This window comes from Terrapene carolina, unplaced genomic scaffold, assembly GCF_002925995.2.
Source record: "Terrapene carolina triunguis isolate 2854851 unplaced genomic scaffold, T_m_triunguis-2.0 Scaffold771, whole genome shotgun sequence".
Taxonomy (NCBI): domain Eukaryota; kingdom Metazoa; phylum Chordata; order Testudines; family Emydidae; genus Terrapene; species Terrapene triunguis.
The window spans coordinates 273,613-345,701 of NW_020665122.1; positions in this window are offsets into that span (position 1 = coordinate 273,613).

Sequence of the window (72,089 nt, forward strand, 5' to 3'; positions counted from 1 at the left end):
CGTGCAGATCATAGTCACCGGTTCCCCGGCCAGCAACGTCCCTGGCAGCCCCCGCGCTGGCCAGATCTGGATCTCTGGCTCCTCCGTCAACTCTGAGACATGGGGAGGGGGGAGAGAATCACTCGGGGACATGGGGCATTTGCCCTTTAGGGGCACCGGGTCAGATCCGGCCCCAGGACGGGGACTGGCTGGCTCAGGGGGGCTGATGAGCGGTGTCATAAATATAGAGGGAAGAGTAACAACTTTCTGCATGTAGTAGCAGAAAATCTCTCTTTGGCAGATGTACTAAATCGCCTTCCCTGTAAAGGATTAATCCGCTCAAATAACCTAGTTGGCACCTTACCAGAAGGACCAATGAGGAAAGAAGATACTTTCAAATCTGTGGGGGTGGGGGGAGGATTTGTTTGTTGCTGTCTCTTTGTTGTTCCCTCTCTGGACGGGGGGAGAGACCAAGCAGGTACAATATCTCCTGCAAATATACCTGGAAGAATATATCTAAAACCATAGAAATTGTAAGTAGGCAAGGAAAGGCGTGAGGTTATCTTTTGTTTTAGCTTGTGAATTTTCCTATGCTACAGATGTAGTTTGATTCCTGTTTTTGTAACTGTGAAGCTGAGCTGGAGGGGAAACCTCTGTGTTTTAAAAAGAGTCTGGTCTGTGCTCACATTGCTAAACAATTGGTTAGTATATTATTCTTAAGCCTCCCCAGGAAAGGGGGTGAAGGGACTTGGGGGGATATTTTGGGAGGATAGGGATTCCAAGTTACCCTGCCTGAATTTTTCTATAAATCACTTGCTGGTGACAGCAATACCGTCCAAGGACAAGGGAAGGAATTTGTGCCTTGGGGAAGTTTTTAAACTAAGCTGGTAGAGTATAAGCTTAAGGGGTCTTTCCTGCGGGTCCCCACATCTGTACCCCAGAGTTCAGAATGGGGGGGACCCTCACAAGCAGTGACTGCGGCTGCTCTTACCTGGCACGGAGATCGTGAGCGCAGGGGCAGTGCCATCGGAATTGGAGCGGTAAGTGTGTTCAAACATGCCTTTCTCGATGTTAAGGAAATATCTCCCCGCATCCGTCCGTCGGGCATCACTGATTTGCAGGGAGCAGTCGCCATGCGCTGGATCCCTTGTCAGCCGGAACCGACCCTGGGTCTCCTGCGACACTTTCACAAAGGGGACATTGGTGGCCACAGGATAAACCTGGCCCACAGTAGCAGGCTCCTTGTACCATTGTACGTATAGCTGGGCTGAGGGATTGTCAGTGTCATACGAGGCTGGGTACGTGAAGTTGCAGGGGATGAAAACACAGAGACCCTCCTGCACAGACACCGACTGCGGCACCGCCAGGGTAAATCCAGGTGGCTGGGACAGGGACCCTGCAGGGGACGGGGAGGGATGGAAGTAGGACCCATAGAGAACAGAGACCAACCCTGAGCTGCACCCCCCAGCACTGCAGGTTCCCCTCACTCCCGACCTGCAGCCCCCTACGAGCCCAGCCCTGAGATCAACACCCCCTCAAGGTCTATCAGTGCCCCTCACTCCCGACTGACAGCCCCATGTGATCCCAGCCCTGGGTCCTTGACCAATTCTCACTCCATTTAGTTTTCATTTCTCCCTACATGGAGCCTCCTGTCTGCTCCCTGTCGCTCAGTGCCCCCCTAGCACCACACTGGGGCACTGGGCTCCCCTCCCCCTCTGGCCAGTCTCCCTTCCAAGTTCTGGTACAGACCTGGCACTGCTTAAGGCAGTTTCCGCCCTTCCCCCTGCACTGGGGCTCCAGCAGCTGCTTACTTACCCCTCCAGAGCAGGGCGAGGATCAGGACCCTCAGTGTGGCAGGACTCCCTGCTCTCCAGAGGGGGCCCTGAGGCAGGAGCTCCCTTTCCCCGACGTCATGCTGTGGCAGCAGGGCTCTGCCCATGGCTGGGGCGTCTGGCTGGGACAGACCTAGAGACAGATGGAGGGTGAGAAGTGTGAGAGTAGAGGCTGTTTGGGGACGCAGATCTGCCTGGGGGACCGTCAGTACTGCTGGGCTCTGAAGGGGGCTGATCTGGGGCTGCTGGCAGTGCAGTGACCTCCCCCCACACACAGAAAACCCCAAATCACCAGACTTTCCTGAGAGATCGTGGGCTAAAAAAGTCCTTAAATTGGTGAAAAAAAATGAGATTTTCTCTAAGAATCATGAGAGCGGCCACAAAATCTTGATCTGGTGACAGAAGATGGTGGGAAGGCAGCGCTGCTCCGCGCCTGCTTTGCTTCAGTCTTCCCACAAAAAAACAACATGTGAGCAAGCGACCAGTGAAGTTACCATGGACAACAAAGGGGAAAGGCTGCAAATTGGAATAAGTAAAGAACACGTCAGAGATGTTCCGACCAATTTGAATGAATTCAGATCAGTGGGGCGGGAAGCTGTTCAACCCAGGGTGCTGAAGGAATTAGAAGAAGAAATCTTGGAGCCATTGGCAATAATATTTGCAAACTGATGGATGCCAGGAGAGGTCTCAGAAGACGAGAGAAGGGCTAACAGAGTGGCCATCTTTAAAAGGGGAAAAAGTAGGAGCCGGAGAACTATAGACCAGTCATCATGACCTCGACAGATGGAAAGCTACTAGAGCAATGTATAAAACCTCCTATTTTGTAAAGGGAAATCATGGCTCGCCAAACTACTAGAATTTTTTGAGGGAGTCAACAGCATGTGAACAAGGGTGATCTAGTCCATTTACTTAGATTTTCAGAAAGCCTTTGACAAGTTTCCTCCCAAAAGGCTTTTAAGCAAGGTAAGGTGTCATGGGATAAGTAGGCAGGTCCTCTCCTGGATCAGTAATTGGTTAAAAGGGTAGGAATAAATGGCTAATTTTCACAGTGGAGAGAGGTAAATAGTGGTGTCCACCAGCGTTCTGTATGTGGACCAGTGCTGTTCAACATGTTCATAAATGATCTAGAAAAAGCGGTAAACAATGAGGTGGAAAAATTTGCAGATGATACAAAACTACTCAAGAGAGTTAAGTTCAAAGCTGACTGCAATGAGCTACAAAGGGATCTCACAAAACTGGGTGACTGGATAACAAAATGGCAGATGAAATTCATTGTTAATAAATGCAAAGTTATTCACGCTGGGAAACATAATCCCAACAATACATATAAAGTGATGGGTTATAAATTAGCTGATACTGCTCAAGGAAGAGATCTGAGAGTCACTATGGTCTCTGACCCTGCGGCCCGGGTTCGAGAATCGGAGCCTGGGGAAGCGGCATGCACGGGAATGTGAAAGTAGAAGTGGGTGCACACAGGAGGGGGTCGGGGGGAGATGCTCTCTCAGGAACCCCAGCACCAGCATCCTGCCGACTTCCCCGCCTTCTGGCTGGGGCTGCCCGCGGCTTCCCTGCAACAGGGGCAGGCTGCATATTGCTTATGGGGCTGGAAATAGATCCCAGCAGTCCTGGCTCTGAGCCCCTCTACACCTCACTCTGCTCTCAGAGCTGAGATAGAGCCCAGAAGTCCTGACTCCCTGCCTCCAACCCCCACTCTAACCCACTAGACCCTGCTCCCCTCCCAGAGCCAAGGACAGAACCCAGGAGTCCTGGCTTCGAGACCCTCTATATCTCACTCTCCTCCCAGAGCCATGGATGGAACCCAGGAGTCCTGGTTCCCAGCCGCCTGTCCCAGCTCTATCACTTCATTTCTTCTTTTAATATTTGAACACCAGCAGCTCACACCTCTTATCCTATTGTACATGCTGCAGATGCTAATCACTCACCCCGAGCTGAGATGCAGCCACCTCAAGGCAGGACAGCTGGGGAACAGCCACAAAAGCTACACTGTCCAGAGGTTGCTCACCCGAAGCTGAGATGCGTCCGCCTCTGGGGTGGGGTGTCTGGGAACAGTGCACTGGAAGAGCAGGTGCCTGGTTAGAACAGCTAGCGAACCCTGACTCCAATTTGAAGAGCCGGGTGCGTGTGAAGATCTGCCTGGGACGGAGCGGGCGCGAGTGTCAGGGTGTGGGCTGTGGCGAGATGTGAGATTTCATGACAGGAAGGGGAAGTCAGCATGTGAATCTGGCCCTAGAATGTGTTGCAGAAGCCGGTTTCAGTGGCTGGAGGTCTCGGTGCCATCGACGCAAGTGGGAGACTATCACAGACAGAGGCCTGCTCCCAGGGACATCCGGCTTCCGGCCCCACCGCAGGGGGACTGGCTGGGGGTGGAGGGAATGGGACATGGGGCCTTTCTCCTGTAGGGGGCCGTGGCTCCAATCTGCTCCAGTGTGCGACACTGGTTGGCTCTGGGGAGTGGGAGTGGGATGAGGGGTCCTTCCCCTCTAGAGTCTCTTTTATTCTCTGTCTCTCAGTTCCTCAAACGTCTCCCAGGTCCCGGGTCACTGAGTCTGGGGAATCCCTTTTCATGGGACCCGGGTCATCGGCTGGCTGAGGAGAAGCAGCTGGATTCCACAGCCCCCCATAGACACCGTCCTTCGATTTAAGAGCTGAGACGCAGCTGAATCTGTCCTGGTTCATGGGGGCTGTTTACACAGGGACCTCTCCCCAGCGCTGAGATGTGGCTGCCTCTGGGGTGAGGCGCCGGGACTGTTTATACAAGGACTTCTTGACCGGTGTTGAGATACACAAGGGTTTGGGAGAAACCTAGAACTAAAAGTAACACAGCGCCCCCTAGGGGCATCGGCACCAGCCCCGATGGCCGGACCCTCCCGAGTCTCCCACTCCAGCCAGACCCTGGCCCGCTCTGCCCCAGGGCAGTGGCACGTCAGCTCTGCCCCCTGTGTGTGGGCACCGGCGACTGTGCTGGGAGGCTGGTTGCTGAGCGGATCTTCCACAACAGGAAGTTTCCAGTTGGTGAGTTTGCTCCACCTCCGGCTGGTCGGCCCCTGTTCAGGGCTGGGCGAGAGCTGCGGAGAGCAGGGGAGAGGGTCCCATTGAACACTGGGGCATGGCCGCTTGGACATAGGTCCCCAGCCAATGGCGGAAGGGGCGAGCCCGGGGCAGATTCCTGCTGGGACTGTGGCTGCCGGGTCTAGTGCATTAGAACTCCCTGCGCTGGATCCATGCGGATCAGGGCAGACTCCTGGACATTGGGGTGAGAGCCGGGGCAGGAACCCCAGTGTCCGGGCCGACCCCAGCTTGCTGTGGTACATTCTGCCTCTGGTTAATCCCCATTTGGTTTCAAACTCTTTTAAATTAGCTGCCCGGGTGGTTTCCCTGGGCTGCTGTTAAACAGATGCCCCATCTGGAGGTGGCTGCATGTTAGCACCAGCCGGGAACAGATCCTTATATAAACAGCCCCCGCACCCCACCCCAGAGGTCACTGCATCTCAGTGCTGAGCAAGGGATATTTGTGCATTGTATGGAGCTCAGTATATGACTTGTGTGTATTTCTTCGGTCTTGTGAATTACCAGGTTGAGATGTAGGAAAAAACATGATTCACTGGGAAACCTTGGAACCGCCTGGTCAAGATCGAAAACTTACATTTCTGGAGATCATGGTGACTGGGGTCTGTCTCTTACAGATATGGTAGGGGAAGGGTTAATTACCAGTCATTTTCTATCTATCTGTCTTAATAATTCAAATGTCTGTTTTCTTCTGTGTCCTGAAATTATTTTAAAACATGGGGAGGAATTGAAAAATGTGGGATGTTTTTTGTGATCATTAGTTTTAAATGGCCAATTCTCTGTGAAATCTTTCTAAAATCCAAAAAAATACTGTGATTAGTTTTTATGAAACTTTTATTTTAAAAACAGCCTGTGACGAAGTGGGGGATTTTGTTAGTGATTTGCATGAATACTGTCTGTGCCTCAGTTTCCCTGTGTGCTGCATGTGTAACGAGGTGGTGGGATAGGGGGGTTGTGGTTGCAGAGGGCCAGGTGTGACCTCGTCTAACCGCCCAGACCATGGACATCGGCCTGGACACTGTAGAACTTAGCAACCGGTGAGTCGGAGGCCCAGCCCATCTTGGGAGCCAGCTGGTTCTGGCCCGTGGGAGAACAAAGGCCAGAGGAGAGATGGCCCAGGAAGGCAGTCGGTTCTGGCCAGTCGGGGAACAAAGGACGGAAGAGAGGGGACTCAGGTGACCTGTTTGCCCAGGAACAAAGACAAAGGGTGGAGGCGGGGCGGGTGGGGGAGCTCGGCTGGAAGGAGGTCGCTTCTGGACTGGGGACAAAGAGGGGCCTGAACTACCTGGTCGAGGTCAGACCCAGCTGGACGGTGGTGAGACTGATCACAATTGCTCTTCCTAATTTGAAAAACATATGGAAATAAAAAGTAAGTTTTATTCCTATTGGCAAGTTTACAGTTTCTATGATTCTCAGACACGTCTAGAAACCAAGGATTCTGCTGCGTTGGGACGAATCCAAGTACATAGTAGGTGCTACTGTAACACAAAGACAAACACAATCGATTCAGCATTTCTCAAAGACCGAACACTTGCTTTCCCGCTAAGATCTGGCTTTGTGGTTACTGCATTGTCTTGCAGGGATCAGTAACTAGCATCACCTGGTCTGCTCTGTTCTTGCACCATAACCCACTTCTGACAACAAAAATTACTACACAACCCCAGGAGGGGGGATCAAAGTCTGAGCCCACTGGAGCCCCGGGCAGTGAGGCTTGGGGTTGGTCCCGGGCTACAGCAAGTCTAAGCCTGCCTTGGTGACCCCATTAAATGGGGTTGTGACCCACTTTGAGGTCCTGATCCACAATTTGAGAACCCCTGCTCTAGAGGGTATCGTACTGCGCTCATCACCGGGGTATCTGGACGCCTTGCGGTCATCACAGAAAAAACAATGTCATCCAGGACCAGCCTTAGCCACGGGCGACCGGGGCTGTGATGGGTTCGGTCACAGAGACCCCCTTGGGACTGTCACCTGATGTGCTGACAGTACCTCAGAGCCCATTTTCCCTGCCAGCTTGGGACTGCAGAAATCTGTCTTGATGAGCCAGACATGCTAGCCTGCTGTAACACAGACCCAGGGTCTCAGCCACTCCCCAAAGCTGCAGACTTAAATGAAAATGGCTTAGCACGTGCTCCTATCTGCAGCACCCAGAAACCCAGTTCCCAATGGGATCCAAACCCCAAATAAATCCATTTTACTCTGTGTAAAGCTTATAAAGGGTAAACTCATAAATTGTCTACTCTCTGTAAAACCGATAGAGAGATATGCACAGCTGTTTGCTCTGCAGGTACAAATCACTAACTCTGGGTTAATTAATAAACAAAAGTGATTTTATTAAGTATAAAAAATAGAATTTAAGTGGTTTCAAGTAATAACAGACAGAACAAAGTAAGTTACCAAGCAAAATAAAACAAAACACTCAAGTCTAAGCCTAATACATCAAGAAACTGAATACAGGTAAATTTCAACCTCAGCTATGTTCCAATAAGCTTCTTTCACAGACTAGACTCCTTCCTAGTCTGGGCCGAATCCTTTCCCCTGGTTCAATTCTTGTTAGCTCCAGCCCCTTTGTTCTGTTCCACCCCCTTTTATATCTTCGGCACAAAGTGGGAATCTTTTGTCTCTCAGTGTTCCCACCCCTCCTTCTAACTGGAAAAGCACCAGGTTAAAGATGGATTCCAGTTCAGGTGACATGATCACATGTCCTGTGAGCCCCCCTCCATTCCTCAAGGACTGGCCCGCACGTATGCAATAGAGACTTGCAGGTAAACAGAGCCATCTAGAGTCAATTATCCTAGTCAATGGGAGCCATTAAGATTCCAAACCACCATTAATGTCCCACTATTTCCATAATTACAATAGGACTTTAGAGTTATGCTGCATATTCCTAGATTCAGGTACAAGAATGATGCATTTGTAAAATAGGAGGAACACACTAAGTAGATTATAAGCTTTGTAATGATACCTTACAAGGGACCTTTTGCATAAAGCATATTCCAGTTACATTATATTCACAATTATACACATATTTTTATAAAGCAGGATGGAGTGTAACATCACAGGGGGGCCTCCGGAGCAGGGGTGCCCCTCCCCCTGCTGGCCTCTGCAGCCCTGTGGCTCCTGCCCCCTGCCTTGGAGCCGCCCCGGGCAGCTGCTCCTGGGAGCTTCCTGTCTGCTGTAAGGAGCAGGGGGGAGGGGCTCTGATATCAGGCTGTCCCCTGTCCCCCCATGTACCCATCTCCGCAGAGCAGGTGGGGTGGGGGCACAGGGCTCACGGAGAGAGAGGGACGGTGCTGGTGGCGGCTGCTGCTATGTCTGAAGGAGCTTTCCTCAGACTGCTAAGAGCTGCTCTATTAAAGGGGCAGCATGTGGTCTCGCACCCACTCCCCAACTCACACACACCCGCAGCTCACACACACTGTCTCTTTCACACTCACCCCACCCAACATATACTTATATTGCTGTTGTTTCTTGTTGTTACTTCCTGCAATGCACATATATGCTCTGTAATTTTATTCTTTCAAAGTGCCGTTATTTGAGTTTTTTGACTGGTCTCTGCATTTCATAAATTTATTTCTCTCTTGTGCTCACATTGAATTCTCTGAGTAGTGAGTTCTAAACTGCCTAACCTGTACTGGCTGGAGTAATTAGCATTACTGTTATTATCATATTGTGCTTTATCATTCATTATGTAAAGTGGTACAATCAAATAATAGTATTCTCCTAGAATGGAACTGTAGCTTGTACTCACTTTAGTAATTCCAGTTTCAAAAACATTAGCTAAGCACAGAACTTTAGAAAGTGGGCAGATAAAAGTTGCTTATTTTCAAATTGTATTTTTAGATATTTCTGTAAATTAATTAATAACTGCTGTTCCAACTATGATACCAATAGCAATGATGGAGTCAAATGTTAATGAGTCACATACATGATTGAGATCGGTAAACATAAATGCCAAAATAATTAGAAAAATCATTCCCTTTCTTAATAAAAAAGAAAAAAACCTTAATCACATATGTTAAAATTACATTTTTAGTGAAAAACAATTGACTAAAATAGAGGAGATAATGGCAGTAACACAGTGTGTCTGTGTGAGGAGATTTTATTTATTTCTATTTATCTCTCCTAAAGATAATGTGCAAAGTATCAAACGTGTTTCTGATGTGGGAGAAAAACGAGTCCTCACTCTGAGGTTGGTTGCAACATGCCAGAGGCAGTTTATTCTCAAGCAATATAGCGAGGGGGAGAATGCACAACGGCAGGTCTCTCAAAAGATAAACAATGAGGGCAAGCATTGATACCTTTTGTGACATACAGTAATGATCAACAACTGCATTTTGTTTATACATTTTCCTTCCTGATACCTTACTTTCCTCAGCAATTTCTGCTACAGTCTGTGTTCCGTTCTTATCTAACACAAGGTCGAAAACCAGCATCTCTTACAGTTCTTTTCCACTCGCCCCGGCCCTGCTTGGAAGTCTCGCGTTATTAGCTGTCAGAGTTAGCCTGACTCTTGCTCTTCCCGGAAGACTAAGATGTCTGCTCTTTTTCCAACTTCCACACCGATATCTGTGTTAAAGCTCCAGAACTGATACCTCAAGGCTTGGGATTGGGAATATCTTGCTGTATTATCTCCTGATTGTTCTAAATTTACATATAAGCTTTAAATGTCGCTTTAATTGGTGTTTGTATATATATTTTTTCTTTCTTTATATATGTAAGCAGAGTCAGGATAAGCTCTTCCCTGACATCTGGTGGTGAATTATGGTGAGGGTTGAAAAGAACTTCAGGGGCTGATCTTGTTTGCATAGGCACACCCACCCGCCTAGCCTGGGACAACAACAACTGAAAGTGGTTACTTTGGCTGGTGTGGGATCCCCAGTTTCTCTGTTATTGGGGCAGGAAGAATAAAGTGTTGTTACCCTGATTCTGTGAATCAAGGCCAGTGGAACTGTTGTATGACAGAGGGACTCACCAGTAACTATGCAGCACTTGCTAGACAAGGGTCATGGGTTACAAAACCCAGTGAATTGAGAGAGGTTGGGGACAGGTATGTGTACCTGATGGGATGGGCCCCTTTTGGGGGCCTGGAACACCAATTGCATTACCCCCCTCTCTCCACTGTTGAATGGCAGAGCTAAGTTTGCTTCTATTAGGGGTCTAGCTAGAAGTTGCTGAACTGAATTCACTTTGGGCCAATGGTATGCCAGCACTGGGGTTCCCCTACTACAAGCTGAAATCATTAAAAGAGCTAAAATTGCTGAGCTGAGATCACTGAGTGCTGTGTTAACCAGTGGGGGAGCCTGAAGCTATATTGCTAAGCAGCTGGCAGAGCCGAGCAGTTTGTGGGACGGTTGGAGCAGCCTATGGATCAGCGAGCGGAGTGGCACAGAGCAGAGCTGAGCCATTTGCAGGGGCAGCTTGAGCAGTTCATGGGATGGCTGGTGGAGTGGAGCAGCTGGCAGAGCTGAGCAGTTTGTGGGATGGTTGGAGCGGCCCACGGAACGGGGAGCAGAGTGGAGCAGTTTGTGGGGACGGCTGGAGGAGTGGAGTGGAGCGGCGTGGCACGGCTGGTAGAGCGGAGCCATTCGTGGTAAAGGCTGCCGCAGAACTCCACGGAGAGGTGGGGCAGTCGGCCTCGGACCACATAAGGTGCCCCTTAACATCCTGTGTGCCCCCCCCCCATTTCCGCCCAGGCTGGGGGGGGTAAAACTCTGCAGATAAACTTTTGAACTCTGGGGAGGCAATGATCAGGGACAGAGACTTTGGGGTTGTTGGACTTTGGGGTGATTGGACTTAAGACCCTGAGGGGAAAAGGACACTGCCAAACTTACTTGGAGGTTGGTCTTTTGCTCATGGTTTGTGTTATGAATCCTGTTTGTAGTGTTTCCCGAACATAATGCTGCATTGTTTCCCTCCTTTATTAAAAGGCTTTTGCTACACTCAGACTCCGTGCTTGCGAGAGGGGAAGTATTGCCTCCTAGAGGTGCCCGGGGGGGTGGTATGTAATTGTCCCAGGTCACTGGGTGGGGGCTCGAGCCGGTTTTGCATTGCGTTATTGAAATGGAACCCCTAGGTACTGCACCTGGCCCTTGTTGCTGCCAACTCAGAGGGGCAGAAGGGTTACGTACAACAATTAGATACAGAGCTCCTGTCAACTAATCCCTAAGGCCTGGTCTACACTACGAGTTTAGGTCGACTTTAGCCACGTTAAATCGACTTAAGCCTGGACACGTTTACACTACGAAGCCCTTTCTGTTGACTTAAAGGGCCCTTTAAACCGGTTTCCTAACACCACCTCGACAAGGGGATTAGCGATAAAATCGACCTTAGGGGGTCGGAATTGGGTTAGTGTGGACGGAATTCGACATTACTGGCCTCCGGGAGCTATCCCACAGTGCTTCATTGTGACCGCTCTGGACAGCACTCTCATCTCAGATGCACTGGCCAGGTAGACAGGAAAAGCCCCGCGAACGTTTGAATTTCATTTCCTGTTTGCTCAGCGTGGAGAGCACAGGTGACCATGCAGAGCTCATCAGCACAGGTAACCATGATGGAGTCCCAGTCCCAGTCCCAGGATCGCAGAAGAGCTCCAGCCTGGACCGAACGGGAGGTACAGGATCTGATCGCCATCTGGGGAGATGAAGCAGTGCTAGCCGAACTCCGAAACAGTAAAAGAAACGGCAAAACATTAGAAAAGATCTCCAAGGCCATGAAGGACAGAGGCCATAACAGGGACGCGCGGCAGTGCCGCGTGAAAATTAAGGAGCTAAGGCAAGCCTACCACAAAGTCAGAGACGCAAACGGAAGGTCCGGGGCAGAGCCGCAAACATGCCGCTACTACGCGGAGCTGCATGCCATTCTAGGGGGTGCAGCCACCACTAGCCCAAGCGTGTTCTATGAGTCCCTCTCTGCAAACGGGGAAGCGGGTTCAGCGGACGAGGAAGATGAGGATGGAGAGAACATAGATAGCTCACAGCAGCAAGGAAGCGGAGAAACCAGTTACCCCAACAGCCAGGATATGTTTGTCACCCTGGACCTGGAAACAGTAACCCCCGAACTCACCCAAGACCCTGAGGGCACACAGGGGACCTCTGGTGAGTGTACCTTTGCAAAAATTACACATAGTTTAAAAACAAGCGTGTTTAATGATTAATGATTAATTTGCCCTGGCAATCGCGGCCAGTACAGCTACTGGAAAAGTCTGTTAACGTGTATGGGGATGGAGCGGAAATCCTCCAGGGACATCTCCAGAAAGCTCTCCTTCATGTAATCCCAAAGCCTTTGCAAAAGGTTTCTGGGGAGGGCTGCCTTATCCCGTCCGCCATGGTAGGACACTTTACCACGCCAGGCCAGTAGCACGTAGTCTGGAATCATTGCATAACAAAGCATGGCAGCGTATGGTCCCGGTGTTTGCTGGCATGCAGACAACATCCATTCCTTATCGCTCTTTGTTATCCTCAGGAGAGTGATATCATTCACGGTCACCTGGTTAAAATGGGGCAATTTTATTAAGGGGACATTCAGAGGTGCCCCTTCCTGGTCTGCTGAACAGAAATATTCCCCGCTGTTAACCACGCGGTGGGGGGGAGGGGTGAAGTGACCATCCCAGAGAATTGGGTGTGTGGGGGAGGGGAGTTAGTTGGGTTTGTGCTGCATGTTAAACCTGAAATCGCATCCCCTCCTTTTACATTGCAAACCCATTTTAAATGGCACGGGTGCTTGGTATGGGAAATGAGGGCAGAACTGTTTGAAACCATCCCCACATGTTAAGAAGGTTAAAAAAGCCCAAAGACTATATGTCTTACCATGGCTGCCTGCAAGCTGAAATCTGTGTCCTGGCACTGCGTGAGTGATCTCTCACACCAAACCAGGAGACTCTCAATATAAGAGGAAAAATGCGACCTTGTAACGAAAGCACATGTGCTGTGTGATGTTGTGAACAGCAAAATCTAACGTGAAAGAGTCTACCCATTGTTCTCTAAAATGTATCTTTTTTAACAACCTCTCCCTTCTCCACCAGCTGCAAATCTTACTCCTTCGCAGAGGCTAGTGAATATTCGAAGAAGGAAGCGAAGGACGCGTGACGAAATGTTTACTGAACTTCAGACTGCCTCCCACGCTGACAGAGCACAGCTGAATGCGTGGAGGCAGTCAATGACTGATTTTAAAAAAGCCCAATATGAGCGAGAGGAGAGGTGGCGTGCTGAAGATGAGAAGTTGCGTGCTGAAACGCGGGCTGAAGAGGAGAGGTGGCGTCAACTTGTAATCAGAAAGCAAGAGTCGATGCTCCGGCTGCTGGAGCATCAAAGTGATATGCTCCTGCGTATGGTTGAGCTGCAGGAAAGGCAGCAGGAGCAGAGACCGCCGCTACAGCCCCTCTGTAACCAGCAGCCATCCTCCCCAAGTCCCATTGCCTCCTCACCCAGACGCCCAAGAACACGGTGGGGGGGGCCTTCGGCCACCCACTCACTCCACCCTAGATGATTTCCATAGCAATAAGTTTTAAAGTTTTAAATTGGAGTGTGTCCTTTTCCTTCCCTCCTCCCCCACCCATCCCGGGCTACCTTTCCAATTATCCCCCTAGTTGTGTGCTGAATTAATAAAGAATGCCTGAATGTGAAGTATCAATGACTTTATTGCCTCTGCAAGTGGTGCTCGAAGGGGGGAGGGTAGTAGGGGAGGGTGGGGTGGTTGGTTTGCAGGGAAGTAGAGTTAACCGGGTGGTGGGGGAGGGGCAGAGGGTTCATCAAGGAGCAACAAACAGAAGTTTCACTCCGTAGCCTGGCCAGTCACAAAACTGGTTTTCAACGCTTCTCTGATGCGCACCGCGCCCTGCTGTGCTCCTCTAACCGCCCTGGTGTCTGGCTGCGCGTAATCAGCGGCCAGGCGATTTGCCTCAACCTCCCACCCCGCCATAAATGTCTCCCCCTTACTTTCACATATATTGTGGAGCGCACAGCAAGTAGCAATAACAATGGGGAGATTCTTTTCGTTAAGGTCTGAGCGAGTCAGTAAGCTGCGCCAGCGCGCTTTTAAACGGCCAAATGCACATTCCACCACCATTCGGCACTTGCTCAGCCTGTAGTTGAACAGGTCCTGACTGCTGTCCAGGCTGCCTGTGTATGGCTTCATGAGCCATGGCATTAAGGGGTAGGCTGGGTCCCCAAGGATCACGATAGGCATTTCAACATCCCCAACGGTTATTTTCTGGTCTGGGAAGAAAGTCCCTTCCTCCAGCTTTCGAAACAGAAGAGACTGCCTGAAGACGCGAGCATCATGTACCCTTCCCGGCCAGCCCACGTTGATGTCGGTGAAACGTCCCTTGTGATCCACCAGGGCTTGCAGCAGCATTGAAAAGTACCCCTTGCGGTTTATGTAGTCGGTGGCTTGGTGCGCCGGTGCCAAGATAGGGATATGGGTTCCGTCTATGGCCCCACCACAGTTTGGGAATCCCATTGCAGCAAAGCCATCCACTATGGTCTGCACGTTTCCCAGAGTCACTACCCTTGATATCACCAGGTCTCTCATTGCCCTGGCAACTTGGATCACAGCAGCCCCCACAGTAGATTTGCCCACTCCAAATTGATTCCCGACTGACCGGTAGCTGTCTGGCGTTGCAAGCTTCCACAGGGCTATCGCCACTCGCTTCTCCACTGTGAGGGCTGCTCTCATCCTGGTATTCTGGCGCTTCAGGGCAGGGGAAAGCAAGTCACAAAGTTCCATGAAAGTGCCCTTACGCATGCGAAAGTTTCGCAGCCACTGGGCATCGTCCCAGACCTGCAACACGATGCGGTCCCACCACTCTGTGCTTGTTTCCCGGGCCCAGAATCGGCGGTCCACGGCATGAACCTGCCCCAGTAACACCAGGATTTCCACATTGCTGGGGCCTGTGCCTTGTGAGAGGTCCATGTCAATTTCCTCATCACTATCGTCGCCGCGCTGCAATCGCCTCCTCCTCAGCTGGTCCTGGTTTGGCTTTGGCATGTCCAGGAGGCTCTGCATGTTTTCCAGGACAATGCGCGTGGTGTTCATAGTGCTCAGAATTGCCGCGGTGATCTGAGCGGGCTCCATGATCCCAGTGCTGGCTATGGCGTCTGGTCTGAAAAAAGGCGCGAAAGTAGTATCTGACGGACCAGGGGAAGAAGGGAGGGAGGGAGGGGCGAGTGACGACATGGCGTACAGGTACAGGGAATTAAATTCAAGAAAGGTGGCTTTGCATCAGGGAGAAACACAAACAACTGTCACACAGAATGCCCCCCCCCCAAAGATTGAACTCAAAAGCCTGGGTTTAGCAGGAGGAAGGGGGGGAAGCAAATGAATACAGAATAAATCTATTTTTTACATCTTAAGACGACGGTGCAGCATGACTGATAGCCCTTGGCATTTTCTGGGTGCTTGGCAGCAAATACTGGGCGCTTGGCAGTTAGCCTTCAGGTCTATTGCACGATCTGATACCCAGTATGACAACGATGGATACCAGTCGTAATATACTATCTACTGCCCAAAAGGCAAGGGGTTGCTGCTGTGTAGCAATGTTGCCCCATCCTGCGCATACTACGTCTGATAACCATCATCATCAAGGCAAGGGGGCTGGTGCAATGCAGCCCCACGGCTGCCAGCCCCATGTCTGCCAGCACCCAGATAGCCCTCGGCCTCTTCTGGGTGCTTAGCAGACAATATTGGGCACTTGGCAGAAAATAGCATACTACGACTGATAACCATCATTGTCTGCCCGGGTGCCCATGATCGACAGCCACTGCAGTACGATGACGACGGTTACCAGTCGTAATATACCATCTTCTACCAAAAGGCAAGGGGCTGGTGCAATGCAGCCCTACGGCTGCCAGCCCCACGGCTGCCTGCACCCAGATCACCAATGAAGGCTACCAGTCATGCTGCACCGTCTACCGCCAAAAGGCAGTAAGCTGCTGCTGCTGTTTAGCAATGCAGTCCCACGTTTGCCGGCACCCGGAAGAGATATGGTGACGGTGAGCTGAGCTGAGCGGGCTCAATGCTTGGCGTGGTATGTTGTCTGCACAGGTAACCCAGGTAAAAAGGCGCGAATCTATTGTCTGCCGTTGCTGTGACGGCGGGGGAGGGGCCTGACGCAATGTACCCAGAACCCCTCGCGGCACTGCTTTGCATCATCCGGGCATTGCGATCTCAACCCATAATTCCAATGGGCGCCGGAGGCTCCGGGAACTGTGGGATAGGTACCATAGTGCAATGCGCCGGAAGTCGACGCTAGCCTCGGTACTGTGGACGCGGTCCGCCGACTTCATGCACTTAGAGCATTTTAGGTGGGGACACACACAATCGGCTGCATACAACCGGTTTCTATAAAACCGGCTTCTATAAATCCGACCTAATTCTGTAGTGTAGACATAGCCTTAGTTATTATCTGCAAAGCCCTGAGAGTTTTCAGCAAAGCCCCTAAGTAGTCCCTGGAATAATGGTTAAAGTTTCCTCCCCCGACACCAAATCTGAACTGGTGGCCCCACCCCGGGTGAGCCAAGAGTGGCCAGGGGGCTGCAGGAGGCTGTGGGCTCTGGCGAGATGCAGCCCACGTGTGACAGCGCGAAGCCTTGAGCCACACCACATCAGGCACCACAAGCCCAGCAGCAGTGCAGGAGGGTGGTAATACCCCATGTGCCAGGCCCCCCTGACTTCTGCGCTGCTGCTGGGGTGGTGTTGTCTTCAGAGCTGGGTGCCCAGCCAGCACCCGCCAGTATCAGGCCACCCTGCCAGGGCTTAATTTTAGCCACAGCTGAGCTCTGGCATCTCTTTCAATACAAATTAAAAACCATGGGAGGCAACGGGACCATTGGCCTCACCCAGGGTCGCAGTCCCCCCAGCTGAGGTCTCATTCTCTGTTTCCTCAGTCCCTTGAGTTTCTAATTCTTTGTCGCCTCTTTGTTGGCTGAGGAACATCCCGATCTACACGCCGGACTTGGGCACCATGGATTCCTTCGCCCCCGGCCGGTCCTTCCTTCTGCTTTCATGAGAGCAGCAGGGTGTCCTGAGATAGAGAGAGAGAGAGAGAGAAATATTCTGGGGTATGTAAGTGGCTGGCAGTCGGGATAGATAGATAGATAGATAGATAGATAGATAGATAGATAGATAGATAGATGATTGTATGGGGATGAATAGATGCATAGACGGGTGGGTAGGTACATAGTTGGGTGGGTGGGTGGATAGACGGTAGGTAGGTGGGTAGATTGGTGGGTAGGTATATGGGTAGGTGGGTAAATGGGTGGTGGGTAGGTCAGTAGGTGGGTTGGTAGCTGAGTTACCATCTGTAATAGAGCAGGGTGAGGTAATAGGCCAGGAAGAATCCAGTCGCCATGAAGACGAGTTTGCAGCTGATTTCGATAAATGCCCGAGTGAGGCCATCTGATGGAGCTAGAAGAAGTTGAGAGTCTGGGATAGATCCCTGCAACCCCTGCCCCGAGCCAGCCAGCACCCCCCCCGTCCCCAATCCTCATCCATCTCAGGGTGCTGATGGCCTTATGCCCCTGGGCCCAGGAGCTGACCTGCAGGGCCCCCCATGAGCCCTTCACAGCCAGGGGCTCCCCGTTCACCTGCCATTGGAACAAGGGCAGCAGGTGGGAGCACAGGGAGAAGCTGCAGCTGATGCTAGGCCCCTGGTGCTGGCAGGATGAGTTCAGCCCGGTCCCCGGCCAGGGGCTGTCTGAGGAGTGCAGGAGACACAGCAACAAATGAATAGTCAGAGAGAGAAACCCTGGGGCAGGGAGTCCCCCGTGTTAACCCCACTCACACCCAGTGGCAGGGAGTCCTGTTGATTAACCCCACTCACACCCATTGCTGGGAGTCCCATGGGTTTACCCCACTCACACCCAGTGAAAGGGAGTTCTGTGAGTTAACCTCTCTCACAGTCGACGAGCAGCTGGAACATCCCCTGAGCAGAGCTCTCCTTGTTCTGGACCCAGCACCCGCACAGCCCCCCCGTCCTCGGCCGTCACATTGGGCAGTGCCAGTCACAGCTGATTCTCCCCCACAGGGTGGGCACCCTCGAAGGCTCTGCCCCCCCTCACCCAGTGCAGCTCTGCCGGGGGGCTGCTCGTGACGGAGCAGAAGAACCACAGGGAATCACCCACCCAAGCTGTGAGCTGTGAGCCTCTCCCCTCTCCCCCCAGCACAGTGCCCCCCGACTCTCCACCCCACTGCCGGCAGCACAGCATGCCCCACTCATGCCCTGCCCTGCTCCATTTGGCACAGCACCCCCTAGTGCCTTACACTGCACGTGCACATGCCGGGTCAGGCTGGCCGACCCATAGGAATTCTTTGCACAGCACCGATACTCCCCAGCGTCCCCTCTGCTGAGATTCGGCAGCTCCAGACACCCGGCCCCTCCCTGGCCGGAGCTCAGGGACTCCTTCCCCTTGACCCAGCGCAGGTAGGTGTCAGCTCTGCTCCCAGCCTCACAGCTCAGACTCAGGGAGTCGCCCTCTTGGCTCTCCAGAGACACAATGTCGCCCTCATCTCCCAATGGGGTCAGCACTGGAAGAGAGGAGCAGGCAGGTTAGACCCCCCCAGAGGGCCAAGGAACCGAGATTCAGCCACCTCTGGGGTGGGAAACGGGGGCTGTTTACATGAGGAGTCCTCGCCCAGTGTGGAGACGTAGCCAGCTCTTGGGTCAGAGCACAATCTTGCTGACTCTCCATGGCAGCAGGTGTCTGTCGCAGAGATCGGTCCCTGACCCATCTCATCCCCACTGCCCAGCGCCCCCTTAATGCCACCCCAGGGTCTGGAGACAGAGGGAACCGAGCCCGCTCCCCCCACCACCGTCCTCATCCTGTGGCATCCCTCAGGCTCTCCCCTCAGGGCACAGAGCAGCCCAGCCCGGTTGAGCCTGGGGCCTGCCCCTGAGCGCGGGCAGAGCGTGACTAGGAGGCTCTCGCTGATTCCCGGGGCTTGCAGGGCGGCCTCTCACTGGGGTGTCCATTCCTGGTCAGGTTCCTAGTGATGTTGGGGGCCCCAGGCGGATCTGTAACCCAAACCAGACAGGGCGGATCAGGGGGCTTGACCTCACCGGGTGGGGGCAGTATTCGCTGGTGATCACTGAGCCTAGACATGGACCCTCGCTGTGAGCTCAGCTGGGGGACGGGAAACTCCTTGAAGTGACACAAGACCCATGGGCGGGGAAGGGAGGTGAAAGACCCGACTGGGACTGACCCAAAAGGCTCCCGATGTAACCCATGGGCCGGGTTAGGGCCACACTGGGGAACCCAAAACTGTGGGAAATGGAAACCCGAGGGACCAAAATTGGCAGAGTCACTAATGAGGGGCTGGGCTGCTCCAGCCTGGGAACTTGAGCGAGCGTCACCAGCACCACTGTCTGCCGGGCACCTGGGCATTCAGCGTCCTGCTCCCCAAACGTGTCCTCCCCAGGGCGGGACAGAGCCAGGGCTCTAAATAACCCCACCCCAGACACAACCACCACCAGGGACATCAGACACCCATGTCATGGGTCCTTTACCTTCCCCGCTCGGTTTGTCTATCCCCAGCCCTCTGGTTTAGCTGGCCAGGCCTGGATATTTTGCAGCCCGGCTGTGCCCATGGGGGCGGCTAAAAGTAACACGCAGAACAGCCAGACACTGATGCTGGCTGGCCAGGCCTGGCAGGTCCCTCAACGATGCCCTCAAAGCCCCGCGCCACCAAGCCTCAGAGCCTGGGTCCGTTGGGTCGGGCTCGCGGGGCTCGGGCTGCAGATCTTCGATTGCAGTGCGGACGTTTCCTCCGAGGTCTGTGTACACATTCGGGGTTGGGCTGGGGCCTGGGCTCAGACATGGGTGGGGGACTGGGGGGTGGGTTCCTTCTAAATCTCCCTCTGGCTAAATGGAACAAAGGCCATCCTTACACTGATGCCTGATTTGATCCTTCACCTCGCAAAGGCCACCGCTGATTTTTCCTCTGCCCTTGATCTGCAGCACGAGGGTCACAGGCCATTTAATGGGGGGTTGCCCTGGGGCAGGGCGGGCCGAGGTCTCTGGGCACCGAGACCGAAGCGTGTTTAGTGCCAGACAGCAACTGGATCCTGTTAACACTCTGCACCATATAGAGCATCCACCGATCCCAGCAGAAAGGGGAGGGGGTGTAGGAGACGCGGTGGGACAGCCTGGGGGGATCTCAGGGGGAACTGGGGTGGCTGGTGTGAGGGGAAATCCCAACAAGGGGGGATTGGAATGGGGTATGTGGATCACAGGACAGGAGGATTCTAGGGGCAGGGCAGGTCGAGTGTAGAGAGGGGAGCCATAACTAAGGGGGCAGGAAGGGGTGAAGATCTTATAGGAGAAGGGGCTGCAAGGTGTGGAGGGAAGGGGCCTACAGTAGAATTGGCTGAGGGTGCATGGTGGTGGGTGGGGATCCCAGCACAGGGCAGAGTTGGGGGAGGGGCTGGAGGGCAGGGCTGGGGAGCCCAGGGGTGGGGATCCCAGCAGAGGGGGCTTGTGCCGGCATGGAGGGGCTGGGTGGGTCACTCACAGACGATGTGGAGTCGAATGGTTCTGCGGGTGGAAGGTCCCTGTGCTGAGCTGTAGGTGATGGTGCAGACAAGCTCTTTGCCATCATCCCCCATGGCAGGCGTGAAGCGGAGCTCGGAGTTGTGGGCCCAGGTGCCGTTCGCCAGCTGGGCTGAGATGTTCCGGGCTGTGTCGCTGAACGGCCCCGTCCAGGTGACTCAGGGAGGGGTCCCGGAGCAGCGCCCAGGGGCCATGCAGGTCATAGTCACCAGCTCCCAGGCCAGCAGCATCCATGGCAGCCCCCTCGCTGATGAGATCTGAATCTCTGGCTCCTCTGTCAGCTCTGAGACATGGGGAGAGGCGAGAGAATCACTCAGGGACATGGGGTGTTTTCCCTTTAGGGGCACCGGCTCCGATCCGGCTGCAGGACGGGGACTGGGTGGCTCAGGGGGGCTGATGAGCGGTGTCATAAATATAGAGGGAAGAGTAACAACTTTATGTATGCAGTAGCATAAAATCCCTCTTTTCCTGCTGAACTAACTCAACCTTACCTGTAAGGGATTAATCAGCACAAATAACCTAGTTGGCACCTTACCAGAAGGACCAATGAGGAAAGAAGATACTTTCAAATCTGTGGGGGTGGGGGGAGGATTTGTTTGTTGTTCTCTCTTTGTTTTTCCCTCTCTGGACGGAGGGAGAGACCAAGCAGGTACAACATCTCCTGCAAATATACCTGGAAGAATAGATCTAAAACCACAGAAATTGTAAGGAGGCAAGGAAAGGCGTTAGGTTATCTTTTGTTTTAGCTTGTGAATTTTCCTATTCTACAGATGTAGTTTGATTCCTGTTTTTGTAACTGGGAAGATGAGCCAGAGGGGAATCCTCTGTGTTTTAAATCTTTTATTTACCCTGTGACGTTACCTTCCAAACTGATTTTGCAGCTGTGATTCTTTTTTTACATATATATAAATAAAGTTCTTTTTTTAAGAACTGGATTGATTTTCAGTGTCCTGAAGACAAAGAGTCTGGTCTGTCCTCACATTGCTCACCAATTGGTTGGTATATTATTCTCAAGCCTCCGTAGGAAAGGGGGTGAAGGGACTTGGGGGGGGGGATAGGGATTCCAAGTTACCCTGCCCTGAATTTTTCTATAAATCACTTGGTGGTGGCAGCAATACCATCCAAGGACAAGGGAAGGAATTTGTGCCTTGGGGAAGTTTTTAACCAAAGCTGGTAGAATATAAGCTTAAGGGGTCTTTCCTGCGGGTCCCCACATCAGTACCGCAGAGTTCAGAGTGGGGGGGAACCCTCACAAGCGGTGACTGCGGCTGTTCTTACCTGGCACTTAGATCGTGAGCGCAGGGTCAGTGCCATCGGAATTTGAGCGGTAATTGTAATCAAACATGTCTTTCTCGAAGCTAAAGAAATATATCCCCACATCCGTCTGTCGGGCATCACTGATTTGCAGTGAGCAGTCACCGTGCACCGGATCCCCCATCATTCGGAACCAGCCCTGGGTCTCCTGCAACACCCACCAGCTGTGGCCACTGCTGGCCACTGAATGATCCTCGTCCACAGTAGCAGGCTCTTTGTACCAGTATCCGTATAGCTGGGCTGAGGGATTGTCGGTGTCAGACGAGGCTGGGTACGTGAAGTTGCAGGGGACGAGAACACAGAGACCCTCCTGCATGGACACCGACTGTGGCACCGCCAGGGTAAATCCAGGTGGCTGGGACAGGGACCCTGCAGTGGACGCGGAGGGATCGAAGTGGGACCAAAGAGAGCAGAGACAAGCCCTGAGCTGCACCCCCCAGTTCTGCCAGTTCCCCTCACTCCCGACCTGCAGCCCCCTGCGAGCCCAGCCCAGAGCTCAACCCCCCCTCGAGGTCTATCAGTGCCACTCACTCCCAACCAACAGCCCCATGCGAGCCCAGCCCTCGGTCCCTGACCAATTCTCACTCCATTTAGTTTCCATTCCTCCCTGCATCGAGCCCCCTGCCTGCTCCCTGTCGCTCAGTGCCCCCTAGCACCACACTGGGGCACTAGGCTCCCCTCTCCCTCTGGCCAGTCTCCCTTACAAGTTCTGGGACAGACCTGGCCCCGCTCAGCACAGGTTCTGCCCTTCCCCTGCACTGGGGCTGCAGGTGCTTCTTATTTACCCCTCCAGTGCAGGGCGAGGATCAGGACCCTCAGTGTGGCAGGACCCCCTGCTCTCCAGAGGGGGCCCTGAGGCTGGAGCTCCCTTTTCCCGGCATCATGCTGTGGCAGCAGGGATCTGCCCATGGCTGGGACGTCCGGCTGAGATAGATCTAGAGACAGACAGGGCGTGAGAAGTGTGAGAGTAAAGGCTGTTTGTGGACGCAGATCTGCCTGGGGGACCATCAGGGCTGGGCTCTGCAAGGGGCTGATCTGGGGCTGATGGCAGCACAGTGACCTCCTCCCTCCCCACAGAAAACTCCATATCACCAGACAGTCCTGAGAGATCGTGGGCTAAAAAAAATCCTTAAATTGGTGAAAAAAACTGAGATTTTCTCTAAGAATCATGAGAGCGGCCAGAAAATCCTGAGCCTGTGACAGAAGATCATCGGAAGGCAGCGCTGCTCCGTGTCTGCTTTGCTTCTGTCTTCCCACAAATAAACAACGTGTGAGCAGGCAACCAGTGAAGTTACCACAGACAACAAAGGGGAAAGGCTGCAGATCAGGATGAGTAAAGAACACGTCCGAGATGTTCTGACCAATTTGATTGAATTCAGATCAGTGGGGCAGGAAGCTGTTCAACCCAGGGTGCTGACGGAATTAGTCGAAGAAATCTTGGAGCCATTGGCAATAATATTTGCAAACTCATGGATGCCAGGAGAGGTCTCAGAAGATGGGAAAAGGGCTAACAGAGTGGCCATCTTTAAAGGGGGGAAAGGAGGAGCCGGGAAACTATAGACCAGTCAGCCTGACCTCGACACCTGGAAAGCTACTAGAACAATGTATAAAACCTTCAATTTGTGAGGATGAAAGGGTGATCACCAGCATGGATTCACCAAGAACAAATTCTGCCAAACCAGCTTGGTTTCCTTCTTTGACGAGGTTACTGGTTGGGGGCTCTGAGAAAGCGGTGGACATAACATACCTGGACTTCATCAAGGCTTTTGATACAGTCTCACATGACATTCCCATAAGTAAGCTGGAGAAGACTTCTGACGGAACTCAAATGTGAAATTGCAAAACTAATAACTCTCATTTAAATCAGCTTGTGTAACAGATGACTGGAGAATAGCTAATGTTACACCAATTTTTAAAAAAGGCTCCAGAGGTGATCCCAGTAGTTGAAGGCCAATAAGTCTAACTTCAGTGACGGGTAAACTGATTGAAATTATAGTCAAGTGAAAGTATAGCAAAGAACAGAATGATCAGATGCATAGATTTGTTGGGGAAGACTCAATATGGTTTTTGTAAATGGAAATCATGGCTCACCAAACTACTAGAATTTTTTGAGGGAGTCAACAGCATGTGGACAAGGGTGACCCAGTCCATTTACTTAGATTTTCAGAAAGCCTTTGACAAGGTTCCTCCCAAAAGGCTCTTATGCAAAGTAAGCTGTCATGGAATAAGTGGGAAGGTCCTCTCCTGGATCAGTAACTGGTTAAAAGATAGCAAACAAAGGATAGGAATAAATGGCTAATTTTCACAGTGGAGAGAGGTAAATAGTGGTGTCCACCAGCGTTCTGTATTGTGACCAGTGCTGTTCAACATGTTCATAAATGATCTGGAAAAGGGGGAAACCAGTGAGGTGGAACAATTTGTAGATGATACAAAACTACTCAAGATAGTTAAGTTCAAAGCTGACTGCGAAGAGCTACAAAGGAATCTTACAATACTGAGTGACTGGGTAACATAATGGCAGATGAAATTCAATGTTAATAAATTCAAAATTATTCACATTGGAAAACATAATCCCAAGTATACATATAAATTGAGCTGTTACCACTCAAAAAAGAGATCTTTGAGTCATTGTGGATAGTTCTCTGAAAACATTCATTTAATGTGCAAAGATCATCAAAAAAGCGAACATAATGTTGGGAATCCTTAAGAAAGGGATAGTTAGTAAGACAGAAAATGTCATATTGCCCCTATATAAATTCATGGTATGCCCATATCTTGAATACTGTATGCAGACCTGGTGGCCCTATCTCAAATTGGAATTAGAAAGGGTTCAGAAAAGGGCAACAAAAATGATTAGAGGTATGGAACAGTTTCCTCATGAGAGCAGATTACTAAGACTGGGACTCTTTAGCTTGGAAAAGAGATGATTAAGGATGGATATGATAAAGGTCTATAAAATCATGACAGGTATTGAGAAAGTAAATAAGGAAGTGTTATTTACTCCTTTCCATAACACAAGAACTAGGAGTCCCCAAATGAAATTAATAGGCTGGAAGTTTAAAACAAACAAAAGGAAGTATTCCTTCACACACCGCACAGTCAACCTGTGGAACTCTGCCAGAAGATGTTCTGAAGGCCAAAACTATAACATGCTTCAAAAAAGAACTTGATAAATTTGTGGAGGATAGATCCATAAATGGTTATTAGATATGATGGACAGGGATGGTGTCCTTAGTCTTTGTTTGTCAGAAGCTGGGAATCAGTGACAGGGGATGGATCACTTGATGATTACCTCTTCTCTTCATTCTCTCTGTGGCACCCGGCATTGGCCACCATCAGAAGACAGGATACTGAGCTAGATGGACCTTTGGTATGACCCAATATGGCCGTTCATATGGAGAAATGTGGGTTGGTGAAACTACCATTGAGTGGATACCTAACTAGTTAAACAACCGCAAAGAACAAGTAACTGTTAATGGAACGATGTGGGATTGGAGGGAGGTCTCAAGTGGGGCTCCACAGGGATCTGTTCTGTGTCCTTTGTTCTTTAACGTCTTTATCAATTATGTGGATGGAGTACTAGGGAGCAGACTGATCAAATTTGCAGAGGACACAAAGCTGGGGGGAGTTGCCAACACTTTGGAGGATGGAGCTAAACTAAGAGGGATCTCGATAAATTGGAGAACTGGGCTGTAGACTATACAATGAAATTCATCAAGGACAAATGGAAGGTGCTCCACATAGGGAAGAAAAACTAATTGCACAAATACAGGATGAGGAAGAACTGGCTTGGCAGCAGCACTGCTGAAAAGGATCTGGGAGTTGGGGCGGATCACAACCTCGAGGGGAGTCAGCAATGCGATGCTGTTGCAAAAAAAGCAAATGCATTTTCAGGTTGCATTACCAGAGGCAGAGCATGCAAGTCATGGGAGGTGACAGTACCGCTCTACTCAGCGCTGACTAGGCCTCACCTGGAGGACTGTGTCTAGTTTCGGTCACCAATGTATAGAAAGGATGCAGAGAAACTGGAAAGGATCCAGAGGCGAGGGATAAAGATGATCAAAGGGATGGAATGCAAGCCCTAGGGGCACAGCCTGAAGAAACTGGGCATGGTTAGTTTGGAAAAGAGATTGGGAGAGGGGGTCAAGATTGTGGTTTTCAAATACTTGAAAGGCTGCCATAATGAAGATGGAGAAAAGTTGTTCTCTCTCGTCTCAAAGGGCAGGACAAGGGGCAAAGGGTTCAAACTGCAGCAGAGTCAATTGAGATGAAATCTCAGGGAAAACTCCCCAGCTGTGAGAGCAGTCGGACAATGGACCAGACGCCCAGGGCGGTCGTGGAAGCTCCTTCACTGGAGGGTTTCGAGAGGAGGCTGGACAGCATCTGTCTGGGGTGCTTTAGACCCAACAAATCCTGCATTAGGGCAGGGGTTGGACTAGGTGACCCCTGTGGTCCCTTCTCACCCTGTGGGTCTGTCATTCTAAGATTCACAAAAAAAATCCAGAGATTTAATGTGAACATCATGGCAACCCCAACCCCTCCCTGAAATTCACTAATAAATCTGACGTTTGCTTTAAAAATCCTGAGATTGGCCAGAACTTGTGAGATTTGCTCTAAGAATCCTGACATTGGCTTTTAAAATCCACAGATTTGTGTTTTGTCTTCCCACACCCAGTTGTTTGTGGCCCGTTGCCTCATCCACCCCACCCGTGTGCTGGTGCAGTGAGCTGGGCCGGTGTCAGCCTGGATCCCCCATGGCCCATGCACCAGCCCAGAACAGGGTGGGACGGGCCCCGCTGCCCAGGGCTGTAGGGGCAGGGGCCTGCCCCGAGAGATCCAGCCTTCATCCTCATCCCTGGGGCAGGACCCTGCTCGGCCTTGAGGGGCATCGTCAGAGCTGTGGGGGTGGGGAGCCCAGGGCTGGGATAGCAAGGGGCTGCAGGTCGGGATTGAGGGGCACCTCATTCTCCACAGACCATCCAGTTCCTTCCCCCCTATTTCCACTCACCCATAGACCTGCAGAGGGGGGGCCAGTGCCTGGCTCTCCGACCCTGCAGCCCGGGTTACCCAGAGTTCCTGACTCAGAGCCTGGAAAAGCGGCATGCACAGGAATGTGAAAGCAGAAGTGCGTGCGGATGGGAGGGGGTTGGGGGGAGATGCTCTCTCAGAAACCCCAGCACCAGCATCCTGCCGACTTCCCCTCCTTCTGGCCCTGCCCGTGGCTTCCCTGAAACAGGGACAGGCTGCATATTGCTTGTGGGGCTGGAAATAGAACCCAGGAGTCCGGGCTCTGATCCCCCCCTAACACTCACTCTCCTCCCAGACCTGGGATAGAGCCCAGGAGTCCTGACTCCCTGTCTCCAACCCCCACTCTAACCCACTAGACCCTGCTCCCCTCCCAGAGCCAGGGACAGGAAAGGAGTCCTGACTCTGTGACCATCTATATCTATACTCTCCACTCTGGTCCCAGAGCTCTGGATGGACCCAGTAGTCCTGGCTCCCAGCCCCACTGTTATGACCACTCCCCTCCCAGAGCTGTGGATGAAACCCAGGAGTCCTGGCTCCTAGCCCCCCGTCCCAGCTCTATCCCTTTATTATTGTGTTTTCCCGTCACACAATAATATTTGAATGCTAGCAGCTCACACTTCTTATCGTATTGTACATGCTGACATCACTAATCACTCACCCTGAGCTGAGATGCAGCCACCTCCAGGCGGGGCAGCTGGGAAACAGCCACACAGCGACACTGCCCAGGGGTTGCTTACCTGGAGCTGAGATGCGTCCGCCTCTGGGGTGGGGCAGCTGGGAACAGCGCACTGGAACAGCAGATGTCTGGTTAGGATGGCTAGTGAATCCCGACTCCAATTTGAAGAGCCAGGTGCGTGTGAAGACCTGCCTGGGACAGAGCGGGCGCAAGTGTCAGGGCGTGGGCTGTGGCGAGATGTGAGATTTCAAGACAGGAAGGGGAAGTCAGCCCCTGAATCTGGCCCTAGAACGTCTTGCACAAGCCGGTTCCAGTGGCTGGAGATCTCGGTGCCATCGACACAAGAGGGAGATTGTCACAGATACAGGCAGCTCCCACGGACAGCTGGCTTCTGATCCCACTGCGTCGGGGGGTGTACTGGCTGGGGGGACTGGCTGGGAGGGTAATGGGGCACAGGGCCCTTCCCCTCTATGGGGCACTGGCTTGATGCTCTGTATCTCGGCGGAACAACCTACACCCCCATTTTTATCGTTAGAAAATGATTGTGTGGTATCCAATGCAAAGTTTGTCATTTTGGGTTTCTTCAGAAGGCTTGTGATGCACTGAGCATTGCTGTTATAGTGATGTTATAGTAACTGTTCTTACAGTAATGTTCATAGAAGATTAGGGTCGGAAGGGGCCTCAGGAGGTCCTCTAGTCCAACCCCCTGCTCAAAACACGACCAACACCAACTAAATCATCCCTGCCAGGGCTTTGTCAAGCTGGGCCTTAACAACCTCTAAGGATGGAGATTCCACCACCTCCCTAGGTAACGCATTCCAGTGCTTCACCACCCTCCTAGTGAAATAGTTTTCCCTAATATCCAACCTAGACCTCCTCCAGTGCAACTTGAGGCCATTATTCCTTGTTCTGTCATCTGCTACCACTGAGAACAGCCGAGCTCCATCCTCTTTGGACCCCCCCCCTTTCAGGTAGTTGAAGGCTGCTATCAAATCTTCCCTCACTTTTCTCTTCTGGAGACTAAACAAGCCCAGTTCCCTCCAGCTCCCTGATCCTTTTTGTTGCCCTCTGCTCGACTCTCTCCAATTTGTCCAGTGGTTTCAGCATTGGCCTGCTAAACCCAAGGTTGTGAGCTCAATCCTTGAGGGGGCCATTTACGGATCTGGGGCAAAAATCTGTCTGGGGATTGGTCCTGCTTTGAGAGGGGGTTGGACTAGATGACCTGCTGAGGCCCCTTCCAACCCTGATATTCTATGATACTTTCTGTAATGGGGGCCCCAAAACTGAACTCAATATTCCAGTTGTGATCTCACCAGTGAAGAATAGAGGGGAATAATCACTTCCCTCGATCTGCTGGTGTCATAAATATACAGCTCATGGTAACATAAAATCCCTCCTTTGCCTGTAAAGGGTTAAGAAACTCAAATAACCTGGTTGGCACCAGACCAATAAGAAAAGAAGATACTTTCAAAGCTGGGGGGAGGTTTTGTTTGTGCTCCCTTTATTTGTTCCCAAGCCCAAGACCACAATCCAGTGAGAAACTTGATGTCTCCTGCATCAAGGGAACAGTTCCAGGCTGAGCAGGAAGCAGATGACAGCCTTCAGGTAGCTTAGACGGCAGCATGGAGGAACCCACCACCTCTCAGTACTTGTAATCGATCCCAGTTTGTGTGGGAAAGAGGACTTTTATACAAGGAAACTTTCTGGTGGGCACCAGGGGGACTGCCATCCTCAAAGACAGTTGGTATTTCCAACTAAGTACTGGGTAAAGCTTAGCTCACGATCATCCTAGTGGTCACAGGACTAAATACCGGTTGGGGATGTCATTCCACTGGAAGGGAATGGGCAAGGACATATCTACCTATGTTCAGTCTTGTGAGGGAGACTTCAGGAGGTCATTTAGTCCAACCCCGTGCTCAAAGCAGGACCAACACCAACTAAATCATTCCATCCAGGGGTTTGTCAAGCCGGGCCTTAAAAACCTCTAAGGATGGAGATTCCAGCACCTCCCTAGGTAACCCTTTACCACCCGCCTAGTGAAATAGTGTTTCCTAATATCCAACCTAGACCTCCCCCACTGCAACTTGAGACCATGTTCTGTCATCCTGCCACTGAGAACAGTCAAGCTCCATTCTCTTTGGAACCCCCCTTAATGTAGTTGAAGGCTGCTATCAAATTCCCCCTCACTCTTCTCTTCTGCAGACTAAACAAGCCCAGTTCCCTCAGTCTCTCCTCAGAAATCAAGTGCCCCAACCCCCTGATCATTTGCATTGCCCTCCGCTGGACTCTCTCCAATTTGTCCACATCCTTTCTGTAATGGGGGGCCCAAAACTGGACGCAATACTCCAGTTGTGGCCTCCCCAGTGCCGAATAGAAGGGAATAATCACTTTCCTCGATCTGCTGGCAGTGCTCCTACCAATACAGCCCAATAAGGGCACACTGCTGACTCATATCCAGCTTCTTATCCACTGTAATCCCCAGGTCCTTTTCTGCAGAACTGCTGCTTAGCCAACCTGTAGCGGTGCATGGGATTCTTCCATCCTAAGTGCAGGACTCTGCACTTGTCCTTGTTGAACCTAATCAGATTTCTTTTGGCCCAATCCTCCAATTTGTCTAGGTCACTCTGGACCCTATCCCTACCCTCCAGCATATTGACCACTCCCCCCAGCTTAGTGTCATCCATGAACTTGCTGAGGGTGCAATCCATCCCACCATCCACATAATTAATAAAGATGTTGAACAAAACCGGCCCCAGGACCGACCCCTGGGGCACTCCGCTTGATACCGGCTGCCAACTAGACATCAAACTGTTGATCCCTACCCATTGAGCCCGACAATCTAGCCAGCCTTCTATCCACCTTATAGTCCATTCATCCAATCGATATTTTTTTAACTTGCTGCCATGTATACTGTGGGAGAGGTATCAAAAGCTTTGCTAAAGTCAAGATATAGCATGTCCATTGCTTCGCCCATGTCTACAGAGCCAGTTATCTCATCATAGAAGGCAATCATGTTGGTCAGGCATTTCTTTCCCTTGTTGAATCCATGTTCATAGATTCATAGATTCTAGGACTGGAAGGTACCTTGAGACGTCATCGAATCAAGTCCCCTGCCCGCATGGCAGGACCAAATACTGTCTAGACCATCCCTGATAGACATTTATCTAACCTACTCTTAAATATCTCCAGAGATGGAGATTCCACAACCTCCCTAGGCAATTTATTCCAGTGTTTAACCACCCTGACAGGAACTTTTTCCTAATGTCCAACCTAAACCTCCCTTGCTGCAGTTTAAGCCCATTGCTTCTTGTTCTATCCTTAGAGGCTAAGGTGAACAAGTTTTCTCCCTCCTCCTTATGACACCCTTTTAGATACCTGAAAACTGCTATCATGTCCCCTCTCAGTCTTCTCTTTTCCAAACTAAACAAACCCAATTCTTTCAGCCTTCCTTCATAGGTCATGTTCTCAAGACCTTTAATCATTCTTATCACTCTTCTCTGGACCCTCTCCAACTTCTCCACATCTTTCTTGAAATGCGGTGCCCAGAACTGGACACGATACTCCAGTTGAGGCCTAAACAGTGCAGAGTAGAGCGGAAGAATGACTTCTCGTGTCTTGCTCACAACATACCTGTTAATACATCCCAGAATCATGTTTGCTTTTTTTGCAATAGCATCACACTGTTGACTCATATTTAGCTTGTGATCCACTATAACCCCTAGATCCCTTTCTGCCGTACTCCTTCCTAGACAGTCTCTTCCCACTCTGTATGTGTGAAACTGATTGATCCTTTTTAAGTGGAGCACTTTGCATTTGTCTTTGTTAAACTTCATCCTGTTTACCTCAGACCATTTCTCCGATTTGTCCAGATCATTTTGAATTATGACCCTGTCCTCCAAAGCAGTTGCAATCCCTCCCAGTTTGGTATCATCTGCAAACTTAATAAGCGTACTTTCTATGCCAATATCTAAGTCGTCAATGAAGATATTGAACAGAGCCGGTCCCAAAACAGACCCCTGCGGAACCCCACTTGTTATACCTTTCCAGCAGGATTGGGAACCATTAATAACTACTCTCTCTGAGTATGGTTATCCAGCCAGTTATGCACCCACCCTATAGTAGCCCCATCTAAGTTGTATTTGCCTAGTTTATTGATAAAAATATCATGTGAGACCGTATCAAATGCCTTACTAAAGTCTAGGTATACCACATCCACCACTTCTCCCTTATCCACAAGACTCATTATCCTATCAAAGAAAGCTATCAGATTGGTTTGACATGATTTGTTCTTTACAAATCCATGCTGGCTATTCCATATCACCTTACCACCTTCCAAGTGTTTGCAGATGATTTCCTTAATTACTTGCTCCATTATCTTCCCTGGCATAGAAGTTAAACTAACTGGTCTGTAGTTTCCTGGGTTGTTTTTATTTCCCTTTTTATAGATGGGCACTATATTTGCCCTTTTCCAGTCTTCTGCAATCTCTCCTGTCTCCCATGATTTTCCAAAGATAATAGCTAGAGGCTCAGATACCTCCTTTGTTAGCTCCTTGAGTATTCTAGGATGCATTTCATCAGGCCCTAGTGTCTTGCAGGCCATCGAACTTTTCTAAGTGATTTTTAACTTGTTCTTTTTTTATTTTATCTGCTAAACCTACCCCCTTCCCATTAGCATTCACTATGTTAGGCATTCCTTTAGACGTCTCCGTGAAGACCGAAACAAAGAAGTCATTAAGCATGTCTGCCATTTCCAAATGTCCTGTTACTGTTTCTCCCTCCTCAGTGAGCAGTGGGCCTACCCTGTCCTTGGTCTTCCTCTTGCTTCTAATGTATTGATAAAAAGTCTTTTTGTTTCCCTTTATTCCTGTAGCTAATTTGAGCTCATTTTGTGCCTTTGCCTTTCTAATCTTGCCTCTGCATTCCTGTGTTGTTTGCCTATATTCATCCTTTGTAATCTGTCCTAGTTTCCATTTTTTATATGACTCCTTTTTATTTTTTAGATCATGCAAGATCTCGTGGTTAAGCCAAGGTGGTCTTTTGCCACATTTTCTATCTTTCCTAACCAGCGGAATAGCTTGCTTTTGGGCCCTTAATAGTGTCCCTTTGAAAAACTGCCAACTCTCCTCAGTTGTTTTTCCCCTCAGTCTTGATTCCCATGGGACCTTACCTATCAGCTCTCTGAGCTTACCAAAATCCGCCTTCCTGAAATCCATTGTCTCTATTTTGCTGTACTCCTTTCTACCCTTCCTTAGAATTGAGAATTCTATGATTTCATGATCACTTTCACCCAAGCTGCCTTCTACTTTCAAATTCTCAACGAGTTCCTCCCTATTTGTTAAAATCAGGTCTAGAACAGCTTCCCCCCCCCAGTAGCTTTTTCAACCTTCTGAAATAAAAAGTTGTCTGCAATGCAGTCCAAGAACTTATTGGATAGTCTGTGCCCCGCTGTATTATTTTCCCGATATATATCTGGATAGTTGAAGTCCCCCATCACCACCAAATCTTGGTCTTTGGATGATTTTGTTAGTTGTTTAAAAAAAGCCTGATCCCCCTCTTCCATCTGGTTAGGTGGCCTGTAGTAGACTCCTAGCATGACAACACCCTTGTTTTTTACCCCTTTTAGCCTAACCCAGAGACTCTCAACACTTCCATCTCCTATGTCCATCTCCACCTCAGTCCAAATGTGTACATTTTTAATATATAAGGCAACACCTCCTCCCTTTTCCCCCGTCTATCCTTCCTGAGCAAGCTGTATCCATCCACACCAACATTCCAATCATGTGTATTATCCCACCAAGTTTCGGTGATATCAAGCTGAGCCTTAAAAACCTCTAAGGATGCAGATTCCACCACCTCCCTAGGTAACCCATTCCAGTGCTTCACCACCCCCCTAGTGAAATAGTGTTTCCTAATATCCAACTTAGGCGTCCCCCACTGCAACTTGAGACTATTGCTCCTTGTTCTGTCATCTGCCACCACTGAGAACAGCCGAGTTCCATCCTCTTTGGAACCCCCCTTCAAGTAGTTGAAGGCTGCTATCAAATCCCCCCTCACTCTTCTCTTCTGCAGACTAAATAACCCCAGTTCCCTCAGCCTCTTATGGTAAGTTATGTGCCCCAGCCACCTAATCATGTTCGTTGCCCTCTGCTGGACTCTCTCCAATTTGTCCAGCTCCTTTCTGTAATGGGGGGCCCAAAAACTGGATGCAATACTCCATTTCTGGCCTCCCCAGAGCCACATAGAAGGGAATAATCACTTTCCTCGATCTGCTGGCAATGCTCCTACTAATCCAATATGACATTAGCCTTCTTGGCAACAAGGGCACACTGCTGACTTGTATCCAGCTTCTCATCCACTGTAATCCCCAGGTCCTTTTAGGCAGAACTGTTGCTTAGGGTTGAACAAAACCAGCCCCAGGACCGACCCTTGGGGCACTCCACTTGATACAGGCTGCCAACTAGACATTGAGCCGTTGATCACTATCTGTTGAGCACGACAATCTAGACAGCTTTCTATCTACCTTACAGTCCGTTCATCTAATTTATACTTTTTTAACTTGGTGGCAAGAATACTGTGGGAGACCGTATCAAAAGCTTTGCTAAAGTCAAGATATATCATTTCCATTGCTTTCCCCATATCTACAGAGCCAGTTATTTCATATTTCATTTCAATAATGTATATTATTATGAGGCTGAAAATATGTCCTCATGGCTTAAAACAGGTCCAAGAAAAACTTTCCAAGAGCAGAGGGGCAGTTCACACCTCATCATGGTATGTATGGGACAAACCCAACCCAGCCTCACAGGAACAAAGGACACTGGCCTAGGCAGCAACAAAGGATCTGTTGGACTCTTGAGTGACTCACCCCCCATCCCTTGGTCAGTTTGGGACTGCGATGAGGTAATGCTTACCTGACCCTTAAGGGGAGGAGAGAAAAGACAAGAACATGAAAAAAGGGAGAGACGTTTGCCATGCTCTTCCTCTCTCTTCCTACTCCATCTACAGACACCACCATCACCAAGCAACTGAAGTGCTGATCAAAGCGGAGAGCCTGGCTGATGGGCAACCAGCCAGCCTGTGGTGAGAAGCATCAAAGTTTGTAAGGGCACTGAAAGTGTTAAGATCAGCTTAGAATGAATTTTTCTTGTATTTAATTTGACCAAATCTGACTTCTTGTGCTTTGATTTATAATCACTTAAAATCTACCTTTTGTAGTTAATAAATATGTTTGTTTGTTCTACCTGAAACAGTGCGTTTGGTTTGCAGTGTGTCAGAGCCTCCCCTTGGGATAACAAGCCTCGTACATATCCATTTATTTGTTAAATTGTCAAACTCTTATAGGCTTGCAGCGTCCAGTGGTCATAACTGGACACTGCTAGATGGAGATTCCTAGGGTTGCATCTGGGACCAGAGAGATTGACTAGTGTCATTCGGTTACACAATCCAAGCAGCGGCTGGCTGAAAGTGCTCACTCACGTAGCTGGAAGATCGAAACCTGACATGGCTGATAACATGGAGATCATAGTGACTGGGGTCCATCTCTTACTGATATGGGAGGGCAAGGGTTAATTACCAGTCATTATCTATCTATCTGTCTATCTATCTATCTATCTATCTATCTATCCCCATCCACCCTATCTATCTATCTATCTATCTATCTATCTATCTATCTGTAAGCGGGGGATGGTCCCACTATTGTGGGGAAGTTTCCTGGCTTATACACTACCTTGGTGAAATGGGCTAGTGAAAGGATCTGAGTCCTCGCTCCCATTCCCTTTACCCAAAAGCCTGCCTGATGTCGAGGGCTCCCCTTCCACTCTGCTGTGTGGCAGAGTCCTCGTAACACCAACAACGCTGGGCCCAGCATTCCTGGGGTGCTCGACGCCCAACCTTCTCGTGGTCAATAGGGCAGGGGCGAGGGTGTCCCCACTCCGGGTGCTCTCTCTGCACTGGATGCTTCCCTGACCCACTGATCATCACATGCAGTTCAAAGCAAATACAATACATTAAACTGCAATCAATTTTAAAAAATAAGGAAAAAATGGAAAAGGTTAAAGGAAAACCCGTCACCCCGCTCTGCAGCACGGGGACATCACAACCAGCGTCTCTGAGATGTCAGGGATGTTCAGTCTGTTCCTCACAAGTCCCAGGTCTCCTTCTCAAGCCCTGACTGTGCTGCAGGGATGCTGCAGGTTGGACACTTCCTCTGGCGGTGGCCAAACGCCCTCAGGCTTTAGGTGGCAGGACCCTTCTTCTGAGCATCGCACCTGCCCTGACAGGGTTACAATCCCCCTCCAAGTCTGGCCTGCAGAGCCTCTTGGCTGGGGGCGTCTCCCTGTGCTGGGCCCGCTGCCCAGGGTCCCCCTCACTCTCACCAGCTGCTCACCGTACCCGGCTCCGGACTGCTCCAGCACCAGCCCCAGCTCCAGCTCCAGCTCCACCAATGTGCCTCAGCTCCGGCTGCTGTTGCTGCTCTGCCTCCAGCTCCCTGGGCTGATTCTCTGGCTTCTCTGGCTCTGGTGGCTTCAGCTCTGCTCCCGGCACAGGTCTGCTCCCTGGGCTGCTTCTCTGGCCCCTCTGGCTGGCCTGGCCCTGTTCCCTGGCTCAGCTCAGGCCCCTGATCTCCCCTGAGCTGACCCCGGCAATTCCAGCTCACTAGGTGGACGGGCCCCCCCTTGCCTCCTGACTCCCTCATTGGCCTGCCCACCCTGTCAATCAGGCTGACCTGGAGCATTGGCCTCTCCCCATTGTTCCTGGGGACTGTCAGTCTCAGGGTCCTGATTTACCATCGACCCTTCCCCTTCCTTTTGGTACTGGGATCTAGTCAACCAAAACACCCTGTACCTATTGGGTTCCGGGAAGTGGGTGGGCGAAGCCCGCCCACTGCTAAAGGATCCGCCCCCCCCCAGCCTAAGGGGAGGACCCACAGGACCTAAAACCCAAATGATTACGGGGGACAACTAATGTAAAAACAGGGAAATGAGTGCGATTAAAGGGTCAAAAGAAGGGAACCTGATGGGGACACCAAGCAGAGAACCCCGGACAGCGCCCACTGCTCCTCAAAGGTGTCAAGGGAGCCAGTGGATGCCGCCCAGAGGAACTCTGCCCGGATACGTGAACGGACAGAGGATCGGAAACAGGCCCCACAGTCACAGGAACCTCCATCGGCCAACCTCCTCTCCCTGGTTTTATAGATGGCCTGTTTAGCCAGGGCCAAGAGGAAGTTGACCAGGAGGTCCCGTGACTTTGTGGGGCCATGGATAGGGAGTGCATAAATGAGAAGGTGAGGGGAAAAGTGTAACCAAAAACGCAACATAATGCCCGTGAGGAGCCGGTGTAGGGGCTGCAACCTGGCACACTCTAAGTAAACGTGAGCCAGGGTCTCCCTCACGCCGCAGAAAGGACAGGTGTCAGGGACAGGGGTAAACCGCGCCAAGTACACGCCCGTGCTCACGGCTCCATGAAGGAGCTGCCAACTGACATCCCCGGCGGGCCTCGGGACCAGGGTGGAATAGAGGCTGGCCCACCGGGGCTTCTCACCCTCGACAGGTGGCAGGAGGTCCCGCCACTTCGTATTGGGGCGGGACACGAGGGTGAGGAAGTGAAGAGTGTGGAGCACGAGCGTGTATAGATGTTTCCTTTGCGCGGTCAGGAAACGAACCGGCTGCAAGTCGTGCAGCCGGCTCACGGAGAAGGGGCGGGGAGGCCGGTTGGGTCCACGGGGCAGGGGCCCCAAAACACCCTGTAGCAGGGTGGTCACCTGCTCCGGCCCTGAAAGGGTTACAGCCAGCCCTGGGAGAGGGCTGGGGCTGAAGGAAAAGCCTGGGCTGATTGGGGAAGGCAGCCACAGCTGGGGACACGCCCCAATCAGGCCATAGCAGGCCCTATAAAGGGGCTGCTAGTGTGGAGCTAAGTGAGTCTCTCTCTGGATGTTGAGAGGGATGGGCCTGGCTGCTGGGAGCTCAGCGTGGTACTTAAAGTGGAGCAAGGCTGGGGAGCCCCAGGCTGGAAATCCCCCAGGCTGCGGCCTTGTTAAAGGCTGAGAAAGTACTGGGGTTGCAGAGGGACAGCCTAAGGGTAGGCAGAGGCAGCAGGTCCGGACCCTCCTTGCTGATGGTGAGTGGCAATTGTACTGCTGTCCGCCCCAGGGAGCAGGGGCTAGATGGTGACTGGCAGTAGCCAAACACTGAGATGAGGTGGGGATAGGAGGTTGGGGGTTCCCCGGGGAGGGGAGACCCAGTGAGACTGTGGAGTACTGCAGGGGACAGAACCCTGAGAGAAGGGGCACCAGGGCCTGGGAGGGACACTGGGGCCAGCAGCAATGTGAGACACTGGCCTGGAGAGGGCGCTCCGGAGGCTGGTGAGCTAATTCCTAGGATGACCAGCAGGAGGTGCCGCAGCGGTGAGTCATCACCCCACTACACCCCCCCCACACACACTGAGTTTTAGTAAGGGGACTACAGTCCCCTTATATCTCTCTCTCTCTCCTCTCTATTCTTAATCATTCAAATGTCTGTTTTTTTCTGTGTCTGAAGATATTTTAAAACTTGGGAGGTGAGGGGGCGGGGGAAGAATTGAAAAATGTGGGATTTTTTTTTAAAAATTCCTAGCCAGTGAATTTTTTCCAGTGATCATTAGTTTTAAATGGCCAAGATCTCTGTGAAACCTTTCTAAAAACCAAAAATCCTGTGATTAGCTTTTAGGTGCAATTAGGTGCCCTGTGCCCCCCTGGGCAATTTAAAAGGGCCTGGGGCTCCCTTTAAAATCACCTGGGCCTCAGGGCAAATAGCCCCTTTGTCCCCTCTGTCCGCAGGTATGGAGACATTCGTACAGCCATGTGTGTGGGCAGGGGGAGGAGAAGGGGAACATTACTGGTGGGTCTCTCCCCAGAGACCGGAGCCAGCCCCTAGCTGGAATCAATCCCCCTCTCAGACCAGCCAACCCCTGCCTAGCAGGCAGAGATCAGAGGGGCTGCCTCCTCACCAGCAGCCGTTCTCCAGCCGGCCTGGGCTCACTAACTGAGCTGTCCACAGCGGAAGGAGGGACGGAAAATAACCCTCCCATCAGCTGTTTTGCATTCACAGTCATGGGGAAAACAGCCCAGGCCCTGGAGAGAGAGCTCAGAGTCATGCTGGCACTAGGGGTCATCCAGCCACCCACCAGCCCCTGGCCTCTCCCATGCAGCTGGTCCCCAAAAAATATGGGCTGATACGATTCTGTGTTGACTATCGGAAATTCAAGGCCATTGGCGTGTCCGATGCCTGCCCCATTCCTAGGCCAAACAAGACTGTAGACAAGTTGGGGGGTGCCTGGTACCTCACTACTACGGATCTCACCAAAGCCTACTAACTGGTGCCTTTGGACCTAGATGCGAGGTTGAAATCTGCCTTCATCACCCCTTTGAGGCTGTGAGTTCCTGGTCCTGACTTTCGGACTTAAGGGGGCACCTGCCACCTTATAGCACCTGGTTGGTCAGTTACTATGGGTGGTGGATGACTTTGCCCTCATGTGCATTGATGGTATCTGTGTCTTTAACCAGACCTGGGGCAGGAGGAACCTGTGTCTCAGGTGAAGAGGGGGATAGGTTGTATCCGGGATGTAGGATGGACTATAGAAGCTGGAAAGGGTAAGGTGGGGATGGCAGAGGTGTAGTACCAGGGCCATAAGGTGGGAAGCGGCTGCCTAAAGCCCGAGCCATCTACGGTGGAGGCGATCAGAGATTGACCCATTCCTCAAACCAAGACACAGGCCCAGGCCATTATGGGGCTAGCAGGGCACTGCTGGAGGTTTGTGTCCTACTTTAACTCCCTAGAAGCTCCCATCATGGAGCTGTGTACGAAGGGCGAGCCGGACACAGTGATTTGGACCACACAGCGCCGGGGGGGGGGGGGGCTCTCTGTGCTCCAAAGGAGGCACTAATCCAGGGCCCGGTGCTGGGAAACCCAGACTTGGACAAACCCTTTCTGGTGTTCACAGACACTTCAGACACAGGGCTGGACAGGTGGCTGCTGCAGGCCGATGCTAAGGGGCAGAGACACCCCATTGTGTATCTGAGCAGGAAGCTGCTCCCAGAGAGCAGAGCTATGCGGCCATAGAGAAGCAATGCCTGGCCGTGGGGTGGGCCCTTAAAAAGCTGCAGCCATAAATAATTGGGTGGCGCTTTACTGTGTACTCTGACCATTCGCCCCTGACAGGCTGCACCATATGAAAGGGGCTAATGCCAAGCTCCTGAGATGGAGTCTGGGCCTCCAGGATTATGAGATGGAGGTGGGCCATGGGAATGGGAGTGTGAATGTTCTAGCCGAGGCTTTGTCCTGGAGAGGGGTACTTGAACCTCCCTGGGGCACTGGCCGAAGTGATCCCGCTCAGTACAGACTTGAAGGGGGGAGACATGTGATGAAGTGGGGGATTTTGTTAGTGTTTTGCATGAATACTGTGTATGCCTCAGTTCCCCTGTGTGCTCCGTGTGTAACGAGGTGGTGGGAGAGGGGGGTTGTGGTTGCAGAGGGCCAGGTGTGACCTCATCTAGCAGCCTGGACCCCGGACACCGGCCTGAACGCTGTGGAACTTAGAAACCAGTGACCTGGAGGCCCAGCCCATCTTGGGAGCCAGCCGGTTCTGGCCTGGGGGAGGACAAAAGGGTGGAGGAGAGAGGGCCCCGGAAGGCAGCCGGTTCTGGCCAGTTGGGGAACAAAGGATGGAAGAGAGGGGGCCCAGGTGACCTGTTTGCCCAGGAATAAAGACGAATAATGGAGGCGGGGCTGGTGGGGGAGGGGATATTCTGGGCTTGGTTGGAAGGAGGTCACTTCTGCACTGAGGACAAAGAGGGGCTTGAGCTACCTGGACAGACCCAGGTGGACAGTGCTGAGACTGGTGAGGCCCAAGGGCCCTGAGAACTGCCTGTGCTGGGTTCAGACACTCAAACCTCCTGTGTTATGCTGGCTGAGAGTCACTGCAGGGTAGAAATTGGGGGGGGGCATTGCTCTCTCTGGGGGTGGAGGCCGTGGGGGTGCAGAGCGAGGGGAATCCCTGAGGGGGCCCATGTCAAAGACCGTCAGGCCGAAGGCTCGGGGAGGTGCCATACCAGGAGGCACTGGAGCCCAGGTTTTAACCTGCCAGAGTGTGTGTGACCCCGAGAAGGACTGTCACACTGAAGGGGGGTCCTCCCAGGGACCATACAGAGCCAAGAGAGCCCAGGGCCTGGGAGTCTGTGACACAACCGAGATCTGGTGTAATAATTTTAATATAACAAACAAAACAAAATTAGCATCATTATATAAAATGTATCCTAAATTAAGAGTCAATATATGAATATATCCAGTGTATGTGTGTGTGCACTGTCTATATCTATCTATCTATCTATATATGTATATATATATAATTACAATAACATAAAATTGAGCATAATTAGATATATAGTCTATCTATACTTTGTGTATATATAGTAGATATAGATATAGATACACACACCCACATACATATACACAGAGAGAGGTATTTACCTACATAAAAATATTGAACACAATGGATTCAGCATTTCTCAAAAACTGAACACTTACTTTCATGCTAAGATTATGTCTGGCTTTGTGTAACTGCGCCATCTGGTGGCTCCCTCCAGAACGGCCTGCCCCTCCCATCCTATCTTTCCTATGCAGGGTTCTTTCCTCACAGCCCAGACCTGGGTCTGAGGGTCCCAGTATCAGTGTAAGCCTGGGTGGGTGTCTGCTCATCATCACAAGTATCCCACCTCTGCCACCTGAGCCAGCTGGTCCCCCACACTGGGGCTGGATCCAAGCCATCACCCACAAGATGGGAAAAGTGGCACATTCCCTATGGGGCTAATGGCTTGGGGGGGTGGGAATTGTCAAAATTTTTGGTAAACTGAAAACGGTTTGGGTCGAAACAAAAAGAAAAATTGTTGACGTTTTTGCTGAACCAAACATTTGAAAAAAATATTTGGGGGTCAATCTGAAAGCATAATTTGATTAATTTTGAGGGGGGGGGGAGGGGAAATCTTTTCACTTTATACCAAAAATCAAAATTGGTCAAAATTTTCAGTGAACCAGAAGGTCAGAAATAGATTTGGTTTCAGAATGAAATATTTTCTTTTGATCAAGCATTTTAGATGTTTTTTAACTACAAAGTAAAATGTCAGGAAATTTCAAACCATACAATGATTTTGAATCGAGAAAGGTGAAACGTTTCTTTTTGAAAATGCCTAAATGAAGTATTTCGACTTTGGGTGATTTTGGTTGTTTTTTTCCCCCCGAAACAAACAATTTGGCAAAATTGACCAGATTCACATAAAGTTTTGGTGTTGCCAAATTTGCATTTTTCACCGAAAAAAGTTTGTGAAAATTTCTCCCCGCGCTGGCTGGGACTGACCATGAGAGCTGCTGGGTTGGGTGTTGCCTTGCAAGAATCAGTAACTAGCATTAGCTGATCTGCTGTGTTCTCGCAGGGGTTCTCAAACTTCATCCCACCATGACCCCCTTCTGACAACAGAAATTACTACAGGACCCCAGGAGGAGGGATAGAAGTCTGAGCCTGCCGGAGCCCCAGACAGTAAAGCTCAGGCTTTGGCCCTGTGCCCCAGCAAGTCTAAGCCAGCCGTGGTGACCGCATTAAAATGGGACTGTGACCCACTTTGGGGTCCTGATGCAGTTTGAGAACCACTGCGCTAGAGGGCATTGTACTGCGGTCTTCACCAGGATATCTCAGCACCTTGTGGTGATCACAGAGCAAACACAGTCATCCAGGGCCAGCCTTAGCCATGGGTGAACGGGGCTGTGATGGGTTCTGTCACAGAGACCCCCTTGGGACTGTCACCTGATGTGCTGAGACTACCTCTGAGCCCATTTTCACTGCCAGCTTGGGACTTCAGAACCCTGCCTTGTTGAGCCAGACATGCTAGCTTGCTTCAACATGCCCCCAAAGCTGCAGACTTAAATGCAAATGGCTTAGCAAATACTCCTGTCTCCAGCACCCAGAGACCCAGCTCCCAATGGGATCCAAACCCCAAATAAATCCGTTTTACTCTGTATAAAGCTTATAAAGGGTAAACTCATAAATTGTTGCCCTCTCTAACACTGATAGAAAGATATGCACAGCTGTTTGCTCCCCCAGGAATTAATCACTTACTCTGGGTTAATTAATAAACAAAAGTGATTTTATTAAGTATAAAAAGTAGAAATTAAGTGGTTTGAAGTAATAACAGACAGAACAAAGTAAGTCACCAAGCAAAATAAAGCAAAATATGCAAATCTAAGCCTAATACATCAATAAACTGAATACAGGTAAATCTCACCCTGAGAGATGTTCCAATAAGCTTCTTTCACAGACTAGACTCCTTCCTAGTCTGGGCCCAATCCTTTCCCCTAGTACAATCCTTGTTAATTCCAGCTCAGGTGGTAACTAGAGGATTTCTTCATGACCGGCAGCCTCCTTTGTTCTGTTCCACCTCCTTTTATATCTTTGGCACAAGAGGGGAATATTTTGTCTCTCTCTGGGTTCCCACCCCTCCTTCTAAATGGAAAAGCACCAGGTTAAAGATGGATTCCAGTTCAGGTGACATGATCACATTTCCTGTAAGCCCCACTCCATTTGTCCAGGACTAGCCCACAGGCATGCAGTGGAGATGTTCAGGTAAACAAAGCCATCTAGAGTCAATTGTCCTAGTCAATGGGAGCCATCAAGATTCTAACCAACATTAATGGCCCACACTTTGCATAATTACAATAGGACCTCTGAGTTATGCTACCTATTCCTAGATTCAGGTACAAGAATGATGCATTCATACAAATAGAATGAAGACAGTAGATTATAAGCTTTATAATGATACCTTACAAGAGATCTTTTGCGTAAAGCATATTACAGTTAAATTATATTCACACTTATAAACATGTTTTTTTAAAGCATTTTTGGAGTGCAACGTCACAGGGGTGCCTCTGGAGCGGGGTGCCCCCCACTGCTGGTGTCCTGCCCACTGCCTTGCAGTGGCCTCTGGCCAGCTGCTCCCTGGAGATTCCTGTCTGCTGTAAGGAGCAGGGGGGAGGGGCTCTGATGTCAGGCTGTTCCCTGACCCCCCCATGTACCCCATCTCCGCAGAGCAGGTGGGGTGGGTGGACAGGGCTCACGGAGAGAGAGGGATGGAGCTGCTGGCAGCTGCTGTAGTGTCTGAAGAAGCTTTTGTTCAGACTGCTGAGTGCCGCTCTCCCAGCTCACACACACTGTCTCTTTCACACTCAGCACCCCCCAACATATATTTATATTGTTGGTGTTACTTGTTGGTTCTTCCTGCAATGCACATATATTCTCTGGAATTTTATTCTTTCAAAGTGCCGTTATTTGAGTTTTTTGACTGGTCTCTGCATTTCATAATTTTATTTCTCTCTTATGCTTACATTGAATTTTTTGAGTAGTGAGTTCTAAACGGCCTAACCTGTCCTGGATGCAGTAATGATCATTATTACGGTTATTAACATATTGTGCTTTGTCATTCATTATTTAAAGTGGTGCAATCAAATAATAGTATCCTCCTAGAATGGAGCTTTAGCTTGTACTCACTTTAGTAATGCCAGTTTAAAAAACATTAGCTAAACACAACTTTAGACAGTGGGCAGATGAAAGTCGCTTTTTTTGAAATTGTATTTTTAGTTATATCTGTAAATTCATTTAATTTGCATGAAAATTAAAGCAGTTAGAACTATGATACCAATAGCAATGATGGAGTCAAATGTTAGTGACTCACATACATGATTGTGGTCAGTAAACAGAAATGCCAAAAGAATTAGAAAAATTCATTCCCTTTCTTAATAAAAGAGAAAAAAACCTTAATCACATATGTTAAAATTATGTTTTTAGTGAAAAACAATTGACTAAAATAGAGGAGATAATGGCAGTAAAACAGTGTGTCTGTGTAAGGAGATTTTATTTATTTTTATTTATCTCTACTAAAGATAGTGTGCAAAGTATGAAATGTGTGTCTCTGATATCTGCGTTAAAGCTCCAGAACTGATACCTCAAGGCTTGGGATTCGGAATATCTTGCTGTATTATCTCCTGATTGTTCTAAATTTACATATAAACTTTAAACATGACTTTAACTGGCGTTTGTATATATTGTTTCTTTCTTTATATAACAATTAGATACAGTGCTCCTGTCGGCTAATCCCTAAATTTTTATCTTGAAAAAAACCCGAGAGTTTTCAGGTGCCTAAATAGTCCCTGGAATAATGGTTAAAGTTTCCTGCCACCCCCACCCCAAATCTGAACTGGTGCCCCCGCCCCGGGTGAGCCAGGAGTGGCCGGAGGGCTCCAGGAGGCCATGGGCTCTGGCGAGATGCAGCCCACGTGTGACAGCGCGAAGCCTTGAGCCACATGCCGAGCACCAGGCACCACAAGCCCCAGCAGCAGTGCAGAAAGGTGGCAATACACCATGTGCCGGGTCCCCCTGACTTCTGCACTGCTGCTGGTGGTGGCGTTGCCTTCAGAGCTGGGTGCCCGGCCAGCTCCCGCCAGTATCAGGCCAACCTGCCAGGCTTAATTTGAGCCACAGCTGAGCTCTGGCATCTCTTTCAATAGAAATTAAACACTGTGGGGGGCAACAGGGCCCAGAGATGATGGGGTGGGGGAAGGCTGAGGGAGCCCGTGGGGGGCAGGAGTGATGGGGGAGGGGGTGATGAAATACAAGTTCAGCCAGGGTGCGATTTTCCCTAAGGTTGGCCCTGGTCATAACCATCAGGGCAACAAACAGATTATCTACTTGTCATATAAATATTACAGGCAGCTTCCATGTGCTTCCCAGGCCCATGGGTCTGAGCTGGAGGGGTAGGGAGGGAGCGGGATACTGGGCTAAACGGTCCATTGTCCTCACCCGGGTGGCAGTCCCTGCAGCTGAGGTCTCATTCTCCGTTTTCTCAGTCTCGTGACATTCCAGATCCTTGTCGTCTCTCTGGTGGCTGAGGAACAGCCCGATCTACACGCCGGATTCAGGCAACATGTATTCCCTGGCACCCGGCCTGTCCTTCCTTCTGCTTCCACGACAGCAGAAGGGTTTCCTGGGAGAGAGAGAGAAAGAGAGATTCTGGGGTACATTAGCTTTCAGAGGGGTAGCCGTGTTAGTCTGTAACAGTAAAAACAACAAGGAGTCCTTGTGGCACCTTAGAGACTAACAGATTTATTTGGGCATAAGCTTTCGTTGGATATAACCCACTTCATCAGATGCATGGAGTGGAAAATATACAGTACATGAACAGATGGGAGTTGCCTTACCAAGTGGGGGGTCAGTGCTAATGAGGACAATTCAATTAGGGTGTATGAGGCCCATTCTCAACAGTTGACAAGAAAGGGTTAATATCAACAGAGGGAAAATTACTCTTTGTAGTGCTAACAAGGCCAATTCATGGCTGGCAGTTGGAATAGATAGATGGGTGGGATGATAGGTGCGTAGGTAGATGGTTGAGAGGGTGAATAGGTAGCTAGACCTGGTGGTAGGTGGGTAGATGGGTACATAGGTGGGTGGGTGGGTAGTTAGTTAGTTGGGTAAGTGGGTAGAGAGATACGAGGTAGGTGGGTAGATCAGTGGTTGGTTGGGTCAATGGGTTGGTAGCTAGGCGGGGTAGTAGGTAGATGGGTGAGTCAATGGTTATATAGGTAGGAAGATGGGTATGTAAGTGGATGGGATGGTAGGTGGGTGGGTGAGTAGGATGGTAAGTTAGTTGGTAGAGAGCTAGGCAGGGTAGTAGGTGGGTAGATTGGTGGGTAGGTATATGGGTAGGTGGGTAGATAGGTGGGTCGGTAGCTGAGTTACCATCTGTAATAGAGCAGGGTGAGGTAATAGGCCAGGAAGAATCCAGTCACCACGAAGATGAGTTTGCAGCTGATTTCGATAATTTCCCAAGTGAGGCCACCTGTGGGAGCTGGAAGAAGCCGAGAGTCTGGGATAGATCCCTGCAACCCCTGCCCCGAGCCAGCCAGCCCCCACCCTGGGGCTAGGTCAGAACTGGTGCCTCCTAGAGGGGAAATTCCCAGCCCCATGAGCCAGCTAGGGTGACCAGGCAAATGTTAAAAATCGGTACGGGGGGGGGGGGTAATAGGAGCCTATATACTAAAAAGACCCAAACATCAGAACTGTCCCTATAAAATCGGGACAGCCAATGCCTACTAGAAAGGAAATTCTCAGCCCCCTGGGCCAGCCAGTCCCTGCCTTGGGTATGGGTCAGAAACGGCGCCCCCTAGAGCAGAAAAGCCCCGTGCTGCATTCCCTGCCCCCAGAGGAAGCCAATCCCCCACCCTGGGGCCAGGACAGAGCTGGTGTCCCCTAGAGGGGAAGGACTCTCACCTATTTCTGGTGGGCTCAGCAGTAAAATAAGGAACCCGTAGGGGTTGGAGCCGAGGCAAAAGATCTGGTGGCCTCCATCCACGCTCTCCATTCAGCTCAGGGTACTGACGGCCTCGTCCCCCTGGGCCCACGAGCTGACCTGCAGGGCCCCCCGTGAGACGTTCCCAGCCAGGGGCTCCCCGTCCACCTGCCACTGGAGCCGAGGTGGGGGGTGGGAGCGCAGGGAGCAGCTGCAGCTGACGCTGGGCCTCTGGCGCTGGCAGGACGAGTTCAGCCCAGTCCCTGGCCGAGGGCTGTCTGGAGAGAGCAGGAGACACAGCGACAATAGTCAGAGAGAGAAACCCAGTGGCAGGGAAACTCATGGGTTAAACCTACTAATACCCAGGTGCAGGGAGTCCCATAGATTAACCTCACTAATATCCAGTGGCAGAAAGACCCACAGGTTTACCCCACTCACACCCAGTCGCAGGGAGTCCCGCAGATTAACTCCACTTACACTCGACGAGCAGCTGGAATGTCCCCTGGGCAGAGCTCTCCTTGTTCTGGGCCCAGCACCCGTACAGCCCCCCGTCCTCGGCCGTTACGTTGGGCAGTTCCAGCCGCAGCTGATTCTCCCCCACGGGGTGGGTGCCCTCGACGGCTCGCCTCACCCAGCCCAGCGCAGCGGGGGGGTTGCTGGCGACGGAGCAGAGGAACCGTAGGGAGTCGCCCTCCTGGGCCGTGAGCTGTGAACCGTTCCCCACCAGGGTGTCGGGATCTGGGAATAGAAATAACACAGAGCCACTCGCACCCTGAGCCAGCCAGTCCCTGCCCAGGGGCTGGATCGGGGCTGGCACCCCCTAGAGGGGAAAGGCCCCGTGCCCCACTCCCCACCCCCTAGAGATACCTTGGAATAGCTGGGGGTCGCTCCTGTTAGCTCGGGAGACGGTGATTTGCAGAGTCCTCTCTAGAGCTGAAATACCCATGCAACGTATTAGATTGAAGAGAGTCCCATACAGAACCCCTGCTCCACAGCCCAGCACCCCCCAATGAACCCCTGCCCCTCCTCGCAGCCCAGCACCCCCCATGGATCCCCCGCCCACCCCCTGCAGCCCAAAGCCCCCTACTGACCCCCTGCCTTGCTCCCTGCAGCCTACCACCCCCTACTGACCCCCTGCCTTGCTCCATGCAACCCAGTGCCCCCAACAGAGCCCCCGCCTCCCCTCTGCAGCCCAGCACCTTCCACTGAGGCCCCTCCCTGTGGCCTGGCACCCCCTAACTCCTTACACTGCATGTCCACATTCAGGGCCCGGCTGGCCAACCCATAGGAATTCTTTGCCCAGCACCGATACTCCCCAGCGTCCCCTCTGCTGAGATTCGGCAGCTCCAGATGCCCGTCCCCTCCCTGTCTGGAGCTCAGGGACTCGTTCCCCTTGGCCCAGCTCAGGGTGGCCTCGGGTCTGCTCGAAGCCTCACAGCTCAGGTTCAGGGAGTCGCCCTCCTGGATCTCCAGAGACACGACGTCACCCTCAGCTCCCAATGGGGCCGGCCCTGGAAGAGATGATCAGGCAGGTTAGCCCCCGCCCCAGAGAGCTGAGATGCAGCCAGCTCTGGGGTGGGGTGCAGGGGCTGTTTATACAAAGACCCCTCACCCAGCGTGGAGACGTAGCCAGCTCTGGGGTGGGCGCACAATCTCGGTGCCTTTCCATGGCAGTAGGTCTCCGTTGCAGAGATCAGTCCATAACCCATCTCCTCCCCATTGCCCAGCGCCCCCTTAATTCTGTCTGGGGGTCTGGAGACTGAGGGAACCAGGCCCGCTCCCCACACCACCCTCCCAACAGCCGTGCAGCTTCCTCGGGCTCTCCCCTCCGGACACGGACCAGCCTGGCCCGGCTGAGCCTGGCGCCTGGCCCTGAGCGTGGGCAGAGCATGACTAGGAGGCGCTCGCTGGTTCCCGGGGCTCGCAGCGCGGCCTCTCACCGGGGCGTCCGTTCCTGGTCAGGGTCCCGGTGATGTTGGGGGGCCTGGGTGGGTCTGTAACACAAACCAGACAGAGATGGATCGGGGGGCTGGACAGCACCAGGGTGGGGGGTGTCGCTAGTGATCACTGAGCCTAGACATAGACCATCACTGTGAGCTCAGCTGGGGGACGGGAAAGTCCCTGGAGTGACACAAGACCCATGGGTGGGGAAGGGAAGTGACAGACCCTACTGCGCCCGACCCAAGAGGTGCCCGACGTAACCCAGGGGCCGGGTTAGGGCCGTGCTGGGGTACCAGAACTGTGGGAAATGGAAACCCAAGGGACTGAGACCGGTGGGTCAAAATTGGGCCTAATTGGTGGAGTCACTAACGAGGGGCCGGGCTGCTCAGGCCTGGATACTGGAGCGAGCGTCACTATCTCGGTGCCACCGTCTGCTGGGTGTTCAGTGTCCTGCTCCCCAAACGTGTCCTCCCCAGGGAAGGTCGGGGCCAGGGGTCTAAATAACCCCACTCCCACCCCCACCCCAGACCCAGCCACCACCAGATACATCAGACAACCCCGTCATGGGTCCTTTGCCTCCCCACCCAAGTCCCCTCCCCAGCCCTCTTCTTTTGCCCACGGGCTTGGCCTGCCAGGCCTGGATATTTTGCAGCCCGACTGCGCCCAGAGCGGCGGCTAAAAGTAACACGCAGAACAGCCGGACACTGATACTGGCTGGCCAGGCCTGGCAGGGTCCGTCCACGCTGCCCTCAAAGCCCCGCGGGGCCGAGCCTCAGAGCCTGGTTCCGTTGGGTCGGGCTCGCGGGGCTCAGGCTGTGGGTCTCTGATTGCAGCACGGATGTTTCCTCCTAGGCCTGTTTAGACATTTGGGATCAGGCTGGGGCCTGGGCTCAGACACGTGGGTAGGGGGCGAGTTCCTTCTAAATCTCCCTCTGGCTGAAGGGAACAAGGGCCGTCCTTACACTGATGCCTGATTTGATCCTTCAAATCGCAAAGGCGGCCGCTGATTTTCCCTCTGCCCTGGATCTGCAGCGCAAGGGTCACGGGCCATTTAACGGGGGTTGCCCTGGAGCAGGGGGGGCTGAGGTCTCTGGGCACCGAGTCTGGAGCATGTTTACTGCCGGACAGTGACTGGGTCTGGGTGTCATTAAAATTCTGCCCCATATAGAGCATCCACCAATCCCGGCAGAAAAGGGAGGGAGTGGAGGAGACGCGGTGGGACAGCCCGGGGGGATCTCAGGGGGACCTGGGATCACTGTTGTGAGGGGGGAATCCCAGCAAGGGGGGACTTAATTGGGGAGGTTGGATCCCAGCACAGGAGGATTCTGGGGCAGGGCAGGGCAGGGGTAGAAAAGATCTCAGAAAAGAATGGCTTGGGGACCTGGGGATGTGGATGGGAGAGGGGAGCCATAACCAAGGGGGGCAGAAAGGGGTGAAGATCCCAAGGGAGAAGGGGCTGCAAGGTGTGGAGGGAAGGGGCCTGGAGTAGAATTGGCTGAGTGTGCATGGTGGGGGGTGGGGAGCCCAGAGGTGGGGATCCCAGCATAGGGAGCTGGGGGCCGGTGTGGAGGGGCTGGTTGGGTCACTCACAGCCAACGTGGAGCCGGATGGTTCTGCTGGTGGAAGGTCCCTGTGCTGGGCCGTAGATGACGCTGCAATCGAGCTCTTGGCCATGGTCCCCCGGGCTGGGTGTGAAGCTGAGCATGGAGCTGTGGGCCCAGGTGCTGTTCGCCAGCTGGACTGAGACATCCCGGGCTGTGTCGCTGAATGGCCCCGTCCAGGTGACTCGGGGAGGGGTCCCGGAGCAGCGCCCAGGGGCCGTGCAGGTCACAGTCACCGGCTCCCCGGCCAGCAGCATCCCTGGCACCCTCTGCGCCGGCGAGATCTGGATCTCTGGCTCCTCTGTCAGTCCTGAGACATGGGGAGAGGGAAAAGAATCACTCAGGGACACGGGGCCTTTCCCCTCTAGAGGAGCGTCTCCGATCCGGCCCCAGGGTGGGGACTGGCTAGCTCAGGAGGCTGATGAGTGGTGACTGCGGCTGCTCTTACCTGGCACGGAGATCGTGAGCGTAAAGTCAGTGCCATCGGCACTGGAGCGGTAACTGTATTTCAATTTTCCTTTCTCAACTCTAAGGAAATATCTCCCTGCATCCGTCTGTTGGGCGTCGCTGATTTGCAGGGAGCAGTCGCCGTGCGCCGGATTCTCCGCCAGCCGGAACCGGCCCTGGGTCTCCTGCGACACCCCCCGGTTGGAGTCACTGCTGGCCACAGGTGTATTCTGGCCCACATCGGCTGGATCCTTGTACCAGTATCTGTAGAGCTGGGCCCGGGGATTGTCGGTGTCATACGAGGCTGGATATGTGAAGGTGCAGGGGACGAGAACGCAGAGACCCACCTGCACTGACACCGACTGCGGCACCGTCAGGGTAAATCCAGGCAGCTGGGACAGGGACCCTGCAGGGACAGACAAGGATTGAACTGGGACCCATAGAGAGCAGAGACCAACCCTGAGCTGCACCCCACAGCTCTGCCGATTCCCCTCACTCCCGACCTGCAGCCCCATGTGATCCCAGCCCTGGGTCCTTGACCAATTCTCACTCCATTTAGTTTCCATTCCTCCCTCCATCGAGCCCCCTGCCCGGTCCCTGTCCCTCAGCGCCCCCTAGCACCACACTGGGGCACTGGGCTCCCCTCCCCCTCTGGCCAGTCTCCCTTTCACATTCTGGGACAGACCTGGCCCTGCTTAGTGCAGGTTCTGCCCTTCCCCCTGCACTGGGGCTGCAGGTGCTGCTTACTTACCCATCCAGAGCAGGACGAGAATCAGGAACCTCAGCGTGGCTGCAGGGGGGGCAGCACCCCATCCTCTCCAGGGAGTGCCCTGAGATGGGTGGTCCCGTTCCCCAGCTTCCTGCTGTGGCAGCAGGGTTCTGCCCATGGGTGCAGTGTCCGTCTGGGACAGACCTAGAGACAGATGGGGGGTGGGTACTGTGAAAGCGGAGGCTGTGGGGGGGATGACATATCTGCCTGGGGGACCATCAATATTGCCAGGATCTGCAGGCATCTGATCTGAGGCTGCTGGCAGCGCAGTGACACCCCAAGTCACCAGACGGTCCCGAGAGATCGTAGGCTAAAAAATTCCATAAATTGGCAAAAAAAAAACCCTGTGATTTTCTCTCAGAATCATGAGATCAGCCGGAAAATCCCGAGCTGGTGACAGAAGATGGTGGAAAGGCAGCGCTGCTCAGTGCCTGCTTTGCTTCAGTCTTCCCACAAAAAACAACATGCGAGCGGGCGACCAGCGAAGTTACCTCGTACAGCAAAGGGGAAGAGTTGCAGATTTGGATAAGGAAAGAACATGTCAGAGAAGTTCAGACCAATTTGAATAAATTCAGATCAGTGGGGCAGGATGCTGTTCAACCCAGGGTGCTGAAGGAATTAGTTGAAGAAATCTTGGAGCCACTCATGGATGCCAGGAGACATCCCAGAAGATGGGAGAAGGGCTAACAGTGTGGTCATCTTTAAAAGGGGGGAAAGGAGGAGCCAGGGAACTACAGACCAGTCAGCCTCACCTCGACACCTGAAAAGCTACTACAGCAACGTATAAAACCTTCAATTTGTGAGGACGAAGGGGTGGTCACCAGCATGGATTTACCAAGAACAAATCCTTCCCAACCAGCTTGATTTCCTTCTTTGACAAGGTAACTGGTTAGTGGCAGGGGGAAAGCAGTGCACATATATACATGGACTTCAGGAAGGCTTTTGACACAGTCCCACATGACATTCTCATAAGTAAGCTGGAGAAGACTTCTGACGGAACCCAAATGTGAAATTGCAGAACTACTAACTCTGTTATGTAACCTATCATTTAAATCAGCTTCTGAACCAGATGACTGGATGATAGCTAATGTGACACCAATTTTTGAAAAAGGCTCCAGAGGTGATCCCGGCAATTAGAGGCCACTAAGCCTAACTTCAGTGCCGGGCAAACTGGTTGAAACTATAGTAAAGAACAGAATTATCAGATGCATAGATGAACATGATTTGTTGGGGAAGAGTCAACATGGTTTTTGTAAAGAGAAATCATGCCTCACCAATCTACTATAATTTTCTGAAGGAGTGGACAAGGGTGACCCAGTCAATATAGTGTACTTAGATTTTCAGAAAGTCTCTGACAAGGTCCCTCCTGAAAGGTTCTTAAGCAGTGTGAGCTGTCATGGGATAAATGGGAAGGTCCTTTCCTGGATCAGTAACTGATTAAATGATAGGAAACAAAGGATAGGAATAAATGGTCAATTTTCACAGCGGAGAGAGATAAATAGCGGTATCTCCTAGGGGTCAGTACAGGGACCAGTACTGTTCAAGATATTGATAAATGATCTGGAAAAAGGGGTAAACAGTGAGGTGGCAAAATTTGCAGATGATATAAAACTACTGAAGGCAGTTAAGTTCAAATCTGACTGCGATGAGCTACAAAGGGATCTTACAAAAATGGGTGACTGGGTAACAAAATGGCAGATGAAATGCAATGTTAATAAATGCAAAGTAATGCACATTCTGAAACATAATCCCAACTATACATATAAGGTATATAATATATATATAAATATTTACTCTTTCTAATAACACAAGAACTAGGAGTTCTGAAATGAAATGAATAGGCAGCAGGTTTAAAACAAACGTAAGGAAGTATTACTTCACACAACGCACAGTCAAACTCTTTGCCAGAGGATATTGTGAAGGCCAGAACTATAACAGGGTTCAAAAAGAACTGGATAAATCCATGGAGGACAGGTCCATCGATGGCTATTAGGCAGGATGGACAGGGATAGTGTCCCTAGCCTCTGTTTGCCAGAAGCTGGGAATGGGCGACAGGGGATGGATCATGTTCTGTTCATTCCTTCTGGGGTGCCTGTCATTGTCCATGGTCAGAAGTCAGGATACTGAGCTAGATGGACCTTTGGTCCGACCCAGTATGGCCGTTCTTATGGAGAAATGTGGGCTCGGTGGAACTACCATTAAGTGGATATGTAACTGGTTAAACAACCACAAACAACGAGTAACTGTTAATGGAACGATGTGGGATTGGAGGGAGGTCCCAAGTGGGGTTCCACAGGGATCTGTTCTAGGTCCCGTGTTGTTGAACATCTTTATCAATGACCTGGATGTAAGACTAGGGAGCAGACTGATAAGATCTGCAGATGACACAAAGCTGTAGGGGTTGCCAACACTTTGGGAGAATGCAGCTAAAACTCAGAGGGACCTCGATAAATTGGAGAACTAGGCTGTAGATGACACAATGAAATTCATCAAGGGAAATGGAAGGTACTCCACTTAGAGAAGAAAAACCAAATGCACAAATACAGGATTGGGAAGAACTGGCTTGGCAGCAGCACTGCTGAAAAGGATCTGGGAGTTATGGCATATCACAGCCTTGACATGAGTCAGCAATGTGACACTGTTGCAAAAAAACTCAACAAATGCAATTTTAGATTACATTAACAGACACAGAGCATACAAGTCACGGGAAATGACAGTACTGCTCTACTCGGTACTGGCTAGGCCTCAGCTGGAGGACTGTGTCCAGTTTTGGTCACCAATGTATAGAAAGGCTGTAGAGAAAGGATCCAGAGACGAGGGATGCAGATGATCAAAGGGATGGAATGGAACCCCTAGGGGCACAGCCTGAAGGAACTGGGTTTGGTTAGTTTGGAAAAGAAATTGGCAGGGTGGGAGGGGACATTATCGTGGTTTTCAAATACTGGAAAGGCTGCCATAAAGAAGATTGTTCTCTCTCACCCCAGAGGGCAGGACGAGGGACAACTGTGAGCAGTTGGACAATGGACCAGACGCCCATGGAGGTCATGAAAGCACCTTCACTGGAGGGTTTCGAGAGGAGGCTGGACAGTATTTCTCTAGGATGAGTTAGACCAAAGAAATCCTGCATCTTGGCAGGGATTCGACTAGGTGACCCCTGCGGTCCATTCTCACCCTGTGGGTCTGTGATTCCAGGATTCGCTAAAAAATCCTGAAATTTAATGTGAAGGTCATGACATCGGCAACCCCCCCATCCGAAATTCACTTATAAATTCTGAGATTAGAGATTTCCTCTAAGAATCATGTGATTGGCTGAAAAAGGTTTCAAAATCCTGAGATTGGCTTTTAAAATCCACAGATTTGTGCTTTGCCTCCAAACACCCCGTTGTTTGCAGCCCGTTGGCTCAGCCCCCCCCCCCCCCCCCCGTGATGGTGTCGCCCCCACATGGTGAGGGGCTGGTTCTGCAGGGACCCAGTGGAACTGGATGTGGGTAAATCATCCCGGGGGTGTGTGCTGCAGAGAGCTCATGGCTTCCCCCTCTGCAAACAGGGTGGGGCGCTAATGCTGCCCTCCCTGCCCCACAGCTGCCTTAGCCCCTCCCCCACTCCACCCTGCTCCTTCTGCAGCTGGGACTCTCCTCCTTGTCAGTGTTACGGACCCTCCATCCTCTTCATTCTTGTGAGAATGGTAGGGACCACTCCCTCCTTTCCCCTCCTCGCATGTGAGTTGGGCCACTCACACCTTCCCCCTGTCTTTACCTGTTAAAATGGTATGGGCCTCTCACTCCTGCCTCCCTCTCCCCCATCCACTGCTGTGGGCTGGGCAGGTCTCAGCTTGGATTCCCGCATGGCCCATGCACCATCCCCTGCCAGAGCAGGGTGGGATGGGCCCCATTGCCCAGGGCTGGAGGGGAAGTTGGACAGTGGGGGACTCCACCGGCCCCGAGAGATCCAGACTCCATCGGCATCCCTGGGGGGATGCCCTGCCCCCACAGAGTATCTGGGAGCCCCAGGGGGTCTGTACCCCCCCACACTTTGTGCTGACCCAACACCATGGGGAGCAATGGAGTGAGCGCAATTGTACTATGGGTGATGCCCTCAGGTGTTCTCGGGAAGGAGGCTGAGAGATGAGAGCTGGGGAACCCCCGTTCTACATGGCCCCCTGAGCCGATGCCTCCAGTGTGGTCCCCATGGTGGAGGAGCCCTGGGGCAGGACTCTGCTCGGACTTGAGGAGCGCAAGCAGAGCTGTGGGGGAGCAGAGCCCAGGGCTGGGATAGCAAGGGGCTGCGGGTCGGGATTGAGGGGCACCCCAGTCTCCACAGACCTTCCAGCTCCCTCACCCCTATTTCCACTCACCCCTAGACCTGCAGGGGGGGCTCAGCTCCTGGCTCTCCGACCTTGCAGTCCAGGTTCCCCAGGCTTTGTGACTCAGAGCGTGGGGAAGCAGCATGCACAGGAACCTGAAAGCAGAAGTGGGCGCTGGCAGGGGCCATTGGGGGGAGATGCTTTCTCAGAAACCCCAGAATCAGCATCCTGCCATCTTCCCCTCCCTGTGGCAGGGGCTGCCTGAGGCTTCCCTGCAACAGGGGCAGGCTGCATATTGCTTGTGGGGATGGAACCCAGGAGTCCAGACTCTGAGCCCCCCGAACCCCCACTCCCCTCCCAGAGCTGGGATACAACCCAGGAGTCCTTGCTTCCAGCCCCACTACTCTAACCTGCCAGACTCCCCTCACCTCCAAGAGCCAGGGATAGAACCCAGTAGTGGTGGGTTGCCCAGCCCCTGCATCGGCTCTAACCCTTTATTACTGCTATCTCCAGTTACAAAACCATATTTTACAACTAGCAGTTTGCACCTCTTATCATATTGTACATGCTGCAGATACTAATCACTTACCTGGAGCTGAGATGCGTTCGCCTCTGGGGTGGGGCGGCTGCAAAGAGCCCACTGGCGGCTGCTCAGAGAATTCTTCCTAAATACTAAAGCCTAAAATATTGAATTAACTTTAGGAAAAACGAAGCAATATGCACAGATCCATGTCGAAATCATTGTCATTCATGTATTTAGGGGGTTTTGCCGACTCAATAATAAAAATAATGTTCAGTTCACTCTATTCTTTCCTGGACATATACAGACTAGAAACACAAATAAGGTGCTTTGAACGTTCCTGTCTTTTGTTGTTGTTACTATTTTTTCCCATGGGTGTTCCAGCCCGGGGGCACCCACAGAGTCGGCCCCTGAGCTTTTCACAGCCTCCCAACTAGCTCCTAAGTCTGCTGTGAAAAGGGACAAACATACACGGATCCTTTTTTCCAGCAGACTTACTCAGCCCTGGAAGTGCAGGGGACAAATTAAGCCCCGGATGGGGAGGTGGGTAGGGAGGCAGTGGGGGCCAGGGGTGATATGGGGATAAGCCTGGGGCCAGAACCTACTGCTGCATGGCCAGGATCAAGGGCCAGAGCCCTCCACTGTGTGGCCAGGAGAAAGAGCCCAAAACCCATGGGACGGGGCCCAGGGACAGACCCCGGGGCCCGGAGTTAGAGCCCAAAACCCCACAGCTGGAGCCCACCACCCCAGGGCTGAAGACCGACTCCACCACCCCTGGGAAGGTGGGGAACTCATTTGCCTCTGCTCCTCCAGTGTTTGTGTCTCCAGAGGGGCAGGGCCAAACCCCTGCTGGTGGACTCAGGGGAGGGGCCTCTGCTTTGACCCCCCAATAACCACCCAGGAGGCTCTGGCCGCAGGAAAAGCCGCATTTGAGAAACACGGCCCTAGAATGTCTTGCTCAACCTGGATCCACTGGCTGGAGATCTCGGTGCCATCAACGCAAGGAGAGAGATTGTCACAGATACAGGCCAGCTCCCACGGACAGACGGCTTCTGATCCCACTATGGGGGGGACTGGCTGTGGGATGGGGGAATTGGGACATGGGTATTTCGCCTCTGGAGTCTCTTACCAGGGGAAACGTCAGCAGATCGGAACTGGTCCATTGAGCGCAGATGTTTGTTTTCTGTCTCTCGGTTCCTCAAACACCTCCCAGGTCCCGGGTCACTGAGGATTCCCTAGTGATGAGAGATGGGTCAGTGGGTCTCAGGAGAGGCAGCTGGATTCCAGAGGTCGCTGTCTCCAGCCTTTGATTTAAGAGCTGAGATGCCGCTGAATCTGGGGTGGGGCACAGGGGTTGTTTTTTTAAGGGCTCTGTCACCCTGTGCTGAGCTGCAGAAGTGTCTGGGAAAAACCTATAACTAAAAGAAACGCAGCACCCCCTAGATGCATTGAGGCCAGCCCTGATGGCCAGGCCCTCCTGAGACTCCCACTCTGGCCCGCTCTCCCAGCCAGACCCTGGCCCACTCTGCCCCAGGCCAGCGGCACATCAGCTCTGTGCCCCTGCATGTGGGCATCAGTGGCTGTGCTGGGAGGCTGGTTGCTAAGCAGATCTCGTACAACAGGAAGTTTTCAGTCGGTGAGTTTGCTCCACCTCCAGTGATCAGCCCCAGTTTGGGGCTGGGCAAGAGCCGTGGAGAGCAGCTGAGCGGGTGTGATGAAGCAGGATTTTTTGTTTTATTTTTTCAATGGTTTGCATGCAGAGGGGGTGGGACCCAGTTTCCCTGGGTGTTACTGGTTTAGCGAGGTGGTGGGAGAGGGAGTTTGATGTTACAGGGAGCCAGCAAATGGCCTGGAGAATGGATACCCCAGCAACTGGTGACCGGGAGGCCCAGCTCGGGAGTCACAGCCGGTTCTGGCCATTGGGAGGACAATGGGCTTTGGAGAGAGAACCCTGGTGACCTGACCAGCTGGTTCCATCCAGAGGGGAAACAAAGGACAGATAGATTCATAGATTCATAGACTTTAAGGTCAGAAGGGACTATTATGATCGTCTAATCTGACCTCCTGCACAATGCCGGCCACAGAATCTCACCCACCCATTCCTGTAATAAACCCCTAACCTATGTCTGAGCTATTGAAGTCCTCAAATCATGGTTTAAAGACGTAAAGGTGCAGAGAATCCTCCAGCAAGTGACTCGTGCCCCATGCTGCAGAGGAAGGTGAAAAACCCCTAGGGCCACTGCCAATCTGCCCTGGGGGAAAATTCCTTCCCGACCCCAAATATGGCAATCAGTTAAACCCTGAGCATGTGGGCAAGACTCACCAGCCAGCACCCAGGAAAGAATTCTCTGTAGTAACTCAGATCCCACCCCATCTAACATCCCATCACAGGCCATTGGGTGTATTTACCGCTAATAGTCACAGATCAATTAATTGTCAAAATTAGGCTATCCCATTTTGAAGCCAGATATGTCTTTTGCCCCACTGCTACCCTTGGAAGACAATTCCAGAACTTCACTCCTCTGATGGTTAGAAACCTTCATCTAATTTCAAGTCTAAACTTCCTGATGGCCAGTTTATATCCATTTGTTCTTCTGTCCACATTGGTTCTGAGCTTAAATAATTCCTCTCCCTCACTGGTATTTATCCCTCTGATATATTTATAGAGAGCAATCATATCTCCCCTCAGCCTTCTTTGGGTTAGGCTAAACATGCCAAACTCTTAGAGTCTCCTTTCATAAGAAAGGTTTTTCATTCCTCGGATCATCCTAGTAGCCCTTCTCTGTATCTGTTCCAGTTTGAATTCATCCTTATTACACATGGGAGACCAAAACTGCACACAGTATTCCAGATGAGGTCTCACCAGTGCCTTGTATAACGGTACTAACACCTCCTTATCTTTACTGGAAATACCTCGCTAGATGCATCCCAAGACCGCATTAGCTTTTTTCACGGCCACATCACATTGGCGGCTCATAGTCATCCTGTGATCAACCAATACTGCGAGATCCTTCTCCTCCTCTGTTACTTCCAACTGATGCGTCCCCAATTTATAACCAAAATTCTTGTTATTAATCCCTAAATGCATGACCTTGCACTTTTCACTATTAAATTTCACCCTATTTCTACTACTCCAGTTTACAAGGCCATCCAGATCTTCCTGTATGATATTCCGGTCCCTCTCTGTATTGGCAATACCTCCCAGCTTTGTGTCATCCGCAAACTTTATCAGCACACTGCCAGTTTTTGTGCCAAGGTCAGTAATAAGAAGATTAAATAAGATTGGTCCCAAAACCAATCCCTGAGGAACTCCACTAGTAACCTCCCTCCAGTCAGACAGTTCACCTTTCAGTATGACCCGTTGTAGTCTCCCCTTTAACCAGTTCCTTAGCCACCTTTCAATTTTCATATTGATCCCCATCTTTTCCAGTTTAACTAATAATAATAATGCCATTCGTTATTGGAACTCATTTACAAAACTTTTCTTAACATTACATGAATATATTGTCTCATACTATAGAATTAGAATTTATAATCCCTATTCCACGATGAGATATTTTGGGGCTATAATGTATTTTAATTAAAACAATTTTTAGATAGATTTTTTCCTCAAAAAGCATTTTATCAAAAATAATTCAATTTAAATAAAAAAAATCCGATTTTTTTATTTTTTTTAAATCATTGATTTTTATCCATCCTGTTTTGTATTTTAAGCAAATACATAGCTGTGGGTGAGAAAGATGGTAAAGTTAAGTTTTGTAAAATGTGTTTTCCCCCAATCAGGCATGTGCATCTGTGACAAAGTGGGGGGTTTTCTTGTTTTCTGTGGAGTTTCAAGGGTTTGCATGCGGAGGGGGTGGGACTCAGTTTCCCTGGGTGTTACTGGTTTAACGAGGTGAGGGGAGAGGGAGTGTGTTTTGCAGAGGACCGGAGAGAGGACGTGGGGACCCAGCCGGTGGCCGGGAGGATGGATACCCCAACGACCGGTGACCTGGCGACCTGGTGACCCAGAGGCCCAGCTGAGGAGACGCAGCCGGTTCTGGCCAGTGAGAGGACAATGGGCTGCAGAGTGAGGACCCAGTGACCTAACCAGCCGGTTCCAGCCAGAGGGAGAAGCAGGAGAGGAGGCCCCGGTTTACGACCCTGTTTACCTGGAGGGAAGACAATGGACAGAGGCGGGGCCTGGGGCCGGGGATCTCGGATGCCCAGCGGCGAGCAGGGGGGCTCTGGGCTGGAGAGGGGAAGCAGGCTGAGCCCACCTGGATGCAGGGAGACTGGGATGTGCTGGGCTGAGGGAGGCCAGGCCTGAGGGTCAGAGAGTTTCCTGTGCTGTGTTCAACTCTCAATAAACCCTTCTGTTTTACACTGGCTGAGAGTCACTCCGGTCTAGAGAACAGGGTTGCATCAACCCCTTCGGGGGTGGAGGCCCCGGGGGGTCCAGAGCGAGGGGACTCCCTGAGGGGGCCCACGGCAGAGACAGACGTGCTAAGGCTCAGAGAGGTGCGGCTCTAGGAGGTGGAGGGGCCGGACCCCGAGAGAGAGTGGACCCCCGAGAAGGGCTGTCTCACTAAAAGGGGCACCCCCCACGGACCGCACGGGGCCAAGAGTGGGCACGACCTGTGAGTCCGTGACAGCATCTCTCCTGACAATGCTGTAGTTGGAGCTATAGGGACACCTCCACCGGAACAGCCAAAGAACCAGGAATCTGCTGTGTGTCCTTTAACAACACCAACGCAAAACAGCACAGGAGTGCAGATGAAGCATCAGGGCAGTCCAAACCTCCTATACATCAAACCCAAGGACAAAACAAAAACTCTGGTAAAAACCAACCACGCAAACACAACTCCAGTTCCTCAGCGGTCACCACCACACAGAATCTGACCTGCAGGGTGGTGGTGATTCTCACACAGAGTCTGATTTAGAAAATACCCCAGAAGACTCTCTAGAGGGGTCCCCGTCTGCTCCTGATGATCCTCGCGGAGGATCCTTGAAGTCTGACTCTCAAATAGCATCTGACGTAGAAGATGCCGCTGATGGTCCCATAGAGGAACCCCCGAGTAACCCTGAAAATGCAGAGGTGTATATGGAGAGAGTGAGAAGATGGCAATGTGAATTACCTAGATTTGGGGGGTCGATGTATTGTGAGGAATTTTGTTTTGTCAATCTTGAGTGAATAAATTCAGCTCAGCAGGTTGTTGAAGCCATGCCCAGGGGGAGACAGGAAGTTCTCAATGACATTAATAGCAGGGTAGGCCCTGATGATTCCGTTCAGTTACATTTAGAGAGCCGTAATTTAACTAACCCTTTGTTTTCAGTCAGAAGAACCAGGGATGAACTGTCTGCTGAGGATTTCTTAAATCAGACCTCAAAGCTGCTACAGAGCAATAGAGAGAGGCATGTCGATGGGACGTTGCGACTCGTTGTTACGGTTGTAAAAAACAGGGGTGGTGGCCGTCGTAGAGTTTTAATTCTATCCTCAGTAGTCAAATCGTCCATAAAAAGAGACAGTGTTTGGTAGACCTGACTTACACCGGTACCAATCTGTGTTTTGCGGGTGGGCTCTTGGCTGTCGTGTCCAACCATAAACCTATGGACGTAGAATTGTTAGCAGGGGCGAGAAAGTTGCATGAGAAACTGGGGTGGTCAGATCAAAAAAAGGTTCTGCTCAGGGACATAGCAATGTTTAAACAGCATTTAGGAGTCAATATACAGGTGTTGCTGTATGTGGTGAAAGGCGGATGGGGCATTTTTAAAACGAGGAGCCCGGTGTACCCCAAGACTTTTTTCATCCTGTTGCACGATGAGCATTACTATGGGGTTCTGGATGTGAAAAAGTTGTTCAGGGTGGAAAATTATTGTGAGTTTTGCCACGTGGCGTACAGTCAAAACCACTCTTGCAGGTATCGCTGCTCCTGCTGCTTGAGCATAACGTGCTTGGACGGCATGGGTGTGCTGCTGAGGTGTCCTAGCTGTAGACAGTATTGTCGCTCCAAAGAGTGTTTAGACAGACACGTCGACTGTGCATTGAAAAAACAAGTCGAATGCCTGTCTAAAACTTTCTGTGATCAGTGTCAGTCTTAAGTGGACAAGAGGCACAGTTGTAAAGGGAGGCTCTGTAAGCAGTGTCAGGGTTTGATCACCGGTGATGTAGACAGCAACCTCTGTTTTATGGACAGCATTAGAAAGCCCAAATCATCGGAAAAGTGTATTTTTTATGATTTTGAATGCACGCGGGGCTGCACATGCCCAATTACATCGTTGTAATGTCCCTAAAGCTGGACAAATCCTGGGAATTTAAGGGCAGTGAGTGTCTTTCTACCTTTGTTAAGACCTTTCTTGGCAAAGAGTTCTGGGACTGCACGTTCCTAGCGCACGATTCCAAAGGTTACGATGCGCACGTCGTCGTTAGACAGTTACTGAAGGAAAAGAGGTGCACTCTGAGGCAGGTTTTCTAACCTTTTAATCAGTCTCCTGCCCCCCCTCTGAGCTCTCCCCGATGGGTCAACGTCCTTCTGGAACTGCGGGCACCAGAACTGGACACAAGATCCCAGCAGCGGTCGCACCAGGGCCAGATCCAGAGGGAAAATCACCTCCCCGCTCTGACTCCAGAGCCCACTGTCGATGCACCCAGGACGGCCACAGCTGTTTTGGCCGCAGCATCGCACCGGGAGTTCATGTTCAGCTACTTATCCAGCATCACCCCCGAATTGTTGTCAGAGTCCCTGCTGCCCAGGAGAGCTTCCCCCATTCTCTGAGTCCGGCCGACACCTTGTGTTCCTAGGTGGACAGGTTGACATTTAGCCCTATTAAAACACACATTGTTCGCTTGTGCCCAGTTTATGAAGCGACCCGGAGTGCTCTGTAGCAGTAACCCGGCCTCGTCATTATTTACCACTCCCCCCATCTGTGTGTCATCTGCAAACTTGATCAGGGCTGATTTTATGTTGTCTTCCAGGCTGTAGAAAAAGGTGTTAACGAGCGTTGGGCCAAGGACAGTTCCCTGTGGGATCCCCCTGGAAACAAACGCTCGCTGCAGATTCCCTGGTGACAGTTACCCCTGGAGATCTAGCAGCTAGCTAGTTAGCCAGGCACGACAGGGCCCTGAGCTTAGCCAGGGTTTCAAAAGCACTATTGCAATACAAACAACACGCACACATAGGGCCTTACTAGTCCTCCGTCCTGATTTTCACACTGTTGCTAAAGGCAATGGCGGTGATGTAATATCCATCGCCGTCCATAAGGAGTTTCATTTGGCACCGCTCGACATTTTGATTCAAAAATTAGAAGGATACGAAATTACCATGACCCAGATTCAAAACTGGCTAACTGTTAGCGAGAATGAGTCCTGTGAGTCCGTGACAGCTGGGGGCTGCCCAGACACAGCAAGAGACAGGCCTTGCCCCAGCTGGGATCAGGACTGTCAGGGTTTCCTCCCCACTCTGAACTGTGGGGTACAGATGTGGGGACCCACATGAAAGACCCCCTAAGCTTATTTCTACTAGTTTAGGTTAAAAACTTCCCCAAGGCACAAATCCTTCCTTGTCCTTGGACGGTATCACTGCCACCACCAAGTGAGTTAGACAAAGATTCAGGAAAAGGACCACTTGGAGTTCCTGTTTCCCCAAAATATCCCCCTAAACCCCTTCACCCCCTTTCCTGGGGAGGCTGGAGAATAATAGACCAACCAAATAGGTAAACAAGGTGAGCACAGACCAGACCCTTGGGTTTTTAGGACACTAAAAACTAATCAGGTTCTTAAAAGAACAACTTTATTATAAAGAAAAAAGTAAAGAAGCACCTCTGTAAAATCAGGATGGAAGGGAATTTTACAGGGTAATAAGATTGAAAACACAGAGGATTCCCCTATAGACAAAACTGCAAAGTTACAAAAAACAGGACTAAACCTCTTAACATGGGGAAAATTCACAAGCTACAACAAAAGATAATCGAACGCATTTCCTTGCTTTACTTACAAATTTTGTAACCTTTGATGCTTATTTCAGGTAGGGTTTTTTCCCTGCCCTGGACCCTCTCCGTCCCGAGGGAGCACACACAAAGAGCACAAACAAAACCTCCCCCCCCACACACATTTGAAAGTATCTCCCTTCCCCATTGGTCCTTCTGGTCAGGTGCCAACCAGGTTATTTGAGCTTCTTAACCCCTTAGAGGTAAAGGAGGGATTTTATGCTCCCCTTAGCTGTATGTTTATGACAAGGGCCCTATTGTGCCAGGGGCTGCTCATACACAGCGAGAGACAGGCCCTGCCCCAGCTGGGATCGGGGCTGTGTTATGCCCGGCCCTGCCCAGAAACCAGCTGCGATCAGGGCCTTCCAGGGGAAAGGCAGAAGTGAAAACTGATTCTTTACTGGACACAAATAAGTCATATTTGTTATTGGCTCTTTGCTGAAAAAGTAGCAATGACAAAAAATGACACATGAAAATCTATTTCAAGTAACAGCTTGTAAAGAGGGAATTTTACAGTCGGATGTTTTGGCTTCGGAGTGAACAAGTTACCTTTAATAGAACATTGTTATTAAGAAGTTATAATCACGGGGCACTGATTGACCTAGACAGAGACCAGGGCCCTGTTGTGCCAGGCGCTGCCCAGACACAGTGAGAGACCTTCCCTGCTCCTAAGAGTTTATAATGTAAGTAGCCCAGGGCACCATTATTATCCTGATTTTTGGGGTAAGGAAACTGAGACTAGACAGATGCAGCAACGTCTCCCAACCTCACCCTACAGCATTTTTAGCGAAGCAGAGATTAGAACCCAGAGTGCTCAGCCAGCACCTTAGACACAAGCCCATCCCTCTGCTCCTGCCATCTGCTACACCTGAGCTTGAAAATCCTGTCCATCTGTGAAACGAGGGGGTGAGGGCTCAGGCAGGGTAGAAGAGAGACTCTCTGTGGCTGAGGGGTGAGAGGCTCTCTTTCCTCTGGGGGCAGTGGGGTTTGGGAGGGTGCAGGCTTTGAGACCCGGCTGCAGAGGACTCTGGGATACCTCCCCTCAATTAGGGTTACCATCCGTCCGTATTTCCCCGGACATGTCCGGCTTTTGCGTCTCTAAATAGCCGTCCGGGAGGAATTGGTAACAAGGTTAAAATGTCCGGGGTTTTTTTTCTCCCTCGCCTCCCTCCCTCCCTTCCATGCAGAGTGCGGCTGCTGATTGGGCGGCTGGGCCAACTGACCCACTCCCATTGGCCTCCAGCAGCCAGATCCCTCCCCTGCTCCCCCCCGCTCTGTCTGCAGCCCTGTGTAACACACAAACCGACCCACCAGGCAGAGTATTTTGCAAACACGTGGAGCCAGAATGGTAAGGGGGGGGGCAGTCAGGGAGCGGGGGAGTGTTGGATGGGTCCCCGGCCTCCACCTGCCAGCCCCCCTCCTTGCGTCCCATCCCCCCGTGGACTCCCCCCGCCTGCCTCTCCCTTGTCTGCTGCCCCCAGGTCCTAGTGTCCCCCATCTAGTAATGGGAAGACAGGCTGCCCTTACCCTGCCCTTCCACCCTAGCCCTGAGCCTCTCCAACATCCCAAACCCCTCAGCCCCAGCTCTCATCCCCCACACCCTAATCCTCTGCTCCATCCCTGAGCCCCCTCCTGCATCATGAACCCCTCATCCTCAGACCCACAGCCCTCACCCCTGCATCCCCTCCTATTCCCAAACCCCCTCCCCTCACCCCCCTCCTGCCCTCAAACTCCCTTCCAAAGCCTGCACCCCCTCCCTTTGCACCGCCTCCCACCCCCAAACTCCATCCCAGAGCCTGCACCCCTCACCCCCTCCTGCACACCCACCCCCTGCCCCAGCCCGGAGCCTGCACCCAGCACCCAAACTCTATCCCAGAACCTGCACCCTGCACCCCTACTGCACCCTAATCCCCAGCCCAGGACCTGCACCCCAGACCTCCTCTCCCCACCCAACCCCCCTCCCAGAGCCTTAGGCAGGTCTGGGGGGGGGGGGCGGGTTCTGGGCAACACCAAAATTTCTACAACCCTGCCACCCATGCGAGTGGATAAGGGTCGGGGCAGTCAGGGGACAAGAAGCAGGGGGGGTTAGGGTTCTGAGGGGGGCAGTCAGGGGGTGGGAAGTGGGAGGGAGTGGATCGGGGTGGGGGCGGGGATCCCCCGTGTCCTCTTTTTTGATTGTGGAAATATGGTAACCCTACCTCAATGCAGTGCTCCAGCATTTCCAAGGTTTAGTTGACTCCGCCCTGAGTCCCGGCCAGAGCAGGGATTTGCACCCAGGTTTCCCTGGGCCAACCCCTTCCCCCTTCCCTCCATGCTGTGATCGACCCCCCTGCACTGGATGGGCCGGAGACGCCCAGCCTGGGCCCATGGCGTGAGGGGGCTATTTCCGTCGGACCTCAGAGTATTCCGTGGCGGGGGCCTCTGAAGGCTCCCCCCCTTTGCGCTGCGGCTTGGAGAATTCGATGGAGGTGTAGTGCAGCTCGTCCGGGGCCTGTGCTGTGACAGCCCTGTCCTGGATGCCTTTGGTCCGGCGGGCGGCTGGAGTCTTGTGATGCTGAGTGAGGAGCAGAGACATCAGGCAGAGACTTGCATCCACCCTGCTGAGCTGATCGCAAGGGCTGCCCCAGGCCTCCTTTCCCCCACCCTCCGTGCAAATGCATTTCCTGCATCGGGCGTGCACTAGCAAGCGGCGTGGGATTGGGTGTGTTTCACACACTCCATGCATGAGCCAATCCCATGCCAGCACCAGCTCAGTTAATGCCTTCACTGCCTCACCTGCCCAGGCCATGCATTAGCAACATGCATGTGGGTGTGTTCATTTCATGCACTAAGAATGCAGGATTTTATCTCATGCATCTCATGCAGAACAGGTTCAGGAAATGTTTAGGAAGAAAAAATCAGTTTCACACATACAGAATGGGAAGAGACTGTCTAGGAAGGAGTACGGCAGAAAGGGATCTAGGGGTTATAGTGGACCACAAGCTAAATATGAGTCAACAGTGTGATGCTGTTGCAAAAAAAGCAAACGTGATTCTGGGATGTATTAACAGGTGTGTTGTGAGCAAGACACGAGAAGTCATTCTTCCGCTCTACTCTGCTCTGGTTAGGCCTCAGCTGGAGTATTGTGTCCAGTTCTGGGCACCGCATTTCAAGAAAGATGTGGAGAAATTGGAAAGGGTCCAGAGAAGAGCAACAAGAATGATTAAAGGTCTTGAGAACATGACCTATGAAGCAAGGCTGAAAGAATTGGGTTTGTTTAGTTTGGAAAAGAGAAGACTGAGAGGGGACATGATAGCAGTTTTCAGGTATCTAAAAGGGTGTCATAAGGAGGAGGGAGAAAACTTGTTCACCTTAGCCTCTGAGGATAGAACAAGAAGCAATGGGCTTAAACTGCAGCAAGGGAGGTCTAGGTTGGACATTAGGAAAAAGTTCCTAACTGTCAGGGTGGTTAAACACTGGAATAAATTGCCTAGGGAGGTTGTGGAATCTCTATCTCTGGAGATATTTAAGAATAGGTTAGATAAATGTCTATCAGGGATGGTCTAGACAGTATTTGGTCCTGCCATGCGGGCAGGGGACTGGACTCGATGACCTCTCGAGGTCCCTTCCAGTCCTAGAATCTATGAATCTATGTATTTTCTGCATTTCATGCACCGAGCACTTGGCCAGCACTGGTTAAGTTAATGCATTCTCTGCATTGCCTGCACTGGCTATGCATTAGCAATATGCAAGGGGTTGTGTACTTTTTATGTACTGTGAATGCATGATTTGATCCCATGCATGTCGTTTTTCCATAGACGATGCTGATGAGTTCATTGCATTTTCTGCAGGGTGCATATATTTGCAACAGACAAGGTGCACCCTGCATGCATTGTCTGATCATGTGTACCTAATACCATAACAGGCAGCTGCAGAAATGCATTTCTTGCACAGCTGATGCATTCGGGACATGCCCAGGGATTGGCAGCATTGCAGCCCCAATCTAGTCCCGTGCACTTTGTGAATGCACATGAATGCATTTGCTGCATGTCCTCCCCTCTGAGCAAGACCCGAGGGATGAGGTGCATTTTCTGCATGCAGGAGCCGATCCCATGCAGTTCGGGGAGCCCAGGCTGGTGGCAGGGGTGCATTTCTTGCACCGGGCACGCGTGGTGGGTCAGGTGCCCTGGTGAAAGCCTGGCTTATATTCATGCATTCATTAAGGGGGTGGGAAAAAGAAGAAGTGGAGGGGGCAGAGAAGGGTGGAGTGGGAAGGGCACGTGGGCTTGGTCCCCTGCTCCTCCCAGGTACATACCATGGGGATGCTGGTGACGATACTGTAGATCACGCTGGCCTCGTCGGCCGTGTGCTCCGCTTGGCTCCCGTTAGCTGTCTCCCTGGCCTCGGTGCTGGGGGGCGCCGGCTTCCGGTGCCGCAGTCTGCAGGGAAACGTATCAGGATTGATGCATGAGTCTTTGGGGTAGGGGCGTAGAATAGCCCCATTGGGAGGGAGAAAGGGGGACACCAGTGTGGGAGGCTAGACTGCAGGGGACTTGGATAGGACAGGGAGAGGGGTTGAGGGGAGATCTTACTGGGGGCTGAGGCGCCTGGAATACCCCAGGGAAAATGGCAAGGGATCTCAGTGGGATCTGGGAGGGTCAGTTGGGGGTCAGTGCGGGAGACCTCATACTTACTTGATCATATAGAGCCCGAGAAGGAAGACGCCAATGAGGACCGCCAGCCCACAGGCGATCCCGATTCCCATCAGCACCTCCGGATCTGCAAAAACACAGAGCACGGGGCACAGCTGGAAGAAAACCCAGAAGTCCTGGCTCCCAGCCCCGCCACATTCCCGTCCCAGAGCTGGGTATAGAATCTAGAAGTCCTGGATCCCAGCCCCAGCCCCCAACTCCCCTCCCTGAGCTAGGGACAGAATCGAGGAGACAAAGGTCTCACCTCTCTGCAGGGGGCTGAGTTCCAAGTGCAGGGTGGCGTAACTCCTGTGGGGGTTGGAGCCGAGGCAGAAGATCTGGACACCCCTGTCTCCACTCCCGGTCCAGATCAGGGCAGAATCATAGAATATCAGGGTTGGAAGGGACCTCAGGAGGTCATTTAGTCCAACCCCCTGCTCAAAGCAGGACCAATTCCCAACTAAATCATCCCAGCCAGGGCTTTGTCAAGCCGGGCCTTAAAAACCTCTAAGGATGGAGACTCCCCAACCTCCCTAGGGAACCCATTCCAGTGCTTCACCACCCTCCTAGTGAAATAGTGTTTCCTAATATCCAACCTAAACCTCCCCCACTGCAACTTGAGACCATTACTCCTTGTTCTGTCATCTGCCACCACTGAGAACAGTCTAGATCCATCCTCTTTGGAACCCCCTTTCAGGTAGTTGAAAGCAGCTATCAAATCCCCCCTCATTTTTCTCTTCTGCAGACTAAACAATCCCAGTTCCTTCAGCCTCTCCTCATAAGTCATGTGCTCCAGCCCCCTAATCATTTCTGTTGCCCTCCCCTGGGCTCTTTCCAATGCTTCCACATACTTCTTGTAGTGTGGGGCCCAAAACTGGACACAGTACTCCAGATGAGGCCTCACCAATGTCGAATAGAGGGGAATATGCTGGCAATGCCTCTACTTATACAGCACAAAATGCCATTAGCCTTCTTGGCAACAAGGACACACTGTCGACTGATATCCAGCTTCTCATCCACTGTAACCCCTAGGTCTTTTTCTGCAGAACTGCTACCTAGCCACTCGGTCCCTAGTCTGTAGCAGTGCATGGGATTCTTCCATCCTAAGTGCAGGACTATGCACTTGTCCTTTTTGAACCTCATCAGATTTCTTTTGGCCCAAGCCTCTTATTTGTCTAGGTCCCTCTGTATCCTACCCCTACCCTCCAGCGTATCTACCACTCCTCCCAGTTTAGTGTCATCTGCAAACTTGCTGAGGGTGCAGTCCACGCCATCCTCCAGATCATTAATGAAGATATTGAACAAAACCGGCCCCAGGACCGACCCTTGGGGCACTCCGCTTGAAACCGGCTGCCAACTAGACATGGAGCCATTGATCACTACCCATTGAACCCGATGACCTAGCCAGCTTTCTATCCACCTTATGGTCCATTCATCCAGCCCATACTTCTTTAACTTGCCGGCAAGAATACTGTGGGAGACCGTATTAAAAGCTTTCTTAAAGTCAAGGAATAACACATCCACTGCTTTCCTGTCATCCACAGAGCCAGTTATCTCATCATAGAAAGCAATTAGGTCACTCAGGCATGACTTGCCCTTGGTGAATCCATGCTGACTGTTCCTAATCACTTTCCTCTCCTCTAAGTGCTTCAGAATTGATTCCTTTAGGACCTGCTCCATGATTTTTCCAGGGACTGAGGTGAGGCTGACTGGCCTGTAGTTCCCCGGATCCTCCTTCTTCCCTTTTTAAAAGCTGGGCACTACATTAGCCTCTTTCCAGTCATCCGGGACCTCCCCCGATCGCCATGAGTTTTCAAAGATAATGGCCAATGGCTCTGCAATCACATCCGCTAACCCCTTTAGCACCCTCGGATGCGGCACATCCGGCCCCATGGTCTTGTGCTCGTCCAGCTTTTCTAAGTAGTCCTGAACCACTTCTTTCTCCACAGAGGGCTGGTCACCTCCTCCCCATGCTGTGCTGCCCAGTGCAGCTGTCTGGGAGCTGCCCTTGTTCGTGAAGAGAGAGGCATTGAGTACATTGGGTTTTCCACATCCTCTGACACTAGGTTGCCTCCCTCATTCAGTAAGGGGCCCCACACTTTCCTTGACTTTCTTCTTGTTGCTAACATACCTGAAGAAACCCTTGTTGTTACTCTTAACATCTCTTGTAGCTGCAGCTCCAAGTGTGATTTCACTCCTGCATGCCTGAGCAATATATTTATACTCCTCCCTGGTCATTTCTCCAATCTTCCACTTCTTGTAAGCTTCCTTTTTGTGTTTAAGGTCAGCAAGGATTTCAATGTTAAGCCAAGCTGGTCACCTGCCATATTTACTATTCTTTCTACACATCGGGATGGTTTATTCCTGCAACCTCAATAAGGATTCTTTAAATACAGCCAGCTCTCCTGAACTCCTGGATTCCTTTCCCCTTCGTGTTATTCTCTCAGGGGATCCTGCCCATCGGTTCCCTGAGGGAGTCAAAGTCTGCTTTTCGGAAGTCCAGGGTCTGTATTCTGCTGCTCTCCTTTCTTCCTTGTGTCAGGATCCTCAACTCGACCATCTCATGGTCACTGCCTCCCAGGTTCCCATCCACTGTTGCTTCCCCTACTAATTCTTCCTGGTTCGTGAGTAGCAGGTCAAGAAGAGCTCTGACCCTAGTTGGTTCCTCCAGCACTTGCACCAGGAAATTGTCCCCTACACTTTTCTGACAGTCTCATCCCCCTGGGCCCACGAGCTGAACTGCAGGCTCCCCAGTGAGCCATTCCCAGCCAGGGGCTCCCCGTCCACCTGCCACTGGAGCTGGGGTGGCAGGTGGGAGCGCAGGGAGCAGCTGCAGCTGAGCCGAGCCCCTGGCACTGGCAGGACAAGTTCAACCCAGTCCCCGGCCTGGGGCTGTCTGGTGAGAGCAGGAGACACAGCGACAATACTCAGAGAATGAAATCCAGTGGCAGGTAGTCCCCCGGGTTAACCCCACTCACACCTGGTGGCAGGGAGTCCCATGGATTAACCCCATTCAATCTCGATGATCAGCTGGAACGTCCCCTGTGTAGAGCTC